General features: G+C 47.3%; 2 protein-coding genes across 2 annotated transcripts; one reads left to right on the top strand and one right to left on the bottom strand.

The window, feature by feature from the left end:
- The first annotated feature begins 6,674 nt into the window (after nucleotides 1-6,674).
- LOC149435215 (stefin-C-like) lies at nucleotides 6,675-17,698 on the top strand. Its single transcript, XM_089662891.1, has 3 exons — nucleotides 6,675-6,778; nucleotides 14,166-14,267; nucleotides 17,409-17,698. The coding sequence occupies exons 1-3, from the start codon at nucleotides 6,704-6,706 to the stop codon at nucleotides 17,535-17,537; spliced, it is 306 nt and encodes a 101-aa protein (XP_089519017.1). The 5' UTR covers nucleotides 6,675-6,703; the 3' UTR covers nucleotides 17,538-17,698.
- A 27,912-nt stretch (nucleotides 17,699-45,610) lies between these two features.
- Nucleotides 45,611-59,606, bottom strand: LOC149435214 (cystatin-B-like). The gene is made up of 3 exons (XM_089662893.1): nucleotides 59,517-59,606; nucleotides 50,770-50,871; nucleotides 45,611-45,739 (listed from the first exon to the last, which is right to left on the bottom strand). Exons 1-3 carry the CDS (start codon nucleotides 59,604-59,606, stop codon nucleotides 45,611-45,613), a joined length of 321 nt encoding a protein of 106 aa, XP_089519019.1.
- Between the last annotated feature and the right edge of the window lie 12,483 nt (nucleotides 59,607-72,089).

Here is a 72,089-nt window from a genome sequence, read left to right as displayed (position 1 = left end):
TGTCTTCCTGCCCAGCACCTATAGCCCTGCCTGCATCCGGTACAGATGGACGACGCATCTGCTTCTGGTGTCCTCAGTCCACTAAGCACATACTACTTACTGCCCGTGATCTGCCAGCCTGCTGTCCTACCATTCAGCACCCACAGGCCTGCCTGCATCCGGTACAGATGGACGACGCATCTGCGTCTGGTGTCCTCAGTCCACTAAGCACATGCTACCTACTGCCCGTGATCTTCCAGACTGCTCTCCTACCATTCAGCACCCACAGGCCTGCCTGCATCCGGTACAGATGGACCACGCATCTGCTTCTGGCGTCCACAGCCTGCTGCCTTGCCACTGAGCACCACTCCACGCCTGAGCACAGAGTGGCCGGAGTGCCTGGTAAGATTTATGCTGGTGGATGCTGATGTTTGAGTGGCACGCTGGCAGAAGAACAGGAGAAGGAGACAGGCAGGGTTCAGGTGCAGGCAGCAGGACAAAGACAAGGTCAGACAGTCCAGGTTGGCAACTAGCAGGCAGATCAGGCATAATCTCTGAGCTCTCCTTTTGGCTTCACATGCAATCTCTGCTCAGATCTTGTTGCCTTACCTCCATACAGGGGCGGACTGACAACTCATGGGGCCCCCGGGTAATAGGGGATCATGGGGCCCCTGTGTCCTTGCCCAAACTCAAAAAAGCCTATGAAAAAGGTACCAGGGGCATCTCATGGGGCCCCCTACTGACCCTGGGACCTCGGGCAGCGCCCGAGTTTCCAAATGGTCAGTCCGCCCCTGCCTCCATATTATCTCCAAAATACTTCGTAAACCACCAACCATCACTTAAAGTTTTTTCAGTATTCGTTACCCTGCTCTTCAAATTCCTCCACTGACTTCTGATTGCCCAATGAATACATTTGAAGATATTAACAACAAACTCATCTCAAACTTTCACCCAAACTGTCCTCTTCACTCCTTCCAAGACCTTCTGTCCTTTAGCTCCCTTGTGTTCTCCTCCCATGCTCATCTCCAGAACCTCTCCCATCCTCTGAAGCTCCCTACCCCAATCGGTCTGACTAACTCTTACTCTGCCCACTTTTACGTGATTCCTGGATACTCATCTCTTCAGCCTATCCACCTATAACAAATAAACTGGACTTTTACTTTCTCCATCAGCAAATCCCCCACAGTTATTACCTTTCGGATCATTTGGCCCCACCTTTTAGATTGTACAGCCCTGGCCAAAAGTTTCGACACAAATATTAGAATGACACAAATATGAATTTCACAATATCTTTAGTGTTTTAGATCTTTTCAATTCCCATGGTGTACTTAAAAACCTCATCAACCACTCCTTGATCGTATCTCTTTACCATGAGTTTCTGCATAACCGCTCCTGATTGTTCCATAGTTTAGGCAATACCTTAAAACTTGAGCCAGGGTTCAAAATTGCAACTATTAATAGGGGCACACCCATTGCAATCTGGCTCTTTAGAAAACACCCATGTTATGATGGCTCCATCTACAATGCAAATAGGCACATCCAAAAAGTTGACTTTGGTGTGGCTGGGAACATTGGAAAATTTACAATTCCATTCTGGATTATCAAGGCTTCCAATATATTCCCACAATCTTTCCTCAGTACAACAATGGACAAGGTTATCAATATCGTGTTTCCAACCAAAGCGGATCCCCTTAGTGGCCTATAAAGTGTACCTTTACATTTCTTTTTACTGATATCTATACAGCCCTGGCCAAAAGTTTGCTGCTTCAATGTTTTTAGATCTTTTTGTCGGATGTTACTATGGTATACTGAAGTATAATTACAAACATTTCAAGCGTCAAAGGCTTTTATTGACAATTACATGAAGTCTATAAAAAGAGTCAATATTTGCAGCGTTGGCCCTTCTTTTTCAAGACCTCTGTAATTCACCCTGGGATGCTGTCAATCAACGTCTGGGCCACATCCTGACTGGTGGCAGCCCATTCTTGCATAAATGATGCTTTGAGTTTGTCGGATATTGTGGGGGTTTTTCTGTTCACCTGCCTCTTGAGGATTGACCATAAGTCCTCAATGGGATTAAGGTCTGAGGAGTTTCCTGGCTATAGACCCCAAATTTCGATGTTTTGTTCCCCCAAGCCACTTGTTTGTGCCTTATGACAAGGTTCTCCATCATGCTGGAAAAGGCATTGTTCACCACCAAACTGTTGGGAGAAGTTGGATGTTTTTGTACTATTCTTTATTCATGGCTGTGTTCTTAGGCAAAATTGTGAATGAGCCCACTGTGACGGGAGTGACTTTGGGTGGGGGGCCCATGGAACACAGCTCACTTTGGAGAGATGGGGAGACCCCTGTCTCAGCTCTCCATATCCCTATTATGTGTAAGTCACCCTGTGCCTGTTAGGGGTACAGGGTAGAATGTCCTGATATTGTGTAGACATGTATAGTTGGGGTGGGGGGTTGTTCATTGTTTACTGCCATGTGGTGCAGCCCATTGTTCTATTGTGTGTCTTGCTTGGGAACAAACTATTATGGGATGTATAAAACAAAAAAATAATAAGTGAGCGCTTTGAATGTTCAAGCAGCTAAAGCACACAGGATAACCAAAATAATCCTCACATGAAAATAAAATAAAAGTGCAGCGCTAAATAAATATATAAATGTGTCACAATGGATAAAGATGATCAAAAAAAAGTCCCAACAACGGTGACCTAGGGTAAAAATGCACACTAACCAGAAGTGCACATTAAAAGTGCAATGTAGAAGTCATGGAGTTCATAGAGTAGTCATCAACATGGAAAGGGTAGATGCATTCCCTTGGTCAGAGAAGATCCTCACGATGGTACAGAGCTGGACAGAAGAAATCCACTTGATGGTAGAAAACAATCACTGCTCCACCAAAAGAGCACAGTTCCTCCACTATGCAAAAACGATATCTGGGAGAAAGGTGCTCCCCACTTCCTTCACATGGCAATTTCATTATAATCCCGCAAAGAGATGGCCCAATCCAGCAGAGACATCTCCAAAATCCAGCACAGAGACAATCCCCATCCAGCAAACAGACAGTCCCAATCAAAAAAGGGAGATAAAAACCAGCACGGCCCCTGCTACACGGCACGGCAAGCTGCACACACCCCGCACCATCGCCCCTTCATTTTTGATCATTTTTATCCATTGTGACACATTTATATATTTATTTAGCGCTGCACTTTTATTTTATTATTATGGGATGTGTGTGTTTGTGTATTGGCTTGGTGGGGGTATCTGCTGATGTCTCTGGTTGCTAGATTTGGTTTGCCACGCCCTGTGTCCATATGCAGGGAGGTGGGTTGTTCCCTTGAATGTATATATCTTGTATCTGTGTTAAAATACAGCAGTGAATTTCCTGTTTTAATACAAGTCTGGTTCTGTCTCATCATGTATGGTCAGCGGTGGTGTCCGTGGATCTGTGTTCAGGGAAGCGGGAGTCCAACAGAAATACCCTAGTGCAGTCAGGGTTTGGTTCCGTTACACCCACTCCATTGGCTGAGAAGCAACCCCACACATGAATGGTCTCAGGATGCTTTACTGTTGGCATGACACCGGACTGATGGTAGCGCTCTTCTTCGGACAAGGTTTTCTTCCGGACGCCCCAAACAATCAGAAAGGGGATTCATCAGAGAAAATGACTTTACCCCAGTCCTCAGCAGTCCAATCCCTGGACCTTTTGCAGAATATCCGTCTGTCCCTGATGTTTTTCCTGGAGAGAAGTGGCTTCTTTGCTGCCCTTCTGGACATCAGGCCTTCCTCCAAAAGTCTTCTCCTCACTGTGCGTGCCGATGCATCACACCTGCCTGCTGCCATTCCTGAGCAAGTTCTGCACTGGTGATGCCCCGATCCCGCAGCTGAATCAACTGAGGAGACCTGGCACTTGCTGGACTTTCTTGGCCTTCTTCACAACAATTAAACTTCCCTCCTTGAAGTACTTGATGGTCTGACAAATGGTGGATTTAGGTGAAATCTTAGTAGCAGCAATATCCTTGCCTGTGAATCCCTGTTTGTGCAAAGCGATGATGACTGCACCTGTTTCCTTGCAGGTAAATTAATATTTGTGTCATTCTCAAAACTTTTGGCCAGGGCTGTAAGTTCTCACGAACAGGGCCCCCTAAAACCTCTTGTATTGATTTATATTTGTCAGGGTCCGTCATGATCCGGCGCAGGCGCAATGTGCCCGTTCACGCTAGTGTACGGGCACTAGGTCCTGGCCGGCCGCGGCTGAGATGAAGTCCGCGCATGCGCACTCGGAGCCGCGAGTGCGCGCCTGGCACCAATGACAGCGCAGGGCGCGATATTTAAATCCGCCCTGCGCTGACAGGAATTGCCGAATGGTCTTTCCTGTATCCTGATCCTGTACCTGTGTTTTCTGATTACTGCTGCTGACCCGGATTGACTGACTTGCTGTATTCTCCTGCCCTGACCCCTGGCTTGCCTGACCTCTCTCCTGGATGCCCCCTTATGGATCTGACCTTCTGTTGCTGACCTGGTGTGTGACCCGACCATTCTTTGCCCACTGCTTTGTACCGCACCGCTCCCACGGCTACCGACTCGGCTTGTCTGACCTCGCTCATCCATCCGCCTGGCCTGGGCATATCCACCTCTTCACACCAGACTCTATTCTATACAGTCCGGCTTCCGTCCCCTACACTCCACCGAAACCGCCCTCCTCAAAATCACCAACGACCTGCTAACCGCCAAAGCCAAAGGCGACTACTCTGTCCTCCTCCTCCTGGACCTCTCCGCGGCCTTCGACACAGTTGACCACCCCTTCTCCTTAATAAACTACTCTCCCTTGGCATCAGAGACACCGCTCTCTCCTGGTTCTCCTCTTACCTATCCCGACGCTCCTTCAGTGTTTCCTACAATGGTGCCACCTCCCCTTCCCTCCCCCTCTCTGTTGGGGTCCCCCAGGGCTCTGTCCTTGGACCCCTTCTCTTCTCCATCTACACCTCCTCCCTTGGCAAACTCATACACTCCCACGGCTTCAACTACCACCTCCGACTGGATGTCGCTCCATTTCCTCAAGCTTAACCTCTCCAAAACCGAGCTTCTCGTCTTCCCCCCTGCCCGCGCCCCCCCCCCCATCCTATCCATCACTACTAACATCACCACCATCAATCCCGCCCCGCAAGCCAAAGTCCTTGGAGTCATTCTGGACTCTAACCTCTCCTTCCAACCTCATGTCAAGTCACTTACAAACACATGCAGGCTCCACCTCCGCAACATCGCCAAGATACGCTCCTTCCTTATCCCAGACACCACTAAACTACTCGTACACTCCCTGATTATATCACGCCTTGACTACTGCAACTCCCTCCTCACCGGCCTACCCCAGTGCAGGCTCTCCCCGCTTCAGACCATCCTGAACTCAGCGGCTAGACTCATCCACCTCACCAACCGCTCCACCTCTGCCACCCCCCTCTGCCAATCCCTCCACTGGCTCCCTATCGCCCAACGCATCAAATTCAAACTACTCACTCTGACCTACAAAGCCATTCACAACACTGCCCCTAACTACATCACCAACCTGATTCCCAGGTACCACCCTACCCGTACCCTTCGCTCTTCACAGGACCTCCTTCTATCTTGCTACCTGGTCTCCTCCTCCCACGCACGTCTGCAAGACTTCTCCAGGTCCTCCCCCATCCTCTGGAACTCACTACCCCAATCCATCAGACTGTCACCTTCCCTCCTCACCTTCAGGCGCTCCCTGAAATCCCACCTCTTCAGGGAAGCCTACCCCACCCTCACCTAACTGCTGCTCTCCTTCATTCCTCCTACCACTCCATCCCCCACAGCCACTTCCTCCTGTACCACTACCCCCTCCCTCCTAGATTGTAAGCTCGAAAGAGTAGGGCCCTATAACCCCTCGTGTGCTGCTTGTAGGTGCTGTAATGTTTCATGTATTGTCCCCCCCCCCCTCTATTGTACAGCGCTGAGCAAACCCTTTGGCGCTATATAAACTCGATGTAATGTAATAATGTAATATTCCTGCAGGAGCCCCTGGCGGACTCCTCTACCACGGGTAGGTGTACTCCGGAGCCGCAACCTTGTCTCGGTTTACTCCAAGTCCATCCCCACCATCAGGGGCCCTGGTGAACAAGTGAACCGGGACTTAGACTCTGCGCTCTGGGGGAACCTGTGCCGTGGGTCACTAGAGGGGCAGCTAGACGGTTCTTTATTGTAATTGTACTGTCTCGCTTTAATTTGTAACTTGCTGTGCAAACTGTTGGCGCGATATACTGTAAATCTTGTAGAACAATATAAATATTCAGGTTCTTATCGTGTGGAAATATTAATTATATAGGCACACCTATAGAAGTAGACTTATGCCAAACTCTTATAAATGATCAAATTCCGGAATTTGGTGGGACCATATCCAACTTGTAAAGTGCACAGACCCGGGTGCCACCCTCAAATTTCCCTCCAGGGATCTGCAGGCTGATTGTACCATTATGCTGATTGGGGGGGGGGGTGCTAAATTAATAAAAAAGACCTTGTTGCGTCAGCCACTAGATTCACACCGTGTAATTTCCAAAGTCTACTAACTGGTTTCTCTTGTAGATGGCATGCAGAGTAACCTCATTATTAGACACCCCTGTCCTCCCTGCAATGGTACAGCCTTCACAAATATATATATACGAGCCCACGTACTGTCTGATATACTTAGTCTGTTGAGCACTGTGCAAAAATGAGTCGAAGAACAGTTGGGGGATATAGTGAACCGAGTCAAGTCCCTGATGAAGAACAAGCTATTCTTGACCAGGTAAACAATCGAGTTACTAATCCTAAGGGGAACTGTAAAGTATTTTTTTTGGCTAGATGTTGTGATTTAGTCCCATAGCTCCCCCAGGGCCGGTGCTACCACTAGGTGAACTAGGCAGCCGCCTAAGGGACACTGCCAGCTAGGGCACAGCCATGGCTGCTGGTTCCCTACACTCCACCATGGCCGGATCTGGGGGTGGAGAAGAGGTTGCAGGTCAGGAGAACTATAAACCATATAAATGCTGCGCTACATTCAAACTTATTTAAGTGAATGTGGAATCCAATAACTCAAATCAAAAATAGTGACAATAATAATGAAAATAAATAATATGTGCTTAATGATAACAAAATTACCAAATAAACCACCCAAACTAATGAAAAAGCACAAACTTAAATCTATACGTATGTGCATGAGAAATACACATACATATATTACATCACACGTGCACAATGTGAAGTGAAATGATGACTAAATAATAAACGCAAACTCAAAGTCCAATAATGAAATGTTGAAGGTGAACAAAACTGTAAACGGTGTTTCCAATAATACTGTAAGGTGACCACAAGTGAAACAAATCTTGCAGATATCTGGGTGTAGATAGAGCTTATGAATCCAACCACCTTCTGGATTAGCCTCTCACCTCATCACTTCGACCCTTGCGGGTCAAAGAGCAGTAATGGATCCCTCTCACAGATCCTCCAGGCACCACAGCACTCCAAAACCACTTTTCAGGATTTAGTATTCCCACTCAGGCTCTTCTCCAAGTATAGTATGTTACCAGGACATAGAAGGTGAATCTCCCCAGGGGAAACACAGATCGCAATAACAATTTCATAGGGAATCTAACCCATGACTTGCTTCCATTGTGAGGATCTTTTAAGAGATCAATAGGAAGGATTTTCCCAACTCCAAAGCTTGAATTCAAGCTTTGGAGTTGGGAAAATCCTTCCTATTGATCTCTTAAAAGATCCTCACAATGGAAGCAAGTCATGGGTTAGATTCCCTATGAAATTGTTATTGCGATCTGTGTTTCCCCTGGGGAGATTCACCTTCTATGTCCTGGTAACATACTATACTTGGAGAAGAGCCTGAGTGGGAATACTAAATCCTGAAAAGTGGTTTTGGAGTGCTGTGGTGCCTGGAGGATCTGTGAGAGGGATCCATTACTGCTCTTTGACCCGCAAGGGTCGAAGTGATGAGGTGAGAGGCTAATCCAGAAGGTGGTTGGATTCATAAGCTCTATCTACACCCAGATATCTGCAAGATTTGTTTCACTTGTGGTCACCTTACAGTATTATTGGAAACACCGTTTACAGTTTTGTTCACCTTCAACATTTCATTATTGGACTTTGAGTTTGCGTTTATTATTTAGTCATCATTTCACTTCACATTGTGCACGTGTGATGTAATATATGTATGTGTATTTCTCATGCACATACATATAGATTTAAGTTTGTGCTTTTTCATTAGTTTGGGTGGTTTATTTGGTAATTTTGTTATCATTAAGCACATATTATTTATTTTCATTATTATTGTCACTATTTTTGATTTGAGTTATTGGATTCCACATTCACTTAAATAAGTTTGAATGTAGCGCAGCATTTATATGGTTTATATTTACTTGATCACTGGTATATGATTTAATGCTAGCAGCTGTTTGGGGTTCATATATTAATTTAGTTTGTTTTAAACACACATTTGGAGCGCAGGAGGGTCACACCACTATAGGTCAGGAGAACTGTACACAATGATGGGGGGGGGGGGAACAATAATTTTTGCTGAGATGAGTGGTTTGTGCAGGAGCGGGGATGGGGGCTATTTGTGCTGGGACGAGTAATGGGGATGATGGTGGGGGGGGAATTGTGCTAGGAGAAGGAATAGGGGGATATGTGCTAGTAGGAAGGAGGTGTGAGGGGAGGGTTTTTGCTACAAGGGGGGGGGGGGGTTTGGGTAAGGGAGGAGGAGTTTATGCTGGGAAGGGTAATTTGGAGGGGTATTAGCTAGAAAAGGGATTTGGGGGAATATGTCCTAGGTTGGGGATTGAAGGAAGAAAGAGAATTGGTGCTGGGAGGGGTATTGGAGGGGGGGGTTTGTGCTAGGACAGGAGATTAGAGGGATTTGCGTTAGGAGAGGGGATGGGAGGGGGATTTGTACTAAGAGGGGATTGGGGTGGGGTGGTGTTGTGCTAGGAGAGGAGATTGAGGGGGATTGTTATGCTAAGAGGGGGGATTGGGGTGGGTTGTGCTAGGGGGGATTTGAGGGGGAGATTTATGCTAGGAGAGTGGAATTGGGGGGGATTTGTGTTATGAGGGGGGGTTGTGCTAAAAGGGGGGATTGAGAAGGGTTGAGCTAGGAGGGGGGATTTATGCTAGGAGGGGGGATTGGAAGGGAATTTATGCTAGGAGGGGGGATTTGGGTGGGGAGGAAGGATTTGTGTTGTGAAGGGTAGTTTGGGGGGGGGGGTATGTGCTAGGAGGAGGGATTTAGGGTGATTTGAGCTAGGAGGCAGGATTGGAAGGGGATTTATGCTAGGAGGGGGGATTTGGGTTTGGATGACGATTTGTGTTGTGAAGGGTAGTTTGGAGGGGGTTGTGTTAGGAGGAGGGATTTAGGGGGATTTGTGCTAGGAGGTGGGATTGGGTGGGGGGATTTATGCTAGGAGGGGGGATTTGGGTTTGGATGAAGGATTTATGTTGTGAAGGGTAATTTGGAGGGGGTTGTGCTAGAAGGAGGGATTTAGGGGGATTTGGGCTAGGAGGCAGGATTGGGGGGGGGGTTTTTCTAGAAAGGGGGATTTGGGGGAGATAAATTTGAGGGGAAAAAAAGTGATATTATGCAGCAAAGTCATATATAAATCCCAGCATGTCGGGTAGTAGAGGTCCCACTCTAGCATTCCAATAGTATAGAGGAGAGCACATAGATCTGCGTAGTAATCTAAGTAAATCCCTCACCCTCCAGAGGATTCCCCCCTTCCTGACAAGGCCATTTTTTGCGTTACTTTAATTGACAATTGCGCAGTCATGCAACACTGCACCCAAATTAAATTTAAGTCCTTTTTTCCCCCCACGAATTGAGCTTTCTTTCAGTGGTATTTGATCGCCTGTGCGGTTTTTATTTTTTTGTGCTAGAAAAAAAATAAAACAAAGACCGACAATTTTGAGAAAAAAAACAATATTTTTGACTTTTTGCTATTAAACATGTCCAGTAAAAGTGAGTTTTCTCCTTCTGTGTGCAGATTAGACAGTCTCTGACCGTCTCCTGTAGTATGTCTGCAGTCTCTGACCGTCTCCTGTACTGTGTCCGCAGTCTCTGACCATCCCCTGTACTATGTCCGCAGTCTCTGACCGTCTCCTGTAGTATGTCTGCAGTCTCTGACCACCTCCTGTATCATTTCCGCAGTCTCTGACCCTCTCCTGTAGTATGTCTGCAGTCTCTGACCGTCTCCTTTATCATGTCCGCAGTCTCTGACCGTCTCCTGTAGTATGTCTGCAGTCTCTGACCATCTCCTGACAGCCAGACTTTCACTCCTCAGTAGCTCATTGAGGGGTCAGGCTAGTATTTCACTCCTCAGTAGCTCATTGAGGGGTCAGGCTAGTATTTCACTCCTCAGTAGCGCATTGAGGGGTCAGGCCAGTCTATCACTCCTCAGTAGCTCATTGAGGGGTCAGGCCAGTTTTTCACTCCTCAGTAGCGCATTGAGGGGTCAGGCTAGTCTTTCACTCCTCAGTAGCTCATTGAGGGGTCAGGCTAGACTTTCACTCCTTAGTAATTCATTGAGGGGTCAGGCCAGTTTTTCACTCCTCAGTAGCTCATTGAAGGATCAGGCCAGTTTTTCACTCCTCAGTAGCTCATTGAGGGATCAGGCCAGTCTTTCACTCCTCAGTAGCTCATTGAGGGGTCAGGCTAGTCTTTCACTCCTCAGTAGCTCATTGAGGGGTCAGGCTAGTCTTTCACTCCTTAGTAATTCATTGAGGGGTCAGGCCAGTTTTTCACTCCTCAGTAGCTCATTGAGGGATCAAGCCAGTTTTTCACTCCTCAGTAGCTTATTGAGCGGTCAGGCTAGTATTTCACTCCTTAGTAGCTCATTGAGGGGTCAGGCTAGTATTTCACTCCTCAGTAGCTCATTGAGGGGTTAGGTCACTCTCTCACTCCTTAGTAGCGCATTGAGGGGTCAGGCCAGTTTCTAACTCCTCAGTAGCTCATTGAGGGGTCAGGCGAGTCTCTCATTCCTCAGTAGCTCATTGAGGGGTCTGGCCAGTCTTTCACTCCTCAGTAGCTCATTGAGGGGTCAGGCCAGTCTTTCACTCCTCAGTAGCTCATTGAGGGGTCTGGCCAGTCTTTCACTCCTCAGTAGCTCATTGAGGGGTCAGGCTAGTATTTCACTCCTCAGTAACTCATTGAGGAATCAGGCCAGTCTTTCACTCCTCAGTAGCTCATTGAGGGGTCAGGCCAGTCTTTCACTCCTCAGTAGAGCATTGATGGGTCAGGCTAGTATTTCACTCCTCAGTAGCTCATTGAGGGGTCAGGCTAGTATTTCACTCCTCAGTAGCTCATTGAGGGGTCAGGCTAGTATTTCACTCCTCAGTAACTCATTGAGGGGTCAGGCCAGTCTCTCACTCCTCAGTAGCTCATTGAGGGGTCAGGCTAGTATTTCACTCCTCAGTAGCTCATTGAGGGGTCAGGCTAGTATTTCACTCCTCAGTAGCTCATTGAGGGGTCATGCTAGTATTTCACTCCTCAGTAGCTCATTGAGGGGTCAGGCTATCTTGCCAATTCTCTCATCAATAATAGGAGCTGAATCCCAAGAATGACCTCAGTTTGGTCAGGTTGCTTGGTCTTGGCCAGGGGGTAACAGCTTTCAATTTCTTGGGATCTGTAGCCACTCCTTCAGCAGAAACAATGTACTCAAGATAAGTGACAAAACACTTGTCAAGGGACAACTTCAGTCCCTCCTCATGAAACCTCTTCAAGGGTTCTGCCAAAGATGATGGTGTTATCCAAGTAGACCAACAAGTACATCCCTCCTCTCTTCTGCAGCAGCAGCCTAGGGGGCCAGGAATAGGAGGGCTGTGAGCATACATCCCCCCCATTCCTCTATCAAACCAGGCCACATGCCTTTCAACATTAGGGGGTACCTTGCAAGGGGACTTCCCCACCCCTTGTAAAGTCACCTTGTCGTGTTATTGAAGGGACCAACACCTCTTTCTGACCTCTGATGCTCAAAAAAAGAGGGGGGGGGGTGGGGTAATATGGGGGGACTTATGGAGGAATCTGGAGGCCCCCTCCAAGGGGAATAATTATACTTACTGTACTCACTTAATATAATTACTGTCCTCAGAAATTGTTTCACATTAATCACAGCATCCAGCAATGTAATGCACCCCCCGTCGCTAAATCACAGACCACCTCACAGACAGCTGGGGTATTGTAAGTTGACCACAGGGAGCCCCCCAAAAAAATACCTATGCTCCATATATTATATACCATGGGGGATCGAAAGTTTGGGCACCCCAGCTAAAAATTTGTATTAATGTGCATAAAGAAGCCAAGGAAAGATGGAAAAATCTCCAAAAGGCATCAAATTACAGATTAGACATTCTTATAATATGTCAACAAAAGTTAGATTTTATTTCCATCATTTACACTTTCAAAATAACAGAAAACCAAAAAAATGGCGTCTGCAAAAGTTTGGGCCCCCTGCAGAGTTAATATCTTGTACTGCCCCCTTTGGCAAGTATCACAGCTTGTAAACGCTTTTTGTAGCCAGCCAAGAGTCTTTCAATTCTTGTTTGAGGTATCTTTGCCCATTCTTCCTTACAAAAGTCTTCCAGTTCTTTGAGATTTCTGGGCTGTCTGTCACACACTGCTCTTTTAAGGTCTATCCATAGATTTTCAATGATGTTGAGGTCAGGAGATTGTGAAGGCCATGGCAAAACCTTCAGTTTACGCCTCTTGATGTAATCCCCCGTGGATTTCGAGGTGTGTTTAGGATCATTATCCATTTGTAGAAGCCATCCTCTCTTTAACTTCAGCTTTTTCACAGATGGCATCAAGTTACCATCCAAAATTTGCTAAAATTTTATTGAATCCATTTTTCCTTCTACTCGTGAGATGTTCCCTGTGCCACTGGCTGCAACACAACCCCAAAGCATGATTGATCCAACCCCATGCTTAACAGTTGGACAGAGGTTCTTTTCATTAAATTCTGTGCCCCTTCTTCTCCAAACGTACCTTTGCTCATTCCGGCCAAAAAGTTCAATTTTAACCTCATCGGTCCACAGAACTTGTTTCCAAAATGCATCAGCTTGTCTATATGTTCATTTGCAAAGTTCAAACGATGATTTTTGTGGTGAGGACGTAGAAGAGGTTTTCTTCTGATAACTCTTCCATGAAGACCATATTTGTACAAGTATCTCTTTATAGTGGAATAGTGACCACAACTCCAGTGTCTGCCAGATCTTTCTGGAGGGATCGTGCAGTCAAACGTGGGTTTTGAATTGTTTTTCTCACAATCCTGCGAGCTGTTCTGTCTGATATTTTTCTTGGTCTTCCAGATCTCGCTTTAACTTCCACTGTTCCTGATGACTGCCATTTCTTAATTACATTCCGAACAGAGGATATTGACATCTGAAAACGCTTTGCTATCTTCTTATAGCCTTCTCCAGCTTTGTGAGCGTCAACTGTTTTCAGTTTCAGTTTTCTAGGCAACTGCTTAGAAGAACCCATGGTGCTGATTGTTGGGGCAAGGTCAGATGAGTCTGGCCATTTAAAACCTTTGAGATTGACATCACCTGGTCTTCCCAGACGATGATTGAGAACACTCCATGACACTGGCAGGTCTCAGCTTGGCAAAGGGGGCAGTGCATGCTATAAATTCTGAAGGGTGCCCAAACTTTTGCAGACGCCATTTTTTTGTTTTCTGTTATTTTGAAAGTGTAAATGATGGAAATAAAATCTAACTTTTGTTGACATATTATAAGAATGTCTAATCTGTAATTTGATGCCTTTTGGAGATTTTTCCATCTTTCCTTGGCTTCTTTATGCACATTAATACAAATTTTTAGCTGGGGTGCCCAAACTTTCGATCCCCACTGTATATATATATATATATATATATATATATATATATATATATGTAATTTTTTTTTTTTTGACTGCCTGCAGTCCATTTTGGATTTTGTACCCTCAATGTTCTCCAACTCTTCAGATTCTACTGAATACATGGCTTCTGTCCTGAAGTTGCTGTCAGCTACACTGTGCAGGACCTGCAGTAACTCTCTGGTTAGTCGGCTCCTCTGCTTCAATGACTGTATTACATCTGGTACTTTGAATATGGTTCTAAATTTTGGCCATTCCAAACTTGATGCAGTTTGTTTTTTGCTTTCAGGTGAAAGATCAGTTTGTGAAACAGTCCGGGAAAAACCCTTCTAAATTTAAGGGACTCCGTGTCTGTAGACAGTTTGTTGCCGGAACGAACTACTGGTTTGAGGTAATGTTGGTTTTATGCAACGATATTGTCAGTCTAGGGCAGAATTGTGTTCTTACAAGGAGAGGCACATTATGTGCGACATCTACACAGTGGAGGTATGTCAGGCAGGACAACCATGGAGAAGGTCAGTTGTAGGAGGGCAGCTCTTCACACCCCATCAGGCGCTGGTGCCTCCTACTCCTCCCTCCATTGCATGCCACGTCCACCCTCTCTTCTCCCCTTTTCAAATGCCACTGCCCCCCCTACTCTGCTCCTCACCCCACATTCCACGCTGTGGCTCCCTACTTCTTCCCTCCTTAGATGCTGTTTTCCTGTGTCGCCCCTACTTGTAATGCTGCTGGCCCCCACACCCCCCATTCCAAGCTGTGGTCATTTGCTTCATAATCTCCTTATCGAAAGCTGCTGTCCTCTCCTCTGCTCCTCACCCCACCGGCAAAGCTGTAGTCCCCGACTCCTCACTACCCCATCCAGCGCTATGGTTCCCCTGTTCCTAACTCCCCAATCCATTGTTGCTGTCCCCTGCTACCCATTCCTCCATCCAATGCCACTGCAGTCTGCTCCTTACCCCCCCCTCCAAACTGCAATCAGCTGCTCTTCATGCTTCTATCCATTTCATTCTGCAAACCTCAGATCTTCACTCTACCATTCATCACTTTTGTTCCCCCAACTCCTCAGTTACCCATACACAGTAGTGGCCCCCCACACCTCGCCCTCCCATCCAAAACCTGGGTTCCTCAAACCTCTGTCTAACACTGTAGTCCTCTGTGCTTTCTTCCCCATTCCAGGCAGCTGTCCCCTACCTCCCTACCCTTTCATCCAATACTGTGGTCCCCACGCCTCACCCCCTCATCTAACAGTGTGGTCCCCTCTCCTCACCTCTTCATCCAACACTGCAGTCCCTGCTCTTCATCCCCTCGACCAACACTGTGGTCCCCACTCCTCATCCCCTCATCTTACACTGAGGTCCCCTCTCCTCACCCCTTCATCCAACACTGTGGTCCCAGCTCCTCACCCCCTCATCCAACACTGTGGTCCCTGCTCCTCATCCCCTCATCCAACACTATGGTCCCAGCTTCTCACCCCCTCATCCAACACTGTGGTCCCCACTCCTCATCCCCTCATCCAAAACTACGGTCCCCGCTCCTGACTCCCTCATCTAAAACTGGGGCCCCTGCTCCTCACCCCCTCATCCAACACTGTTGTCCCCTCTCCTCACCCCTTCATCCAACACTGCGGTCCCCGCCCCTCACCCATCACTGTGTCCCCTACTCCTCACCCCCTCATCCAACACTGTGGTCCCCGCTCCTCATCCCCTCATCCAACACTATGGTCCCCGCTCCTCATCCCTTCTTCCAACACTGTGGTCCCCGCTTCTCATCCCTTCATCCAAAACTATGGTCCCCGCTCCTCACTCCCTCATCTAACACTGTGGCCCCTGCTCCGCACCCCTTCATCCAACACCGTGGTCCCCGTTCCTCACCCCCTCATCCAACACTTTGTCCCCTCTCCTCACCCCTTCATCCAACACTGTGGTCCCGCTCCTCACCCCCTCATCTAACACTGTCGTACCCTCTCCTCATCCACTCATGCAACACTTTGGTCCCAGCTCCTTATCCCCTCATCCAACACTGTGGTCCCCTCTCCTCATCCCCTCATCCAACACTGTGGTCCCCTCTCCTCACCCCTTCATCCAACACTGTGGTCCCCTCTCCTCACCCCTTCATCCAACTCTGTGGTCCCAGCTCCTCACCCCCTCATCAAAAGCTTTGGTTCTCCACTCTTCACTGCTCTATCCAGCATTGTTGTCCCTCACCCATCACTCCCCACCCCCCACTGCTGTTTCCACTACTCCTTCATAGCACCTCCTTACCACCACCACCACCACCACCACAGGTCATGGCATCTACCCCCACCTTCTTCTCATTCTGCTATCAAATTTCACTCTCCTAAGTTACATTACCTCCCACCAAAGTAACACCCCCTAGGTGCTTCCTGACATCCATCCCTTCTTTCCCAAGCCTTTCTGCCCCCCCCCACCCCACCCCCAACATAACACCTATTCTCCCTGGTCACAAGGCCTCCCTCCCAGTCCACTGCCCCTCACCCCCTGTCCAACACTGCCATCCTCCACAGCAGGGGCGGACTGACAACTCATGGGGCCCCCGGACAATAGGGGATCATGGGGCCCATGTGTCCTTGCCCACACTCAAACCACTCCCAAAAAAGCCTATGAAAGGTACCAGGTCTCATGGGGCCCCCTACTGACCCCAAACCCTCGGACAGTGCCCGAATGTGTCCAAATGGTCAGTCCGCCCCTGCTCCACAGGACACATAGCGCTGATGTACTGTATTCCATACAGTCACATCAGTCTCTGTACCAGAGGAGCTTACACTCTAATGTCCCCTCCCCCACAGTCACATCAGTCTTTGCACCAGAGGAGCTGACACTCTAATGTCCACTCCCCCGCAGTCCCATCAGTCTCTGCACCAGTGGAGCTGACACTCTAATGTCCCCTCCCCCACAGTCACATCAGTCTCTGCACCAGAGGAGCTTACACTCTAATGTCCCCTCCCCCACAGTCACATCAGTCTCTGCACCAGAGGAGCTTACACTCTAATGTCCCCTCCCCCACAGTCACATCAGTCTCTGCACCAGAGGAGCTTACACTCTAATGTCCCCTCCCCCACAGTCACATCAGTCTCTGCACCAGAGGAGCTTACACTCTAATGTCCCCTCTCCCACAGTCACATCAGTGTCTGTACCAGAGGAGCTTACACTCTAATGTTCCCTCCCCCACAGTCCCATCAGTCTCTGCACCAGAGGAGCTTACACTCTAATGTCCCCTCCCCCCACAGTCACTCACTGTTATACATTTATATAGCTCCGTCATACTCCACAGCGCTGCGCATGCAACATTGCATCAGTTACATCAGTTCAGCACCATGGAATGGTACACACTACTGTCTTTGTGTCAGTCCTTGCCCCCCAGGAGCTTGCAATCTAATGTAGGCACCAGAGTATCTCACATCTGTTATTCCTCATATACCTCCCATCAGTATGATTGCTATAATATCAGCGAAAATACAAAATTAATGGCGTCATTTGTTTCTTGTGAACTTTTTTTCTGATTTTTTTTTCAGGTTGATATTGGAGAAGACTCTTATTGCCAACTTCAAGTGTTCGAACCTCTGCCTTATGAAAACAAGGAGCCGCAGTTGACGTCTTACAAGCTGAATAAGAAAAAAGGCGATAAACTTGGGGATTGCTAAAATGGGTTGGAGACGTCACCGTGCATGACGGGCGACCCTTCTGTATCCAACTGTGTCCTGCAATCCTCATCTCTCCTCTCTGCACTTCTCTCCAATCCCTCCTCTCACCATATCTTGTATTTCCAATATTGATCCCTGAATAAAATCTTTTGTTATCTGCACGTTGAGCTGGATTTACCATCAGACACAGCCAAGTAGGTTTCAGCCTATAGGCAGGGGCGTATCTGCCGCGAGGCAAACAAGGCATCTGCCTTGGGTGGCACTTTTCAGGGGGGCGGCACCACCTCCAGGCAGAAGGGACCAGTGCTGTCGCTGCAAAGGGCTGTGCTTGGCCGGGGGGGGGGCGTGCTCGGGCGGGTTTGTGTGTGTGCTCGGGGGCGAGCATGGGTGAGGAGACAGAGAACCTGCCAGCCAAGGAGCCGGCTGGAGAGGGGGCCGGGCGGCACATAGAGGACCGCGCATTTCTCTCTATGTACCGCCAGTCACCTCCCCTATCCATCTCCTGCATGCTCCCCCACGGCTGCCCCCCTCCCCCCTCTCTTCCCTTCTATTATCTCTCTCTCCTCCTCTCTCTCTCTTCTCTGTCCTTTCTCTCTCCCTCCCTCCTCTCTCATCATTCTCTCTCCCTCCTTCCTTCCTTCCCCCCCTCTCTCTCCCCCTATCTCTTTTCCTCTCTCCTCCCTCTCTCCTCTACCCTCTCTCTCCCCTCTCTCCTCCACCCCCCCTCTCTCTCTATTATCTCTCTCCTCCCCCTCCCTCTCCTCTCTCTCTTCCATCTCTCCTCTCTCCCTCCCTCCTCTCTCCCCCTCCATCTCTCTCCCTATCTCTTCTCCTCTCTATCTCCCCACTCTCTTCTCTCTCCCCTCTCTCTCTTATTAGTATCAGTGGGAGGAATAGTGCCCCATCATTGGTGTCAGTGGGAGGAATAGTGCCCCATCATTGGTGTCAGTGGGAGGAATAGTGCCCCATCATTGGTGTCAGTGGGAGGAATAGTGTCCCATCATTGGTGTCAGTGGGAGGAATAGTGTCCCATCATTGGTGTCAGTGGGAGGAATAGTGCCCCATCATTGGTGTCAGTGGGAGGAATAGTGCCCCATCATTGGTGTCAGTGGGAGGAATAGTGCCCCATCATTGGTGTCAGTGGGAGGAATAGTGTCCCATCATTGGTGTCAGTGGGAGGAATAGTGTCCCATCATTGGTGTCAGTGGGAGGAATAGTGCCCCATCATTGGTATTAGTGGGAGGAATAGTGCCCCATCATTGGTATCAGTGGGAGGAATAGTGCCCCATCATTGGTATCAGTGGGAGGAATAGTGCCCCATCATTGGTGTCAGTGGGAGGAGTAGTGCCCCATCATTGGTATCAGTGGGAGGAATAGTGCCCCATCATTAGGGTCAGTGGGAGGAATAGTGCCCCATCATTGGTATCAGTGGGAGGAATAGTGCCCCATCATTGGTGTCAGTGGGAGGAATAGTGCCCCATCATTGGGGTCAGTGGGAGGAATAGTGCCCCATCATTGGGGTCAGTGGGAGGAATAGTGCCCCATCATTGGGGTCAGTGGGAGGAATAGTGCCCCACCATTGGGGTCAGTGGGAGGAATAGTGCCCCACCATTGGTGTCAGTGGGAGGAATAGTGCCCCATCATTGGTGTCAGTGGGAGGAATAGTGCCCCATCATTGGTGTCAGTGGGAGGAATAGTGTCCCATCATTGGTGTCAGTGGGAGGAATAGTGCCCCATCATTGGTGTCAGTGGGAGGAATAGTGTCCCATCATTGTTATTAATGGGAGGAATAGTGCCCCATCATTGTTATTAATGGGAGGAATAGTGTCCCATCATTGGTGTCAGTGGGAAGAATAGTGCCCCATCATTGTTATTAATGGGAGGAATAGTGTCCCATCATTGGTGTCAGTGGGAGGAATAGTGCCCCATCATTGGTGTCAGTGGGAGGAATAGTGCCCCATCATTGGTGTCAGTGGGAGGAATAGTGCCCCATCATTGGTGTCAGTGGGAGGAATAGTGCCCCATCATTGGTGTCAGTGGGCGGAATAGTGCCCCATCATTGGTGTCAGTGGGAGGAATAGTGTCTCATCATTGGTGTCAGTGGGAGGAATAGTGCCCCATCATTGGTATTAGTGGGAGGAATAGTGCACCATCATTGGTGTCAATGGGAGGAATAGTGCCCCATCATTGTTATTAATGGGGGGAATAGTGCCCCATCATTGGGGTCAGTGGGAGGAATAGTGTCCCATCATTGGGGTCAGTGGGAGGAATAGTGCCCCATCATTGGTGTCAGTGGGAGGAATAGTGCCCCATCATTGTTATTAATGGGGGGAATAGTGTCCCATCATTGGTGTCAGTGGGAGGAATAGTGCCCCATCATTGTTATTAATGGGGGGAATAGTGTCCCATCATTGGTGTCAGTGGGAGGAATAGTGTCCCATTATTGGTATCAGTGGGAGGAATAGTGCCCCATCATTGGTATCAGTGGGAGGAATAGTGCCCCATCATTGGTATCAGTGGGGGGAATAGTGCCCCATCATTGATGTCAGTGGGAGGAATAGTGCCCCATCATTGATGTCAGTGGGAGGAATAGTGCCCCATCATTGGGGTCAGTGGGAGGAATAGTGCCCCATCATTGGGGTCAGTGGGAGGAATAGTGCCCCATCATTGGGGTCAGTGGGAGGAATAGTGTCCCATCATTGGTGTCAGTGGGAGGAATAGTGCCCCATCATTGGGGTCAGTGGAAGGAATAGTTCCCCATCATTGGTGTCAGTGGGAGGAATAGTGTCCCATTATTGGTATCAGTGGGAGGAATAGTGCCCCATCATTGGTGTCAGTGGGAGGAATAGTGCCCCATCATTGGTATCAGTGGGAGGAATAGTGTCCCATCATTGGTATCAGTGGGAGGAATAGTGCCCCATCATTGGTGTCAGTGGGAGGAATAGTGTCCCATCATTGGTATCAGTGGGAGGAATAGTGCCCCATCATTGGTATCAGTGGGAGGAATAGTGTCCCATCATTGATGTCAGTGTAGGAGGAATAGTGCCCCATCATTGATGTCAGTGTAGGAGGAATAGTGCCCCATCATTGGTGTCAGTGGGAGGAATAGTGCCCCATCATTGATGTCAGTGGGAGGAATAGTGCCCCATCATTGGTATCAGTGGGAGGAATAGTGCCCCATCATTGGGGTCAGTGGGAGGAATAGTGTCCCATCATTGGTGTCAGTGGGAGGAATAGTGCTCCATCATTGGGGTCAGTGGGAGGAATAGTGTGCCATCATTGGGGTCAGTGGGAGGAATAGTGCCCCATCATTGGTGTCAGTGGGAGGAATAGTGTCCCATCATTGGTGTCAGTGGGAGGAATAGTGCCCCATCATTGGGGTCAGTGGGAAGAATAGTTCCCCATCATTGGTGTCAGTGGGAGGAATAGTGCCCCATCATTGGTATCAGTGGGAGGAATAGTGCCCCATCATTGGTGTCAGTGGGAGGAATAGTGCCCCATCATTGGTGTCAGTGGGAGGAATAGTGCCCCATCATTGGTGTCAGTGGGAGGAATAGTGTCCCATCATTGTTATTAATGGGAGGAATAGTGCCCCATCATTGTTATTAATGGGAGGAATAGTGTCCCATCATTGGTGTCAGTGGGAGGAATAGTGCCCCATCATTGGTGTCAGTGGGAGGAATAGTGTCCCATCATTGGGGTCAGTGGGAGGAATAGTGCCCCATCATTGGTGTCAGTGGGAGGAATAGTGTCCCATCATTGGTGTCAGTGGGAGGAATAGTGCCCCATCATTGGGGTCAGTGGAAGGAATAGTTCCCCATCATTGGTGTCAGTGGGAGGAATAGTGTCCCATTATTGGTATCAGTGGGAGGAATAGTGCCCCATCATTGGTGTCAGTGGGAGGAATAGTGCCCCATCATTGGTGTCAGTGGGAGGAATAGTGCCCCATCATTGGTATCAGTGGGAGGAATAGTGTCCCATCATTGGTATCAGTGGGAGGAATAGTGCCCCATCATTGGTGTCAGTGGGAGGAATAGTGTCCCATCATTGGTATCAGTGGGAGGAATAGTGCCCCATCATTGGTATCAGTGGGGGGAATAGTGCCCCATCATTGGTGTCAGTGGGAGGAATAGTGCCCCATCATTGGTATCAGTGGGAGGAATAGTGCCCCATCATTGGTATCAGTGGGAGGAATAGTGCCCCATCATTGGTATCAGTGGGAGGAATAGTGCCCCATCATTGGTATCAGTGGGAGGAATAGTGTCCCATCATTGATGTCAGTGTAGGAGGAATAGTGCCCCATCATTGATGTCAGTGTAGGAGGAATAGTGCCCCATCATTGGTGTCAGTGGGAGGAATAGTGCCCCATCATTGATGTCAGTGGGAGGAATAGTGCCCCATCATTGGTATCAGTGGGAGGAATAGTGCCCCATCATTGGGGTCAGTGGGAGGAATAGTGTCCCATCATTGGTGTCAGTGGGAGGAATAGTGCTCCATCATTGGGGTCAGTGGGAGGAATAGTGCCCCATCATTGGTGTCAGTGGGAGGAATAGTGCCCCATCATTGGTGTCAGTGGGAGGAATAGCGCCCCATCATTGGTGTCAGTGGGAGGAATAGCGCCCCATCATTGGTGTCAGTGGGAGGAATAGCGCCCCATCATTGGTGTCAGTGGGAGGAATAGCGCCCCATCATTGGTGTCAGTGGGAGGAATAGCGCCCCATCATTGGTGTCAGTGGGAGGAATAGTGCCCCATCATTGGTGTCAGTGGGCGGAATAGTGCCCCATCATTGGTGTCAGTGGGAGGAATAGTGTCCCATCATTGGTATCAGTGGGAGGAATAGTGTCTCATCATTGGTGTCAGTGGGAGGAATAGTGCCCCATCATTGGTATTAGTGGGAGGAATAGTGCCCCATCATTGGTGTCAATGGGAGGAGTAGTGCCCCATCATTGGTATCAGTGGGAGGAATAGTGTCCCATCATTGGTGTCAGTGGGAGGAATGGTGCCCCTTCATTGGTATCAGTGGGAGGAATAGTGTCTCATCATTGGTGTCAGTGGGAGGAATAGTGCCCCATCATTGGTATTAGTGGGAGGAATAGTGCCCCATCATTGGTGTCAGTGGGAGGAATAGTGTCCCATCATTGGTGTCAGTGGGAGGAATAGTGCCCCATCATTGGTGTCAGTGGGAGGAATAGTGCCCCATCATTGGTATCAGTGGGAGGAATAGTGCCCCATCATTGGTGTCAGTGGGAGGAATAGTGCCCCATCATTGGTGTCAGTGGGAGGAATAGTGCCCCATCATTGGTGTCAGTGGGAGGAATAGTGCCCCATCATTGGTGTCAGTGGGGGGAATAGTGCCCCATCATTGGTATCAGTGGGAGGAATAGTGTCCCATTATTGGTATCAGTGGGAGGAATAGTGTCCCATCATTGGTGTCAGTGGGAGGAATAGTGCCCCATCATTGATGTCAGTGGGAGGAATAGTGCCCCATCATTGGTGTCCGTGGGAGGAATAGTGCCCCATCATTGGGGTCAGTGGGAGGAATAGTGCCCCATCATTGGTGTCAGTGGGAGGAATAGTGCTCCATCATTGGGGTCAGTGGGAGGAATAGTGTCCCATCATTGGGGTCAGTGGGAGGAATAGTGCCCCATCATTGGTGTCAGTGGGAGGAATAGTGTCCCATCATTGGTGTCAGTGGGAGGAATAGTGCCCCATCATTGGGGTCAGTGGAAGGAATAGTTCCTCATCATTGGTGTCAGTGGGAGGAATAGTGTCCCATCATTGGTGTCAGTGGGAGGAATAGTGCCCCATCATTGGGGTCAGTGGGAGGAATAGTTCCCCATCATTGGTGTCAGTGGGAGGAATAGTGCCCCATCATTGGTATCAGTGGGAGGAATAGTGCCCCATCATTGGTGTCAGTGGGAGGAATAGTGCCCCATCATTGGTGTCAGTGGGAGGAATAGTGTCCCATCATTGTTATTAATGGGAGGAATAGTGCCCCATCATTGTTATTAATGGGAGGAATAGTGTCCCATCATTGGTGTCAGTGGGAGTAATAATGCCCCATCATTGTTATTAATGGGAGGAATAGTGTCCCATCATTGGTGTCAGTGGGAGGAATAGTGCCCCATCATTGGTGTCAGTGGGAGGAATAGTGCCCCATCATTGGTGTCAGTGGGAGGAAAAGCGTCCCATCATTGGTGTCAGTGGGAGGAATAGCGCCCCATCATTGGTGTCAGTGGGAGGAATAGCGCCCCATCATTGGTGTCAGTGGGAGGAATAGTGCCCCATCATTGGTGTCAGTGGTAGGAATAGTGCCCCATCATTGGTGACAGTGGGAGGAATAGTGCCCCATCATTGGTGTCAGTGGGCGGAATAGTGCCCCATCATTGGTGTCAGTGGGAGGAATAGTGTCCCATCATTGGTATCAGTGGGAGGAATAGTGTCTCATCATTGGTGTCAGTGGGAGGAATAGTGCCCCATCATTGGTATTAGTGGGAGGAATAGTGCCCCTTCATTGGTGTCAATGGGAGGAGTAGTGCCCCATCATTGGTATCAGTGGGAGGAATAGTGTCCCATCATTGGTGTCAGTGGGAGGAATGGTGCCCCTTCATTGGTATCAGTGGGAGGAATAGTGTCTCATCATTGGTGTCAGTGGGAGGAATAGTGCCCCATCATTGGTATTAGTGGGAGGAATAGTGCCCCATCATTGGGGTCAGTGGGAGGAATAGTGTCCCATCATTGGGGTCAGTGTAGGAAGTATAGTGCCCCATCATTGGTATCAGTGGGAGGAATAGTGCCCCATCATTGGTATCAGTGGGAGGAATAGTGCCCCATCATTGGTATCAGTGGGGGGAATAGTGCCCCATCATTGGTGTCAGTGGGAGGAATAGTGCCCCATCATTGGTATCAGTGGGGGGAATAGTGCCCCATCATTGGTGTCAGTGGGAGGAATAGTGCCCCATCATTGGTATCAGTGGGAGGAATAATGCCCCATCATTGGTATCAGTGGGAGGAATAGTGTCCCATCATTGGTATCAGTGGGAGGAATAGTGTTCCATCATTGGTGTCAGTGGGAGGAATAGTGCCCCATCATTGGGGTCAGTGGGAGGAATAGTGCCCCATCATTGGGGTCAGTGGGAGGAATAGTGCCCCATCATTGATGTCAGTGTAGGAAGAATAGTGCCCCATCATTGGTATCAGTGGGAGGAATAGTGCCCCATCATTGGTATCAGTGGGAGGAATAGTGCCCCATCATTGGTATCAGTGGGAGGAATAGTGCCCCATCATTGGTATCAGTGGGAGGAATAGTGCCCCATCATTGGTATCAGTGGGGGGAATAGTGCCCCATCATTGGTGTCAGTGGGAGGAATAGTGCCCCATCATTGGTATCAGTGGGAGGAATAGTGCCCCATCATTGGTATCAGTGGGAGGAATAGTGCCCCATCATTGGTATCAGTGGGAGGAATAGTGTCCCATTATTGGTATCAGTGGGAGGAATAGTGTCCCATCATTGGTGTCAGTGGGAGGAATAGTGCCCCATCATTGATGTCAGTGGGAGGAATAGTGCCCCATCATTGGTATCAGTGGGAGGAATAGTGCCCCATCATTGGTGTCAGTGGGAGGAATAGTGCTCCATCATTGGGGTCAGTGGGAGGAATAGTGTCCCATCATTGGGGTCAGTGGGAGGAATAGTGCCCCATCATTGGTGTCAGTGGGAGGAATAGTGCCCCATCATTGGTATCAGTGGGAGGAATAGTGCCCCATCATTGGTATCAGTGGGGGGAATAGTGCCCCATCATTGGTGTCAGTGGGAGGAATAGTGCCCCATCATTGGTATCAGTGGGAGGAATAGTGCCCCATCATTGGTATCAGTGGGGGGAATAGTGCCCCATCATTGGTATCAGTGGGAGGAATAGTGTCCCATTATTGGTATCAGTGGGAGGAATAGTGTCCCATCATTGGTGTCAGTGGGAGGAATAGTGCCCCATCATTGATGTCAGTGGGAGGAATAGTGCCCCATCATTGGTATCAGTGGGAGGAATAGTGCCCCATCATTGGGGTCAGTGGGAGTAATAGTGCCCCATCATTGGGGTCAGTGGGAGGAATAGTTCCCCATCATTGGTGTCAGTGGGAGGAATAGTGTCCCATCATTAGTATCAGTGGGAGGAATAGTGCCCCATCATTGGTGTCAGTGGGAGGAATAGTGCCCCATCATTGGTGTCAGTGGGAGGAATAGTGTCCCATCATTGTTATTAATGGGAGGAATAGTGCCCCATCATTGTTATTAATGGGAGGAATAGTGTCCCATCATTGGTATCAGTGGGAGGAATAGTGCCCCATCATTGTTATTAATGGGAGGAATAGTGTCCCATCATTGGTGTCAGTGGGAGGAATAGTGCCCCATCATTGGTGTCAGTGGGAGGAATAGTGCCCCATCAGTGGTGTAAGTGGGAGGAATAGCGTCCCATCATTGGTGTCAGTGGGAGGAATAGCGCCCCATCATTGGTGTCAGTGGGAGGAATAGCGCCTCATCATTGGTGTCAGTGGGAGGAATAGCGCCCCATCATTGGTGTCAGTGGGAGGAATAGTGCCCCATCATTGGTGTCAGTGGGAGGAATAGTGCCCCATCATTGGTGTCAGTGGGCGGCATAGTGCCCCATCATTGGTGTCAGTGGGAGGAATAGTGTCCCATCATTGGTATCAGTGGGAGGAATAGTGTCTCATCATTGGTGTCAGTGGGAGGAATAGTGCCCCATCATTGGTATTAGTGGGAGGAATAGTGCCCCATCATTGGTGTCAATGGGAGGAGTAGTGCCCCATCATTTGTATCAGTGGGAGGAATAGTGTCCCATCATTGGTGTCAGTGGGAGGAATGGTGCCCCTTCATTGGTATCAGTGGGAGGAATAGTGTCTCATCATTGGTGTCAGTGGGAGGAATAGTGTCTCATCATTGGTGTCAGTGGGAGGAATAGTGCCCCATCATTGGTATTAGTGGGTGGAATAGTGCCCCATCATTGGTGTCAATGGGAGGAATAGTGCCCCATCATTGGTATCAGTGGGAGGAATAGTGTCCCATCATTGGTGTCAGTGGGAGGAATGGTGCCCCATCATTGGTGTCAGTGGGAGGAATAGTGCCCCATCATTGGTATCAGTGGGAGGAATAGTGCCCCATCATTGGTATCAGTGGGAGGAATAGTGCCCCATCATTGGGGTCAGTGGGAGGAATAGTGCCCCATCATTGGGGTCAGTGGGAGGAATAGTGTCCCATCATTGGTGTCAGTGGGAGGAATAGTGCCCCATCATTGGTATCAGTGGGAGGAATAGTGCCCCACCATTGGTGTCAGTGGGAGGAATAGTGCCCCATCATTGGTGTCAGTGGGAGGAATAGTGTCCCATCATTGGTATTATTGGGAGGAATAGTGCCCCATCATTGGTGTCAGTGGGAGGAATAGTGCCCCATCATTGGTGTCAGTGGGAGGAATAGTGTCCCATCATTGTTATTAATGGGAGGAATAGTGCCCCATCATTGTTATTAATGGGAGGAATAGTGTCCCATCATTGGTGTCAGTGGGAGGAATAGTGCCCCATCATTGTTATTAATGGGAGGAATAGTGTCCCATCATTGGTGTCAGTGGGAGGAATAGTGCCCCATCATTGGTGTCAGTGGGAGGAATAGTGCCCCATCATTGGTGTCAGTGGGAGGAATAGTGCCCCATCATTGGTGTCAGTGGGAGGAATAGTGCCCCATCATTGGTGTCAGTGGGAGGAATAGTGTCCCATCATTGGTATCAGTGGGAGGAATAGTGTCTCATCATTGGTGTCAGTGGGAGGAATAGTGCCCCATCATTGGTATTAGTGGGAGGAATAGTGCCCCATCATTGGTGTCAATGGGAGGAGTAGTGCCCCATCATTGGTATCAGTGGGAGGAATAGTGTCCCATCATTGGTGTCAGTGGGAGGAATGGTGCCCCATCATTGGTATCAGTGGGAGGAATAGTGCCCCATCATTGGGGTCAATGGGAGGAATAGTGCTCCATCATTGGGGTCAGTGGGAGGAATAGTGTCCCATCATTGGGGTCAGTGGGAGGAATAGTGCCCCATCATTGGTGTCAGTGGGAGGAATAGTGTCCCATCATTGGGGTCAGTGGGAGGAATAGTGCCCCATCATTGGGGTCAGTGGGAGGAATAGTTCCCCATCATTGGTGTCAGTGGGAGGAATAGTGCCCCATCATTGGTATCAGTGGGAGGAATAGTGTCCCATCATTGGTGTCAGTGGGAGGAATAGTGCCCCATCATTGTTATTAATGGGGGGAATAGTGTCCCATCATTGGTGTCAGTGGGAGGAATAGTGCCCCATCATTGGTATCAGTGGGAGGAATAGTGTCCCATCATTGGTGTCAGTGGGGAGGAATAGTGTCCCATTATTGGTATCAGTGGGAGGAATAGTGCCCCATCATTGGTGTCAGTGGGGAGGAATAGTGTCCCATTATTGGTATCAGTGGGAGGAATAGTGCCCCATCATTGGTATCAGTGGGAGGAATAGTGCCCCATCATTGGTGTCAGTGGGAGGAATAGTGTCCCATTATTGGTATCAGTGGGAGGAATAGTGCCCCATCATTGGTATCAGTGGGAGGAATAGTGCCCCATCATTGGTATCAGTGGGGGGAATAGTGCCCCATCATTGGTGTCAGTGGGGGGAAATAGTGCCCCATCATTGGTATCAGTGGGAGGAATAGTGTCCCATCATTGGTATCAGTGGGAGGAATAGTGTCCCATCATTGGTGTCAGTGGGAGGAATAGTGCCCCATCATTGATGTCAGTGGGAGGAATAGTGCCCCATCATTGGTGTCAGTGGGAGGAATAGTGTCCCATCATTGGTGTGAGTGGGAGGAATAGTGCCCCATCATTGGTGTCAGTGGGAGGAATAGTGTCCCATCATTGGTATCAGTGGGAGGAATAGTGTCCCATCATTGGTGTCAGTGGGAGGAATAGTGCCCCATCATTGGTATTAGTGGGAGGAATAGTGCCCCATCATTGGTGTCAAAGGGAGGAGTAGTGCCCCATCATTGGTATCAGTGGGAGGAATAGTGCCCCATCATTGGTGTCAATGGGAGGAGTAGTGCCCCATCATTGGTATCAGTGGGAGGAATAGTGCCCCATCATTGGGGTCAGTGGGAGGAATAGTGTCCCATCATTGGGGTCAGTGGGAGGAATAGTGTCCCATCATTGGGGTCAGTGGGAGGAATAGTGCCCCATCATTGGTGTCAGTGGGAGGAATAGTGCCCCATCATTGGGGTCAGTGGGAGGAATAGTGCCCCATCATTGGTGTCAGTGGGAGGAATAGTGCCCCATCATTGGTATCAGTGGGAGGAATAGTGCCCCATCATTGGTATCAGTGGGAGGAATAGTGCCCCATCATTGGTGTCAGTGGGAGGAATAGTGTCCCATCATTGGTGTCAGTGGGAGGAATAGTGCCCCATCATTGGGGTCAGTGGGAGGAATAGTTCCCCATCATTGGTGTCAGTGGGAGGAATAGTGTCCCATCATTGGTGTCAGTGGGAGGAATAGTGCCCCATCATTGTTATTAATGGGGGGAATAGTGTCCCATCATTGGTGTCAGTGGGAGGAATAGTGCCCCATCATTGGTGTCAGTGGGGGGAATAGTGTCCCATCATTGGTATCAGTGGGAGGAATAGTGTCCCATCATTGGTATCAGTGGGAGGAATAGTGCCCCATCATTGGTGTCAGTGGGAGGAATAGTGTCCCATCATTGGTATCAGTGGGAGGAATAGTGTCCCATCATTGGTGTCAGTGGGAGGAATAGTGCCCCATCATTGGTGTCAGTGGGAGGAATAGTGTCCCATCATTGGTATCAGTGGGAGGAATAGTGTCCCATCATTGGTATCAGTGGGAGGAATAGTGTCCCATTATTGGTATCAGTGGGAAGAATAGTGCCCCATCATTGGTATCAGTGGGAGGAATAGTGCCCCATCATTGGTGTCAGTGGGAGGAATAGTGTCCCATTATTGGTATCAGTGGGAGGAATAGTGCCCCATCATTGGTATCAGTGGGGGGAATAGTGCCCCATCATTGGTGTCAGTGGGGGGAATAGTGCCCCATCATTGGTATCAGTGGGAGGAATAGTGTCCCATTATTGGTATCAGTGGGAGGAATAGTGTCCCATCATTGGTGTCAGTGGGAGGAATAGTGTCCCATCATTGGTGTCAGTGGGAGGAATAGTGCCCCATCATTGATGTCAGTGTAGGAGGAATAGTGCCCCATCATTGGTGTCAGTGGGAGGAATAGTGCCTCATCATTGGTATCAGTGGGAGGAATAGTGCCCCATCATTGGTATCAGTGTGAGGAATAGTGCCTCATCATTGGTATCAGTGGGAGGAATAGTGCCCCATCATTGGTATCAGTGGGAGGAATAGTGCCTCATCATTGGTATCAGTGGGAGGAATAGTGCCCCATCATTGGTGTCAGTGGGAGGAATAGTGCCCCATCATTGGTGTCAGTGGGAGGAATAGTGCCCCATCATTGGTATCAGTGGGAGGAATAGTGCCCCATCATTGGTGTCAGTGGGAGGAATAGTGTCCCATCATTGGTGTCAGTGGGAGGAATAGCGCCCCATCGTTGTCAGTGGGCGGAGCTCTAATAGGAAGAGGTGGGGCCTAAATAGGAAGGGGTGGGGTTTACAGATGAAGGGGTGGATCTTAAACAGGAAGGGGTGGGACAAATTTAGATGCGGGGGGGTGTCCGATTTTAGTCTTGCCTAGGGCAACACAAAACCAAAATACACCACCACCTATAGGTTCCCACATGGAAGAAAAATATATTTGAAGTGCTACAATTTTAGCCGTATTCAAAATATATTTCAATATATATATATACACACACATACATACATATATACACACTGTATATTGAAATGCGTTTTTATTACAAAATAAATGAAAAATATTTTTTTAAAATACATTTCAAACATACTGTATGACTTTAAAAATACAAATCATTTTTGGAATGTATATTTTTAATATATGTAAAAATATATGTTAAAATGACTTTTTTTATATGTTAAAAAAAATCTGAAGGGTATATTTAAACAATATATATTTTTAAAAATGTTTTTTTTTAAATATATTCTTCAGATTTTTTTAAACATATTTAAAAAAAGTAATTTTAACATATATTTTTACATATATTAAAAATATGCATTCCAAAAATGTAGATTTATATTTTTAAAGTCATACAGTATGTTTGAAATGTATTTAAAAAAAATATTTTTCATATATTTTGTAATAAAAACACATTTCAAAATACAGTGTATATACTATGTTCATAAATAGTTGAACTGGATGGACTTTTGTCTTTTTTCAGCCAGACTAACTATGTAACTATGTAAGACTAACTATATGTGTATATATATATATATATATATATATATATATATATATATATATATATATATATATATATATATATATATATATATATACACACAGTCAGGTCCATAAATATTGGGACATCGACAAAATTCTAACATTTTTGGCTCTATACACCACCACAATGGATTTGAAATGAAACAAACAAGATGTGCTTTAACTGCAGACTGTCAGCTTTAATTTGAGGGTATTTACATCCAAATCAGGTGAACGGTGTAGGAATTACAACAGTTTACATATTTGCCTCCCACTTGTTAAGGGACCAAAAGTAATGGGACAATTGTCTTCTCAGCTGTTCCATGGCCAGGTGTGTGTTATTCCCTCATTATCCCAATTACAATGAGCAGATAAAAGGTCCAGAGTTCATTTCAAGTGTGCTATTTGCATTTGGAATCTGTTGCTCTCAACTCTCAAGATGAGATCCAAAGAGCTGTCACTATCAGTGAAGCCATCATTAGACTGAACAAATAAAACAAACCCATCAGAGAGATAGCAAAAACATTAGGCGCGGCCAAAACAACTGTTTGGAACATTCTTAAAAAGAAGGAACGCACCGGTGAGCTCAGCAACACCAAAAGACCCGGAAGACCACGGAAAACAACTGCGGTGGACGACTAAAGAATTCTTTCCCTGGTGAAGAAAACACCCTTCACAACAGTTGGCCAGATCAAGAACACTCTCCAGGAGGTAGGTGTATGTGTGTCAAAGTCACCAATCAAGAGAAGACTTCACCAGAGTGAATACAGAGGGTTCACCACAAGATGGAAACCATTGGTGAGCCTCAAAAACAGGAAGGCCAGATTAGAGTTTGCCAAACGACATCTAAAAAAGCCTTCACAGTTCTGGAACAACATCCTATGGACAGAGGAGACCGACATCAACTTGTACCAGAGTGATGGGAAGAGAAGAGGATGGAGAAGGAACTGCTCATGATCCTAAGCATACCACCTCATCAGTGATCATGGTGGTGGTAGTGTCATGGCGTGGGCATGTATGGCTGCCAATGGAACTGCTTCTCTTGTATTTATTGATGATGTGACTGCTGACAGAAGCAGCCGGATGAATTGTGAAGTGTTTCGGGAATATTATCTGCTCATATTCAGCCAAATGCTTCACAACTCATTGGACGCTTCACAGTGCAGATGGACAATGACCCAAAGCAGACTGCAAAAGCAACCAAAGAGTTTTTTAAGGGAAAGAAGTGGAATGTTCTGCAATGGCCAAGTCCATCACCTGACCTGAACCCGATTGAGCATTTCACTTGCTGAAGACAAAACTGAAGGGAAAATGCCCCAAGAACAAGCAGGAACTGAAGACCGTTGCAGTAGAGGCCTGGCAGAGCATCACCAGGGATGAAACCCAGCGTCTGGTGATGTCTATGCGTTCCACACTTCAGGCTGTCATTGACTGCAAAGGATTTGCAACCAAGTATTAAAAAGTGAAAGTTTGATTTATGATTATTATTCTGTCCCATTACTTTTGGCCCCTTAACAAGTGGGAGGCACATATGCAAACTGTTGTAATTCCTACACGGTTCACCTGATTTGGATGTAAATACCCTCAAATTAAAGCTGACAGTCTGCAGTTAAAGCACATCTTGTTCGTTTCATTTCAAATCCATTGTGGTGGTGTATAGAGCCAAAAATGTTAGAATTGTGTCCATGTCCCAATATTTATGGACCTGACTGTATATATATTTTTATTGAAAAATATTGAATATGGCCAAAATTGTAACATTTCAAATACCGTATTTTTCGCTCCATAAGACACACTCCCACCCCTACCCCCAAAATAGAGGGGAAAATGTCAGTGCGTCTTATGGAACGAATATGGAGCGGCCGGTCCGGTATTTCTGCCACCACGTCAGAATACCGGGCCTGCCACTCAGCTCTTCTCTGCAGCAGAACCTTACCTGTTCCTTGGTCCAGCGCTGTACAGTCTTCCCGCGCCGGCATCTGTGACAGCCGGGTGCCCACTGCGCATGCGCGAGAAGTGCTGCGCTTTGTGAATGGTCCGGTGTCTTCTGGGACACATGACAGGTCACCATTCACAAAGCGCAACGCTTCTCGCGCATGCTTACTGGGCACTCGGCTGTCAGCCGGGTGCCCACACTAAAGGGAGGACAACTCCACAGAAGTGGGAACGGGTACCTGTCAAATTCAGGTACCCGCTCCCCCTTCCTCCCCAAAGGTCTGCAGTCTCTGGTCATCTCCTGTACCGTGGCCGCAGTCTCTGGTCGTCTCCTGTACCGTGCCGCAGTCTCTGGTCATCTCCTGTACCGTGTCCGCAGTCTCCGGTCATCTCCTGTACCGTGTCCGCAGTCTCCGGTCATCTCCTGTACCGTGTCCGCAGTCTCCGGTCATCTCCTGTACCGTGTCCGCAGTCTCCGACCATCTCCTGTACCATGTCTGCAGTCTCCGGTCATCTCCTGTACCGTGTCCGCAGTCTCCGGTCATCTCCTGTACAGTGTCCGCAGTCTCTGACCATCTCCTGTACTATGTCTGCAGTCTCTGGTTATCTCCTGTACTGTCCGCAGTCTCTGGTTATCTCCTGTACTGTCCGCAGTCTCTGGTCATCCCCTGTACCGTGTTTGCAGTCTCTGGTCATCTCCTGTACCGTGTCCGCAGTCTCTGGTCATCTCCTGTACCGTTTCCGCAGTCTCTGGTCATCTCCTGTATTGTGTCCGCAGTCTCTGGTCGTCTCCTGTATTGTGTCCGCAGTCTCTGGTCGTCTCCTGTATTGTGTCCGCAGTCTCTGGTCGTCCCCTGTACCGTGCCCGCAGTCTCTGGTCATCCCCTGTACCGTGCCCGCAGTCTCCGGTCATCCCCTGTACCGTGCCCGCAGTCTCCGGTCATCCCCTGTACCGTGTCCGCAGTCTCCGGTCATCCCCTGTACCGTGTCCGCAGTCTCCGGTCATCTCCTGTACCGTGTCCGCAGTCTCTGACCATCTCCTGTACTATGTCTGCAGTCTCCGGTCATCTCCTGTACCGTGTCCGCAGTCTCTGGTCATCTCCTGTACCATGTCCGCAGTCTCTGGTCATCTCCTGTACCGTGTCTGCAGTCTCTGACCATCTCCTGTACCGTGTCCGCAGTCTCTGACCATCTCCTGTACTATGTCTGCAGTCTCTGGTTATCTCCTGTACTGTCCGCAGTCTCTGGTCATCCCCTGTACCGTGTCCGCAGTCTCTGGTCATCTCCTGTACCGTTTCCGCAGTCTCTGGTCATCTCCTGTATTGTGTCCGCAGTCTCTGGTCATCTCCTGTATTGTGTCCGCAGTCTCTGGTCATCTCCTGTATTGTGTCCGCAGTCTCTGGTCAGAAACTGCGGACATAGTACAGGAGATGACCAGAGACTGCAGACACAGTACATGAGATGACCAGAGACTGCAGACATAGTACAGGAGACGGTCAGAGAATGCAGACATGGTACAGGAGACGGTCAAAGACTGCAGACATGCTACAAGAGACGGTCAGAGACTGCGGACATGGTACAGGAGACGGTCAAAGACTGCAGACATGGTACAGGAGACGGTCAAAGACTGCAGACATGGTACAGGAGACGGTCAAAGACTGCAGACATGGTACAGGAGACGGTCAAAGACTGCAGACATGGTACAGGAGACGGTCAGGGACTGCAGACATAGTACAGGAGACGTATAAAAACGTGAATAAGTAGGCGCTAATACAACCATGCATCAAAAAAATTAAAGCAAATCAACTCTCAACATCCACCAAAATGTGAATCCTTTGCCACAATAATGGAATAGGGGTAGACATATTCTCTACGATATCTAACAAATAATATTTAGTAATATTCCTAAATGAAATGTGATAAACACAATATATATAGTGGCCGTCCCATGAAGATGTAGTTCCGTAGACCAAACAGATGTGCGCTTTCCCCACCTGCAGACAAGAGGCGAATTTCTCACCAGAAACAGCTGACCCCGATTAAGGTGGTCAGGTAACGCTTTGTTAAAATGAATATTGAAGACCAGCAATAGGCTCTCGTAGGTAAACCTCCCTGTCGCCAGGAAATCACAGATATTGCCCCCCAGGGGCGGACTGACCATTTGGAAACTCGGGCAATACCCGAGGGCCCGGGGTCAGTAGGGGGCCCCATGAGATGCCCCTGGTACCTTTTTCATAGGCTTTTTTTGAGTTTCGAGGGTTCCCTTTCTATGTTTCTTGTGAATTTAAAACCATAAACATCGGTATTCATAGAACATAGGAAGTTCTCCATTTCTTGCCTTTCTCCCTCCCAAATAATAAAGATATCATCGATGTACCTTCTGTATATTTTTAATTGGGGCATTTCCTTATGAAAGTTCTCCTCTTCCTCCCATTTAATACAGAAGATATTGGCGACACTCAGAGCATACCTTGCTCCCATTGCTACTCCCTTAATTTGATTGTGAAAATCTCCACTATGCCAGAAGTAACTGTTGGCCATGGCCATCTCTAAGGCTTCTAGCACAAATTCTTTCTGAGGCGATATTAACCATTAGCCGCCCGGCCAATGGACGTTTGGCGGCTTCAAAAGTGTTGCTGCATTCCGGGTGCACGCCATTTGGCGTGCTCCCGCACATGCGCAGTTTGCGCTAATGCAGAGCGGTGCAGTAGCGCGATCTGTCACCGGCCGTGTACCTCGGACACGGCCGATGACAGATCCGAGTACCGGCTCCCGTTGCTGGTACCATGTGACCTGCTGTGACCAATCACAGCAGGTCACATGACAGTTGTATACAATGGATGGCTTCATTCATGCCATCCATTGTATACTAGTGCCTAGCTGTGAATGATCACAGCTAATCACATGCACATGTCATGTGATTAGCTGTGACCAAATCACAGCTAAGCACAAAAAAAAAAAAAAAAGCTGAATGAATCGATTTCATTCAGGTAAATGCTTGCTTATAGCAAAGTAATTCTTTGCTATAAGCAAATTGTGTAAAAAAAAAAAAAAAAAAAAGATCACTTCCCCAAAGTAGTAACATTGTACTACTTTGGTCATAGTAAAATATGAAAAAAAAATCTTTAAAAAAATGTAATAAAAAATTAAAAATAATAAAAAAATAAAACAAAATTAAAAAAAAATATATATATATTTTTTTTTCATACTGTCACCAGTCAGTGTCCCTGATCACCACCATGCCAGTTATATGATGACGCTGTACTGCACTGGTGACAGTATGTAAAAAAAAATAGTGAAAATAATTTTTTTAATTTTTTAATTTTCCGAAAAATGATGACAAAAAAAATACAACTTCAATAAACTCGCCATTCCTCTTATGAAGTACGTCGGACTGTCTACTCTGCAAAAAGGGGTCATTTGGGGGATATCTGTACTGTCCTGACATTTGGGGGATATCTGTACTGTCCTGACATTTGGGGGATATCTGTACTATTCTGACATTTGGGGGATATCTGTCCTGTCCTGACATTTGGGGGATATCTGTGCTGTCCTGACATTTGGGGGATATCTGTCCTGACATTTGGGGGGATATCTGTACCGTCCTGACATTTGGGGGATATCTGTACCGTCCTGACATTTGGGGGATATCTGTACCGTCCTGACATTTGGGGGATATCTGTACCGTTCTGACATTTGGGGGATATCTGTACCGTTCTGACATTTGGGGGATATCTGTACCGTCCTGACATTTGGGGGATATCTGTACCGTCCTGACATTTGGGGGATATCTGTACCGTCCTGACATTTGGGGGATATCTGTACCGTCCTGACATTTGGGGGATATCTGTACCGTTCTGACATTTGGGGGATATCTGTACTGTTCTGACATTCTTGGACCTCAAGAAATTAGATTGGCTGTCAGTACTTCAGGATTGATCGATTTTCAGATCTATACCATAGTTTGTGAACTCTATAACTTTCCTACAAACTAAATAATACATCCTAATTTGGGTTATTTTCACCAAAGACATGCAGCAGAATACATCTCGGCCTAAATTTATGAAGAACAATTATTTATTTGTAAACTTTTATAACAGAAACAAAGAAAAATGTGTTTTTTTTTCAAAATTTTTGGTCTTTTTTTGTTAATTTAGCAAAAAATAAAAACCCCGGCAGTGATTAAATACCACCAAAAGAAAGCTCTAGTTGTGTGAAGAAAATGATAATTTTAGTTTGGGTACAGTGTTGTATGACTGCGCAATTGTCATTCAAAGTGTGAGAGCGCTGAAACCTGAAAAATGGCCTGAGCAGGAAGGGGGAAAATTGCACAGTATTGAAATGGTTAAATTTGAGTATTTGTGGAGTGCCCATTTGGTTGCATCAAGTGCATCCAGTTCAAAGCCCCTGGTGTCGCGCTCCACTATCAGTACATTTTAATATACATATAAATTTATAAATAATATGAATTATATTAGATGAATTAATTAAATAAATTGCAACAGAATATATCAAGTGATTGAATCCCGATATATTTCCACGGCGTGATATAGCAATCACGCTAGTGCTGCATGCATACCTTTGAAAAGTCCATGATCCTATGGTGTCTTCTATTGGTGTATTACAGTCCACCAATTCATATATAATGTGCTCCTTCACCAGTTGTGCTCTCACCTGACCTATATGACCAAACTGTTAAGTGAGGTCATACAAGCTTGTGTCCCTTTAATTGGACTCAGAGGTGGACAAATGGATAAATTCCTGTATCCCAGATGGATGGATGGAGTTTTTTCTTTTCCCCAGCAGGGGGTCTTGCCGTTTCCTAGGGATTTTTTTCCTGGAGGCGGATGGATGGAGTTATCCTTCTTCCCACTAGGGGGTCTCTTGACTCCTTTCAAACTTTTTCCTCCATGTGTATATATACCATGCAGGGGCGGACTGACCATTTGGAAACGCGGGCACTGCCCGAGGGCCCGGGGTCAGTAGGGGGCCCCATGAGATGCCCCTGGTACCTTTTTCATAGGCTTTTTTGAGTTTGGGCAAGGACACAGGAGCCCCATGATCCCCTATTGCCCGGGGCCCCATGAGTTGTCAGTCCGCCCCTGTTGCCCCCAGTTGAGTATTCACATGACTCCAAGTGTACCAGTAATGAATGGATTCGGAATCCCAGGCTCTCCTTATAACAAAGGTGATGCTCCAATAAATCAGATGAATGACATACGTCCTAAGTGTAGTATTTATTGAAAGTTTAAAAGCAACAACACACTCACATGTAGAGGTACCCTGAGAACCGGCACCAGTTTGTACAGCCTCTGTGTATCCAATAGTACGGCTGGTGTGCGTTCCAAGCCTCGCCTTCGATAGGCCGAATGTGACCTCATGAGAACCTGGAAGTGATGGGATCACGCTTCTACGTACGTTTCGCCTGACGGCGTCCTCAGGGAGTGACGTACCGCCATTACCAGGCTAGTTATGTAGAAGCCAAGCTCCGCTGATTAGACGGCTCCAGAAACTTGGCAACACCCCTTATGAGGATGTATTTACATATGAAACGCGTCAAGGAGGAGCCTCTGTACGCCGCCGGACCTCCGCAATCCTCAACCAAACGTTTCCTGTAGTTGCAGATCAGACCTGCACAACGATCTGGAGTCATTTTGGACCACTCCTCTTCACAAAACTGTTTCAGTGTAGCAATATTCTTGGGATGTCTGGTGTGAATCGCTCTCTTAAGGTCATGCCACAGCATTTCAATCGGGTTGAGGTCAGGACTCTGACGGGGCCACTCCAGAAGGCGTATTCTGTGCTGTTGCAGCCATTGTTTTGTTGAATTACTTGTATGCTTTGGGTCATTGTCCTGTTGCATCACCCATCCTCTGCGGAGCTTCAGTTGGCGGACAGATGGTCGTACGTCTTCCTGCAAAATGTCTTGATAAACTCTGGAATTCATTTTCCCATCAATGACAACAATCCGTCCAGGCCCTGAGGCAGCAAAGCAGCCCCAAACCATGATGCTCCCTCCGCCATGTTTCACAGTGGGGATGAGGTTTTGATGTTGGTGTGCTGTGCCTTTTTTTCTCCACACATAGTGTTGTGTGTTCTTCCCAAACAACTCAATCTTGGTTTCATCTGTCCACAGTATTTTTTGCCAGTAGTGCTGTGGAACATCCAGGTGCTCTTCTGCAAACTTCAAACGTGCTGCAATCTTCTTTTTGGACAGCAATGGCTTCCTCCGTGGTGTCCTCCCATGTACTCCATTCTTGTTTAATGTTTTCCTGATTGTAGATGTGTCAACAAAAATGTTAGCATGTGCCAGAGATTTCTGTAGGTCTTTAGCTGACACTCTGAGATTCTTCTTTACCTCATGCAGCATTCTGCGCTGTGCTCTTGCAGTCATTTTTACAGGACGACCACGCCTAGGGAGAGTAGCAACAGTGCTAAACTTTCTCCATTTGTAGACAGTCTGTCTTACCGTGGACACATGAACATCAAGGCTTTTGGAGATACTTTTGTAACCCTTTCCAGCTTCATGCAAGTCAACAATTCTTGATGGTAGGTCTTCTGAGAGCTCTTTTCTGCGCGGCATGGTTCACATCAGACAGTGCTTCTTGAAACCAGTAAACCCAAAACAGGTGTGTGTTTTTTAAGGGCAGGACAGCTGTCAGCAACACATCCAATATCATCACACTGATTGGAGTCAAGCTTGGCTCACTCCTGGCTCCAATTAGCTCTGGGAGAAGTCATTAAGCTAGGGCCTCACATACTTTTTCCTCCCTGCACTGTGAATGCTTACATGTTATGTGCAATTAAACCATGGCAACATCTAATGTTTGTGTAGTATTATGCTCAGCAGACTGTGTTCTTCTATTGTTGTGACTTAGATGACGTTCAGAGCACATTTTATGCCCAATTCATGCAAAACTCCACGTAATCCCAAGGGGTTCACATACTTTTTCTTGCAACTGTGGATATATATATATATATATATATATATATATATATATATATATATATATATATATATATATCTCAAATGATGAAAAATGAATTCATATAAAGTGACATAAAAGTCGAATCCCAAAAAAAAAAAAAAAGTCCTATAAAACCACCATGAAGTGTTTGGTGACGATTGAAATGTGAAATATAACTCTAGTGGTCAGTGCACTCCCCATACAAATAAATATGCGCTCATATGGATATTCTCAGCCTCCTCTGAATGGGAACCAGAGTTTTCCTCCAGGCTGATCACACCCTCCTTACACTCAGACAACCATTGATATGGACCCCATGCAACAAAAGCCATGACAGTGCTTTCCGTTTAAAACGTTATTGCATTCCCTGCATTAAAATAACACTTATAGAAAATAGAACATGTATTGCTTTTTAAAATCAGTCCACACACAGCTCACCACTCCGCTAGCAAGATGGTGGTAATGTGACATCACAAGCTTGGCTCCTCCTCCCTAGATGCATTGCACCCACTTTGGGCTTCTCCAGTAGGTGGAGAGCTGCTTTGCCCAAGCCCTTATACAGCCACCCTCCTCCCCTCTGGTGACTCAATCTCCAAATTGCAAGGGGAAACTGGAAGTGCGCCAGCACCCCGGGGACTGAAGTGCATCATCATGCCCTCCCTTGGAGATGCTTACACATCCCCGCAACTGTACCAGCAACCATAATGCCTGAGAGCACTGGAAGCATCTTGACGCCTTGAGGACGAATGCACATCACCATGTCCCCCGCATCTATCAGATGCAAATACACCACCGGAAGGGCGTCATCTTGTTTCCAGCTGTGTGGGTGGCTCTGTCAGTACTGTGTTTAGGCACAGAGCAGGAAGATGGGGGGAATATAGATTCTGCATGGTGCCAAGTCCACCTTCTCCAACCAATTCTCTCATTTGCTGGTATACTGGCCACTGTGTAACTCACCCCTGTTCCCACCCAACTTGTAATCATATCCAGGCTGTGGGTACTGATGGGCTAGGATTAACTTGGATGAGAACTATCAAAGACAAACAGAGCACACCAGCCTAGAGCATTATCCCAAGGTAAATTAGAATATTAAAATCACATTCAATGTGAATGATCGCATAACAGGTGTAACCCTTTGTAATGCCTATGAAATGTTTGGGCCTTGGACCCTTTGTTTCTTGAGGAATTTTCACAATAAAGCATCCCTGCCCATATGCCAGAAACACAAGAAATGACATTGATGTCATTTCTCTAGGCTGAAGGAACAGAGTCACAAGACATTAGACTGCTTAAAGCAGATAAGAAGTGTTTGTGAGATTGAACATGGTGACATCTAGAAATGTTACATTAGACTGCATACATGAGATGAGAACCTGCTTGTGCATTTAAAAATGTTTACTTGTTTGAGAAGTTAGAAATCTTTAAGTCAAAGGTAGATAAGAAGCTGATTTGTGGCACAATTGTGATATTACGAGTTAAGACGTGGTTTGCCAGTAAAGTGGCTGGGTGTGACTAACGGAACCTTTCTGCTAACTCCTCCTGAGGTGGGCTTGGCACCCACCCATTTCAGGAAAGTTGCCTGAAGAATTTAACAGGATATATAATAAGAATAAACGTGGACAAATTGGAAGCCTTCCTATGTGAAAAGGGATGCTCTGACACTGGGATTTTTGCCAAGGGTATATGGGCTAATTTAATTGGCCGTGTTTAAGGCTTCTCCACGACCCCCTGTGCATTATGGTTCCAATGGGGTCTGTTCTTTCCCATAGTTTTGGTAATGTATTAATTCTATGCTGTGACGTTGGCAAAAATAATTCATGTTGTAATGCTCACATTATTATGCAGATTGTGATGACTATAAGATATATCCTCCTGTGTGATAAAAGTGGAGGTTTTGACAGCACAAGAATATTGCCGTTGGATTCTGTTATTTCTTGGGGTGCTGAGTGAATGCTATGATGTGCCGGGGCAGGTGTTTGGTATTGGATATCTCACATGCTTAGAGTAATGGTGTAAATGCTGGTTAAATTGTACCTGTGCAATGTATGCGACTTGGTGTTTTAGTCCAGCATTGCATTACTCCCTTGTAACACATCAGTCTTTGCCGTGGATTGCACTTTTCAGGTGATACAGGGTCTACTGTATCTCCCCCCCCACCCCCCCCAAATTCTGTTCTGCACCATCTCATCTACCTGCATGACAACAGATCAGATGAACGAGGCTAGGAAACTGTACTCACCAGTGGTGGAGGGGGAAACAGTTCACTTGCACTGTATGGTGGGGGGGGGGGGGGGGGTCTACTAGTGAGAGAGCTGCACTATTGTCATTATATAGGGAAAAAAAAAAAATTAGCTTTTACTAAATATTTAAAAAAAAAAAAGGAATGCTATAATTTTAAAAATTACAGAATATGTAAAAAGGAAATAAAGGCCGCAAAACTTAAACTGAATGACAGAATGCAAAAGATAGGGCCAACCCCAAAAAAATTCTTATAATATAGTAATAAGGTCCGATCCAAGCATGTAGGCCATTTACAAAATAATCTAGAGGGGGGTGGCTGGGGACAAAGAAGGCAAATTTTTACCATGTGATCAGCCGTGTCCAATACCACAGCAGATCACAGTAAATACAGTTGATTATCGGCAGCACTTCTGTGAGGAACGTACTGCTGATAACTGGCAATTGTCAGAACAGATTGCCACTGATCAGTGCCCAGCAGCACCACCTGTGCCCATCATTACATGATCAGTGAAGGAGAAAAAAAAAATTACCTGTTTGCAAAATTATATAATTGAAACAAATTCTCACATTTTTTGCCCTTTGTTTATAGTGCAAAAAAAAAAAAAACCACCCAGTGGCAATTAAAGATCACCAAAAGAAAGCTCTATTGGTGTGAAAATTTTTTTTTTTTATATGGGTACAATGTTGCATGACCAAGCAATTGAAAGCTGGAAATTGGCCTGGGCAGCAAGGGGGTAGAAGTGCCTGGTAGGCAAGTGGTTAAAGAATTGAGCTCTCATCTCAAAGCCATTGTTTCTAAATTTTAGGGACTAACTGGCATAGTGCCACTGGATTGATGTAATGCCAATATTTAAAAAAAGGGGTCAAAATCTTTACCAATTTTAGACCTGTTAGTGTAACTTCTATAGTTGGGAAGATATTGGAGAGTTTAACAAAAGATCACATAGATGAGCTCTTGCCAGAGAAAAATATTTTAAGCAACAGACAGCATGGATTCATGAAAGTTTTCAAACAAATCTGATTTTTTTTTTTGAGGAGGTGAGCAAAATCTTGGACAGAGGGGCGGCGGTGGACGCCATACACTTGGACAGAGGGGCGGCAGTGGACGCCATACACTTGGACAGAGGGGCGGCAGTGGACGCCATACACTTGGACAGAGGGGCGGCAGTGGACGCCATACACTTGGACAGAGGGGCGGCAGTGGACGCCATACACTTGGACAGAGGGGCGGCAGTGGACGCCATACACTTGGACAGAGGGGCGGCAGTGGACGCCATACACTTGGACAGAGGGGCGGCAGTGGACGCCATACACTTGGACAGAGGGGCGGCAGTGGACGCCATACACTTGGACAGAGGGGCGGCAGTGGACGCCATACACTTGGACAGAGGGGCGGCAGTGGACGCCATACACTTGGACAGAGGGGCGGCAGTGGACGCCATACACTTGGACAGAGGGGCGGCAGTGGACGCCATACACTTGGACAGAGGGGCGGCAGTGGACGCCATACACTTGGACAGAGGGGCGGCAGTGGACGCCATACACTTGGACAGAGGGGCGGCAGTGGACGCCATACACTTGGACAGAGGGGCGGCAGTGGACGCCATACACTTGGACAGAGGGGCGGCAGTGGACGCCATACACTTGAATTTTGCAAAAGCATTTTGACAATTCCCCACACACGGCTAATGTGTGAGGTAAAGTTTACAGGCTTGGAAAAATTTGTATGTAAGTGGATAGAAAACTGGCTGAAATATGGTATTCAGAGAGTAGTGGTTAATGATTCATGCTCTGGGGTCAGAGGTGTACCCCAAGGTTCAGTGTCAGGACTCTTTAATATATTATTAACAATATAGGGTCTGAGATTATAAAACCCATTTCAGTCTTTGCAGATGACACCAAGCTGTGCCGGGGAATAACGTCCTTAGAGGATGTCTCCAACTTACAAGCCGACCTCAATGCTCTGTGTAATTGGGGGACTATGGGGCCAATGAGGTTTAATGTTGATAAATGTAAGGTTCTGTGCTTGGGGGCTAAGAATATGCATGCATCATACATACGGGGGGGGGGGTACAACTGGGAGGGTCCATGGTGGAGAAGGATCTGGGAGATCACAAGCCTAATAATGTCATGCAATGCCAAGCTGTGGGTTTTAAAGCAAGCAAAATCCTTTTGTATTAGGAGAGGCATAGACTCCAGAGAGATTAATTCCCCCCCGTACAAATTAGTAATACCTCATCTGGAATATGCAGTTCAGGGCACCAATTCACAAACAGAACATTGGGGAACTGGAGAAAGTACAGAGAAGGGCAACTAAACTGATGAGACATGGAGCTTAGCTACAAGGAAAGCTTAGAGGAACTGAATGTATTCGAGGAGATATAAGGGGGGGGGGGGAATATGATCTCCATGTATAAATACATCAGTGGTTCATATATTGAACTCTGTAGAGTTATTCACCCTGAGGTCATCACAGAGGCCAAGGGGGCACTGTGTCTGGAAGAAAAGAGATTTGACCTCCAAATACAGAAAGGTTTCTTCACAGTAAGCTGTATAAATATGGACTAGACTTCCTCTGTTGGTTCTGGCCAGCTCAGTGGATTGCTTTAAAAAAAAAGTGATGGATTCTCTTGGATACACAGAACATAACATTTATAGCAAACGTTGATCCAGGGAATATCAGATTGCCTCTTGGGGGATCAGGAAGGATTTTTTTCCCCCTTTCAGGAGCGAATTGGATCATGCTTTGCTGGTTTTTTTGCCAGCCTCTGGATCAACTGTAGCTATAGAATATAACTTGTTTGGCTGGAAAAAAAAGACAAAAGTCCATCTAGCTCAGACTAACTACGTGGTGGCATTTACAAATTAGGCAACAAACTATTCCCAAAATATTTTATTGCATTTTTAGAGTTCATTGCAATGGACATACCATGGAACAGGATTTTACAAATAGATACACATTACCAATGTTATATCCACCATTCGTGTTCAGGTTTAGAGTCAGGACCCCTTGGTGCAGAAACATGAGTATTGTCAGGCAAGTGCATTTCTGGCAACTCTGATTCTGATGTACTTTCAGGTTCACCAACCCCTTATTGCTGAATCCTACTAGCCCTTTGGAGTTTTGAAAGATGAGGGGGGGGGGGGGGGGGGTGGAGTTCCTGATTATGTGACCACGGTAATAGGCTGTTGCAGCGATCACATGATCATGAGCCCAGACCAAACCCAACCCGTTCATGTTGACAAGCTGTGGGTGACAGTGCAGTCATGGTGCTGGGAAAGTGCTTTCTACAGAGAACACTGGAGCCAAATGACATCCAGCCAACATTAAGGCTCATCTGAGATGCAGACACATGTGCATTACACCAGAAAGGGGTTAAAGAGATAAAATGTGGAATGTGCATGTATACGTTTGCCTTGACATGTGCTTTGAGTAGCATCTTTTCAGCTTGAGGTGAACTGGGGAATATTGTACTACGAGGATTCGTGTTAGTCTGTTGTAGTCTCCTTAGAAATATCTTAGTTCATCAACCTTTTTCTTATTCGGCAGGAAAGACACCAAATTCGGTCCCCCCTCTGAACCCGGCAGAGGTACAAAGACTTTAACGTGGACACAAATGTCCTCTCCGGTGTCCACCTGGAAAGAGCAGAAAAGGTAACCATTTCAGTGATACGTATTATATTGGCAGGTGTTCTATCAGAAAATTAGAAACATAGGAAACAGTGGTCATTTGAGGGCCATAAACCCAACTTAACTTTTGTGGAAAACATTCCTTCAACTTAGGCCCCCAGCCGCAACCCACCGGCTCAAGAAGCATCCTACTTGCCCCCAGCCGCAACCCACCGGCTCAAGAAGCATCCTACTTGCCCCCAGCCGCAACCCACCGGCTCAAGAAGCATCCTACTTGCCCCCAGCCGCAACCCACCGGCTCAAGAAGCATCCTACTTGCCCCCAGCCGCAACCCACCGGCTCAAGAAGCATCCTACTTGCCCCCAGCCGCAACCCACCGGCTCAAGAAGCATCCTACTTGCCCCCAGCCGCAACCCACCGGCTCAAGAAGCATCCTACTTGCCCCCAGCCGCAACCCACCGGCTCAAGAAGCATCCTACTTGCCCCCAGCCGCAACCCACCGGCTCAAGAAGCATCCTACTTGCCCCCAGCCGCAACCCACCGGCTCAAGAAGCATCCTACTTGCCCCCAGCCGCAACCCACCGGCTCAAGAAGCATCCTACTTGCCCCCAGCCGCAACCCACCGGCTCAAGAAGCATCCTACTTGCCCCCAGCCGCAACCCACCGGCTCAAGAAGCATCCTACTTGCCCCCAGCCGCAACCCACCGGCTCAAGAAGCATCCTACTTGCCCCCAGCCGCAACCCACCGGCTCAAGAAGCCTCCTACTTGCCCCCAGCCGCAACCCACCGGCTCAAGAAGCCTCCTACTTGCCCCCAGCCGCAACCCACCGGCTCAAGAAGCATCCTACTTGCCCCCAGCCGCAACCCACCGGCTCAAGAAGCATCCTACTTGCCCCCAGCCGCAACCCACCGGCTCAAGAAGCATCCTACTTGCCCCCAGCCGCAACCCACCGGCTCAAGAAGCATCCTACTTGCCCCCAGCCGCAACCCACCGGCTCAAGAAGCATCCTACTTGCCCCCAGCCGCAACCCACCGGCTCAAGAAGCCTCCTACTTGCCCCCAGCCGCAACCCACCGGCTCAAGAAGCCTCCTACTTGCCCCCAGCCGCAACCCACCGGCTCAAGAAGCATCCTACTTATCCCCAGCCACAACCCACCAGCTTGGACAATCCTACTTATCCCCAGCCGCAACCCACTGGCTCAGAAACAATCCTACTTATCCTAAGCCACAACACACTGGCTCAGAGACAACCCTACTTATCTGCAGTGACCACCATTTTACCTATTCTGAGACAAACAATTGAGTACTGTCCGTGATTTTTTTTTTTTTTTTTTTTTTTATTTGCACTAACATACAATTGAGGACAAGCTTTTGGGAAATGTCCCCTTCAAGGTCTAAGCAGTACTACCCATGAAGGGGACATTCCCCGAAAGCTTGTCCTCAAAATTGTATGTTAGTGCAAATAAATACAGTATCACGGACAGTACTCAATTGTTTGTCGCAAATGCACTAATACGGCTACAATCACCTCAAACCTATTCTGAGTTAACTGGAATGTATTGAGGTCCCCATACCACTGATGATCCCGAATCAGTCTCCATACAGAATTCTTTCCTCTGTTAAAGACCAACCACCAGCAAGGCTGCAGTGACAATCCAAAGCATAAAGAGGGAGAGTGGGAAGCTTCTTCCAACCTCCCCACTGGACTTCCTGAGATCAGGCACTCTTTTCCTCCCCATCCAACCATCAAAGCCATACTCCCAAAAAAGGTCCTACCCTTCATGTTGTCCCTCTATTGCCCCAGTCATGTCATCCCTGTGCTTAATTTTTTTGCTCCGGGCCTACCTGCTGTATGAAGAGGTGGGATAGACACTGACCTGGGTGTGGTGGGTAGCAGAAATTAGGGGTGGTGGAGAATTGAGAAATGGAGGGTAGAAGCATGGGATTAGGAGGTAGGGAGTGGAAGACAGTGGGATGGAGGGTAAGGAGTAGGGGGGCACTGAACATGTTGGGTATGTGGGGTGGTGGCCAGCAGCATAGGATGGATGTTATGAATAGGGGAATGTAGTGTTGTATGGGGGTGCAAATGACAGTGGCTGGTTTCAGAGGTGAGGAGCAGGAAGCCACAGCTTTGCATGGGGGCTATGAAGAACAGGGGGCCCACAGGTGATAGTGAGGAGCAGGGGACTGCACTGTTGAATGGTGGCATGAAGGGACCACAATATTAAACATGGAGCAGTAGATTTGGTGATGGGCAGCAGTATCTGACAGGGTTGATAGGCACATGGGGCAGCATGTTGGGGATATGGAGTCAGAGAAAGATCAGACAGCAGGAGGTGGTAGGATGGTGTCCAAGGGAGAGCATGGTAGTTGTCATGACCCAAGTGTTAGTAGATACCAATCATTTTACCTTTTCATAAATACCCTAGTCCTAATCTAGCTAGAGAAGTTCAGATTAGTTAAGAGTTAAACCATAACTAAAAGCTAACATTTTGAAAGAAAAAGCCTCAGACAGGCAAGGTTTGATAACAGGGACCCTAGAAGTCTGACAAAAGCCTGCAGCAATATAAACTGTACAGTTCATGGATGGCACAGCTCTGCTGTAAAGCAATTCCTATGTGCCGGAGAGACCCAGCCATCCAAGCAGCTGAACAGAGTGAACCTTGAAGGAAGGCCAGACAAAAGGTGAAGTGCCCAGGACTGGCTGGAGGGCTTCACTAGACAGGCAAGTCTGCCATAATGTGCCAACAGGGGGTGCATACAGGAATATTGTGGCATAAGCTTCCTAGGACCCCATAAAAAGTTTACTTCACTTTAAAAAGTCAGACTAAGCATACCATTCTAACAGTACAGTGTCAGTGAGGCCAAATGTTTAACTTCTTCCTGAACTTGCAAACGCCAAAAGACAGCCACAGGGTGGTATCCAGGCAGATGGTTACCGAGTTGCAGGAAGACTTGATAGCCTACAAGCACACTCACCAGAACCCTCACGATTCATTGAAAACTATAGGCAGTCTGTAGTGGAAGATGGTACTTGCAGTTCATTCATTTAGAGATCTATGGATGAAGCACAGCTGTGTGGGCAGAGCCATGCCATTGGTGGTCAGTTTGATAGGAAAGTAGGGGGACTGGTGGGATCACCTGGGACTTCACAAAAAGGAAGCAATACAAAGAACAGGAGACTTCCCATACAAGTACATGGTACGGCCAGGACAGATCAGGAATATGAAAGGTCAGCTTTACATATTCTTTAACCACTTGCCGCCTGGCCTATAGTCAGACGGCTGGGTGAACATCTCGTCCCTCTGGGAGGATGTCATAGGAAGTCCTTCCCAGATTGCGCTTTGTGCGTGCGTTTGGCGATATCTGCCACTGGCCGTGTACCTTGGACAGGACAGATTACAGATCTGTGTACCGGCCCCATTGCCAGTACCATGTGACCAATCACAGCAGGTCACATGACAGTTTTATATAGTGGATGGCTTCCTTTCATGCCATCCATTGTATACAAGTGTGTCTAGCTGTGAATGATCACAACGATCACATGGACAGGCTGGGCCAATCACAGCCCATCTGCATCATGTGATTGCCATGGCCAATCACAACAAAAACAGAATAGGATTCCATTCAGTTAAATGCTTGCTTATAGCAAGGAAATTCTTTGCTATAAGTGATCAGTGTTTTTTTTTTCCCCCCACACAGTACAATGTTACTATGGTAACATACTACTTTGGGCATAGTGTAATATGAAAAAATCGTGAAAAGTAAAAAATTATTTTTTTTACTGTTACCAGTGTTCCTGACCACCACCATGCCAGATATATGCTGCTGTACTGCACTGGTGACTATGAAAAAAAAAAAAAAGTTTACATTTCTTCATTTTCCAAAACAAACAAACAAACAAACCTCAGAAAATCAGACTGTCCGCTTTGTAAAAAGGGATAATTTGGGGGACCTCTGTACTGTCCAGGGGCAGACTGACCATTGGGGAACTCAGGCACTGCCTAAGGGCCTGGGGTCAGTAGGGGGCCCCCCCATGAGATGTCCCTGGTACCTTTCATAGGCTTTTTTGGGTGTGATTTGAGTGTGTGCAATGACACAGGGGCCCATAATCCTATTCCTGGGGGCCCACCCATGAGTTGTCAGTCTGCCCCTGGTACTGTCCCAACATTTGGGGGACCTCTGTACCGTCCCTACATTTGGGGGCCTCAATAAATTAGATTAGCTGTCAGTACTTCAGGATTGATCAGTTTTCAGATCTATACTATAGTTTGTGAACTCTGACTTTCCTACAGACTAAATAAACTGATTTGTGTTATTTTCAAAGAAATTTAGCAGAATACATCTTGGCCTAAATTTATGAATTTTTATTTGCAAACTTATAAGAAAAGCTTTTTTTAAATTAGTCTTTTTTGTTAATTAGCAAAAAATAAAAACCCCGGTGGTGATTAAATACCACCAAAACACTATTTGTGTGAACATAAAAATTTTAGTTTGGGTATAGTGTTGCATGACCGCACAATTGTCAAAGTGTGATAGTGCTGAAACCTAAAAATTGGCCTCGGCAGGAAGGGGGGGTGGGGGGGGGGTAAAAAAACTGCTCAGTATTGAAGGGGGTTAAGGATGGATAGTATGCAACTGGTAAGCTCCTCTGGTACAGAGATGGATGTGACTGGGGGGGGGGCATTAGAGTGTAAGCTCCTCTGGTACAGAGACTGATGTGACTGTGGGGGAGGGGACATTAGAGTGTAAGCTCCTCTGGTACAGAGACGGATGTGACTGTGGGGGAGGGGACAGAGTGTAAGCTCCTCTAGTACAGAGACTGATGTGACTGGCTTGGTGTTCTCTGTACCGCACTATGGAATATGTTGGTGTGATGGGGGGGGGGTACAGACAATAGGCTGGTGCAAAGACTGATGTAAATGCTGCTGTGTTTTGTACAGCACTGCAGTATAGGTCAGAGCTATATAGATGTATACCAAGTGACTAGTGTTGTCCAATAAACTGACAATGTTGCATAAAACCCAAAGCATTACCTTGAAAAAGTAATTTGTTCCGGCAACAACCTGAATACTGACTAGGATCGCCTTAAATTCCTTGGGGTTCGTCCCGGACAGTTTCATGTACATTTTTTTCACCTGAAAAACAAAACTATCAGGTTTGGAACATCCCAGATATAGACCCCAGCAGTACCGGCTGTAACAGTCATTGCTGCAGAGGATCAGACTAGGCAGATAGTCACTGCAGGTCCTGCACAGTGCAGCTGACAGCAGCTACAGGAGACAAGCCATGAATGCAGAGGAATCTGAAGAGTCTGAGTACATACATACTACTCTCCCTTCCCCAGAGGAAAGGGCATCTGGCTCACTTCCGGGAGTGTCGAATCTCCTGGTCCATAGCTGACTCTGGATCTGTCGGCCAGCTCCTACATCACAAGTATGCCTTCATGTCTATTAGGCAGCCAGACCGCTCTTGTACCTTCTGCCCTCAGCCTACAAAATGAATCAGTGAAAGGAGAAGCAGCAGACTGAGGAGATTCTATCACTCTGCTCTCGCAGCCCATCAGTATGCTCCTGGCACTGTAGCAAAACAGATTGGCCCCTTCTGCCACTTCCCCCTCACCCAGGTTAAAGGCGAACTTTGAAAAAAAAAAAAAAAAAAAAAAAATGGAAGGCTGTATAGGTTTACCCTATATATGCCTGATGTTCAGTTTTAACCACTTCCCTCCTGGCCAATAGCCAAATGGCAGACGGGAAAATGCTCTATATTTCCTGGTGGATGCCATATGGCGTCCTCCCGCACATGCGCAGTTTTCACGTTTGCAGAGCCGTGCGATCTGTCACCAGCCGTGTACCTCGGACACGGCCGATGACAGATCTGAGTACCGGCCCCTGTTGCTGGTACCATGTGACCTGCTGTGACCAATCACAGCAGGTCACATGACAGTTGTATACAATGGATGGCTTCATTCATGCCATCCATTGTATACTGTCTAGCTGTGAATGGTCACAGCGATCACATGTCATGTGATTAGCTGTGGCCAAATCACAGCTAAGCACAAAAAAAAAAAAAAAAAACCAACAAATGAATCGATGTCATTCAGGTAAATGCTTGCTTATAGCAAAGTGATTCTTTGCTATAAGCAAAATTTGTAAAAAAAAAAAAATACTGATCACTTCCCCAAAGTAGTACAATGTTACTATGGTAACATTGTACTACTTTGGACATAGTGAAATATGAAAAAGCAAAAAAAAGAATAATTTCTCTTCATTGTCACCAGTGTCCCTGATCACTGCCATGCCAGTTATAGGATGACGCTGTACTGCACTGGTATGACAGTATGTAAAAAAAGTGAAAATTTTGCATTCTCATTTTCCGAAAAACCACACACTTCAAAAAAAACTCGCCATGCCTCTTATGAAGTACGTTGGACTGTTTACTCTGCAAAAAGGGGTCATTTGGGGGATATCTGTACCGTCCTGACATTCGGGGGATATCTGTACCGTCCTGACATTCGGGGGATATCTGTACCGTCCTGACATTCGGGGGATATCTGTACCGTCCTGACATTCGGGGGATATCTGTACCGTCCTGACATTCGGGGGATATCTGTACCGTCCTGACATTCGGGGGATATCTGTACCGTCCTGACATTCGGGGGATATCTGTACCGTCCTGACATTCGGGGGATATCTGTACCGTCCTGACATTCGGGGGATATCTGTACCGTCCTGACATTCGGGGGATATCTGTACCGTCCTGACATTCGGGGGATATCTGTACCGTCCTGACATTCGGGGGATATCTGTACCGTCCTGACATTCGGGGGATATCTGTACCGTCCTGACATTCGGGGGATATCTGTACCGTCCTGACATTCGGGGGATATCTGTACCGTCCTGACATTCTTGGACCTCAAGAAATTAGATTGGCTGTCAGTACTTCAGGATTGATCAATATTCAGATCTATACCATAGTTTGTGAACTCTATAACTTTCCTACAAACTAAAAAATACATCCTAATTTGGGTTATTTTCACCAAAAGACATGGAGCAGAATACATCTCGGCCTAAATTTATGAAGAACAATTTTTTATTTGCAAACTTTTATAACAAAGAAAAAAAAAGTCAAAATTTTTTTTTTGATAATTTAGCAATATAAAAACCTCAGCGGTGATTAAATACCACCAAAAAAAAAAAAATAGTTGTGTGAAGAAAATGATCAAATTTTAGTTTGGGTACAGTGTTGTATGACCGCGCAATTGTCAAAGTGAGAGCGCTGAAACCTGAAAAATGGCCTGGGCAGGAAGGGGTAACATTTCCCGGTATTGAAATTGTTAAAATTAAGATTTCTAACAAAATGGGAACATTTTTGATCAAAACAAAAACCTCTAATTATATGCAAATAGAAAGTCTACAGTGTTTACGGGGCTTTGAACAAAATTCATCAGCTCTATGGTGAGAACATTCTAAATATTTAGAATTTTCATAAAAATGCTGATATGGAATTCTGCCGTATGGCCAGCTTACAGCGATATGGCATAATTACGTCCTTTTCCACCCATAAATAGAGCTCTTTCAGTGGCATTTGATCACCTTTGCATCTATTTTTTGCGCTATAGAAAAAAAACTACAATTTTGAAAAATATAAAAATTTAAACTCTGCCATTAAACATATCCAGAAAAAAAAAACCCCACACAAAATCATAAAATTTAGGCCAAAATTTAGTCTGCTACAGATTTGCTAAAAGAAAAAAAAAATCCCAGTACATGCAAGTTAAATCAGTTTACATGAAACTGGTAGTGTTTACAAATTGTGGCAAAAAAATCTTTATAATATATACACATTTTTTAAACTAGTAACAGCAGCAACTTATAGCGGGAATGCAGCGGGCATTCTGACACTGGGATAGAACTGAACTGGTGTCACTGACATCCCCAGTGACACCAATAGTCAGTGGTATATTTAGGTTTTTGCTGCCCTAGCCAACACAAAAATCAGACGACCCCCCCCCCGGAGGAGAGAGCCTGACACCAACACCAGTGGCCAACAACACCCGTGCCCTCCTACCACTCGAGAGAGCCTTCCACTAATACTGACCCCCCCGGAAACAGCAAGACACTCACCTTCACAGTTCCAGACATCCCTGGGAACGAGAGCTGGGCACTGCCTACACCATCAAGCAGCCCGCAGCGTCTTTCAGATCCCACCTCGTCCCCATGCTGCATATGTTTCTTGCTGGGGGGGTGCTGCCCCCTGAAAAATGCTGCCCTAGGAAAATGCCTTGTGGTAAATACACCCCTGCCAATAGTGATCAGTGCTAATAAAAAGCACTGACACTGTACTAATGCCACTGGGCACGAAGGGGTTAATATGAGGGGCAATCAAAGGGTTAACTGCATGTTACACTAAGCACACTGAATGGCTGTGCTATGTAGAGCCATACAAAGCAGAGTGCAGGAGCTAACAGGAGAGATCTGTTTACATACAGGTCTCTCTGCCATACTGAGTATACTTGGAAATTGCTGGCTGCCAGTAGGGAATCTCCAGCTGGGACCCAGTGATTGACAGCCGAGGCCACAAATGGAGGTGCAGGTAGGGCTGGACACCTGCACCTTCATTTGCACACAACCACTTACCTGCTCTGCAATGTTTTGCACAGAGCAGCCCTGATCCTCTTCTTGGGTCCCCTGCCATCACACCTGGCCCCTCTCCTGTTGGGTGCCCCCATAGCAAGCAGCTTGCTATGGGGCACCCGTGCAGGCACATTCCTGAGCTGCTGCTCGGTGCATCCATTCACACATTGATCCTCAGCTCAGCCCCTCCCTCTTTGGCCCACTGGCTGTGATTCTCAACCAATGAGAGGGATAGCCAAGACTCTAAGCCGTGTACCGGGGTGGGCTCCCCAGGATAAAGTGAAGTCACGAACGAGGAAAGCAACCCCAACACCAGCTTTTGTCACAACAGAATTTTACTTAGATGTGGCAAATAAACACAACCACAAATTCTGGGAACATACAATAAATTTACATACACCCAGCCCAAAGGCTGAGACCCTTGTGCTGCACAGCACGGCGCCTCCTGATGGATGAAGGTAGAAGGTGTAGTAATTTACCTACTGGGGGGCACAACTAAGCTGCCACACCTTACCTGTCATTACCCTACAGAGCAGGAATCAGTGTATGGGTGTACGGTATGGGCTAGCCTGCGGTGCAGCACAACAGCTTACAATCTTACACAAATCTACAGTATTCCCCCTCCCATAACTGGTCCTGTAGCACGTGCCTGAGTATTCCTTCTGAGCAAAACGCCAGTCTGGCTTGAGTTTGTAGGATTTATATCAGTTCTCCAATGTGAAATGTCACTTTAAGTTGTGGAGTCCTTCCAATGATCAGTAACACTTGTGGCCTGACACAAAATTAGACCCCAACTATAGGCCTGTCTCAGTCCTATAGGCGCCAACACTGAAATGAGGTGCGTGCACGATCTTACAGACCCGGGTCTGCTTTGCATCCGCTGGTGACTCTGAACAGAACAAATGTCTCTCCACTAAGCATGCGATATCACAGTATATATATTGCTTGGTTCCTCAGCTTCCCATCAGCTTCCTGGCAGCAATCTTTTCTTTGAATAGGGTGTCTTGAACACCATCAGCTTCACTCAACTGAATTTCTGATTATGGAGGGCTGTCCTCACATCTGGATGGCATTGGATCCTCAGATCACACAGCCCCCCTTCTCTCTCTCTCAAGGGAGCATGGCTGCTCTCCTCTCCTTTTTCTGTTCACTCTCCAAGTGTAAAACCTCACCCCTTCATGAATATAGAAATCTCTATGCAGTCTGAGGCTATGTTACAAAAACAGTGACATCTTGTGGCTAAACTGCAGAATGTCAGTCAGAACATTTTTAATTTACTTCAATCAGTGTTCAAACAATGAAAGCTGTTCCCCCATCTCACAACTCCAGTGCACATGGCTGGATCAAGAGGGTGCTGCACAGGAGGTTTATCATGCATGAAGGTAAAAACAGCCTTCATCCTTTACAACCATGATGCACTGCACCACAAACGCACCCTGCCCATGCTAACTGCTGCAGGTGTGCATGTTAAATTAACACCCCAAAATTGGTACAAAATGCAGCGCAACGTGCAGCACTGGATCACATGGGTGTGAATATCCATGCAATCTGATTCGAGTGCAAACAAAAAAGTTCTGCACTTTTTTGCTGCAAATGCAGTGCAATTTCAAAATGTACAACTCAAATCACACTGCACAATCTGCATGTGATTTGTGCAGGAATGCGGTGCGGTTCCTGTGCGAGTCATATGCCGCACTGCCTATGTGTTAACCCCGGCCTCAACCTCCACAAGGTGGAAACATGAGAGTCTGGCAGCACCCGCACTCAGATGGACCTTCTATGATCCAAGTGGGAACCCCAATTGAGCTCTTTTCTAGACATGTGCAACTCATTTCTTCCAAATTTATGGTTATTCTGAGAGTTGGATAATAACCCATATTGAAGAAAAAGCGATTTTAAAAAAAATCTTACCAAATGACATTTGAAATGATAAAATTTGACAGATACACTTGTTACAAAAGATATGAAAATTGTTAAATACATTTCAACTATACTGTAGGTCTTGTACACCGTGTTCCAAATTATGCAAATTCTATTTAAGTGTCACAAAAGATGAATATTTTGTTTTTCAGTGTAACTCATGGATGGCATTGTGTGTCAGGGCTCTTGATCACTGAAAACAATCTCAGACACCTGTGATAATTAGATTGGCCGGTGAGCCCAATTTAAGGAAAAAACTACTAAAGGACGGCGTTCCACATTATTAAGCAGAGCGCCATTTTCAAGCAATATGGGGAAGAAAAAGGATCTCTCTGCTGCCAAAGAGTGAAATAGTTCGATGCCTTGGACGAGGTATGAAAACATTCGATATTTCACAAAAACTTCAGCGTGATCATCGCACTATGAAGAGATTTGTGGCTGATTCAGAGCACAGACGGGTTGGTGCAGATAAAGGCACATTGAGGAAGATTTCTGCCAGATCCATGCATCGGATCAAGAGAGCAGCTGCTAAAATACCATTACATAGCAGCAAACAGATATTTGAAGCTGCTGGTGCCTCTGGAGTCCCACGGACATCAAGGTGTAGAGTCCTCCAGAGTCTTGCAACTGTGCAGAAACCTATTCGGCCACCACTAACCAATGCTCACAAGCAGAAAACGGCTGCATTGGGCAGAAAAATACACGAAGATTAATTTTCAAACAGTCCTGTTCACTGATGAGTGCCGTGCAACCCTGGATGGTCCAGATGGATAGAGTAGTGGATGGTTGGTGGACGGCCACCCTGTTCCAACAAGGCTGCGACGTCAGCAAGGCGGTGGTGGAGTCATGTTTTGGGCCAGAATCATGGGAACAGAGCTGGTAGGCCCCTTTAGGGTCCCCGAAGGTGTAAAGATGACCTCTGCAAAGTATGTAGAGTTTATGACTGACCACTTTCTTCCCTGGTACAGAAGGAAGAACTATGCTTTCCGTAATAAAATCATCTTCATGCATGACAATGCACCATCTCATGCTGCAAAGAATACCTCTGCATCAATGGCTGCTATGGGGATAAAAGGAGAGAAAGTCATGGTGTGGCCTCCATCCTCCCCCGACCTCAATCCTATTGAGAACCTCTGGAGCATCCTCAAGCAAAAGATCTATGAGGGTGGGAGGCAGTTTACATCCAAACAGCAGCTCTGGGAGGCTAATCTGACATCTTGCCAACAAAGTCAAGCAGAAACTGTCCAAAAACTCACAAGATCAATGGATGCAAGACTTGTGATCTGCTATCAGATAAGGGCTCCTATGTTACAATGTAACGTGACCGCTTCAAATGTTTACAAAGTTACCATGTTAAGTTTGATTGAAATAGCTTTTAATTTCAGTAAATATGCTGCAAACACAACAAATGACGATTTTCAGTTCTTTACAACCTATAAAGTGTTTTGAAACTTCCTGTGCGGAATAATCCGGAACACAAATCCTGTTATTAGGAGGATTGTTTAATAAAATGTGAATTGTACTCTTCTAGTTGTAACCTGAGAATTATGCCGACTGTTATTTACATCAATTATTTAGGTAAATGAGAAAAATATTTGCATAATTTGGAACACGGTGTAAATGCATTCCAAAGATGTAGATTTGTATTTAAAATGTTAAAAGCTGAAGAATGTATTTAAAAATTTATTAAATATATTCCCGATTTTTTAACAAAAAAATTGTTACATTTGTAAATGCATGCCAAAAATTTAGATTTGTATTTAAAAAAAAATAAAATATAAATATTATAATATATAACATTAGCATTCCAAATCTCAATATATTTGGGAAGAATATTTTAATATATTTCAAATATATAATTGTCTTCCATATGGAATGAATTACATAAAAAAAAAAAGTTGGGGGGGGTTTAACAAAATCCAATTTGACTGGTTTGAATTGGTCAAAAATGTATCGACTGATCCAAATTCAGTTGTAATAGCCAGTTAAAGAGTGGGCCAGGAAGCTGAATGCTGCATTCACAACTACTGATGACTTAGCGTTTAGTGATTTACCCAGGAAGGAAAAAAAAAACAAAACAAAAAAAAAAAACATTTGCCGGCAATGGAAAACTCAGCATGGGGTTCCCACCCATCCATACCAGGCACTTTGGGTCTGGTATGGCTTTTAAGGGGAACCCCACAGCAAGACTGCATGGGTCCCCCTCACCCCCAAATCCACACCCTTATGAGCTTGCAGCCTGGCTGAGTGCAGGTGGAATTAAGGCCAGAAGATTTAGATTGATTTGGACTAACAGGATTACAGCTGAACACCAGCTAACATTTTATAATCTGTCAAACAGCTGGTGGTTCCCCTTTTGGGACCGATTTTGCCCCAAATGAAATTTGACCATCGGAGATCGCCCACCGTACATATCAGTCCCACCATAAATTGCCATTAGTAGTATAAACTTCCAGTACATATACACCATTTGTAAGCACTATAATTTACATGCAAAACAAATATTTTTTTTGTTTAACTAAAGACATGTAGCAGAACACATTTGTCTAAAAATGTAAGAAATTCTTTAGGGAAAACAAAAACAAAAAAAAAAAACCAAAAAAAAAACAAAAAAAAAAAAACAAAAAAAAAAAAACAAAAAAAAAAACCACAAAAATAAATTGTCATAAATTTACACATTTGTCTAAATTTAAGAAATTCTTTAGAAAAAAAATAATTTCTTCAAAATTTACACATTTGTCTAGATTTAAGAAGAATTTAGTTTTAAATTTTTTTTGCTATAATAAAATAAAATTAATTTTCTTTAAAAAATTGACAAATTTGTTCTGCAATAAATAAAATATAAATCTTCATTTATTGCACAAAAAAAAATAAAAAATAGACACCCAGTGATGATCAACCACCACCATGAAAATGCTCTATTTGTGTACAAAATAAAAATTCTAAATTCCATTCACATACAGCATTACACAACCATGCAGCTATCAGTAAAGTAGCACAGTGCTGTATAGCAAAAAAAACTATAGTCAACAGGGAGGGGGGGCAAATCTTCCAGAGATCAGGTGGTTAACTTACCTCCATGCTGACACATTGCAAAGCATTTTATTGCAGCACACTTGGATGGTGTGAACAGGACACACAGAGATCAATTGTTTTCTGAGGCTCCCAATGCAGATGGTCACCCCCAGGGTTAACAAGCCCCCAGGATTGGTTCCCCAACCACTTACCTCATCGAGGATGGCCTGCTGTTCTGCGGTAGGTAGCTTGGGCTCGCTCATCCCCCCACATGTCCGGGGTTGCACCTTGGGTTTACTCATTTTTCACAAAGTTCCCAGCAGAGTGTGTAGATCACCCTGTACCTGGGCTTATATACCTGCGGGCCGTACCATTCCAGAGTGAGGGCGGGGGGTCCGGGGGGGGGGGGGGGCCCTATAATGACTCCACTCTGCAGGTGATGGGAGGAGAAAACTGAGACTAGGCTTTGGGAATGATACCGAACAAATTTTGTGATTGCTGCAATTTTTTTTTGTTACATTTGTCCCCCCCCCCATTAGGGAAATGGTACAAGCAACCTGCTTGTCTCTGGAAGGAAGATTGAGGGTGGCATGCAGTTTTACCGCCCCCCTTCCCCAGACCACCCACCTCAAGAAAACCATGCAGGTGCTTGGAGCTGTACATAAATGACCCCCCCCCCCCGCCGCCAGTCGTCGTCAATACCACCACCGAACGTGACACATTCAGGTGAATGAGGCCACAACCACACTGCAACTGCATGCCACGGTTCAGCCTTTTCAGTGGCATATCACCTCCCAGCCGCCCGCCAGCCGTCCTCTGAAAAGTGATCCACCACAGATTACGTTAGAGAGAGGCAGCAAGAGTTCCCACCCATCTGAACAAGGCCTGAATGAATTTTATTTTTAAGCACAAGCAGTGTAACAGAATTTGACTCGATATCAGCCTCAACCCTGTACAGCAGAGCTCAGCCTGGAGAGGGTGAAGCAGCACAAGGAAGCAATCAGTTGCACTGCAGTGCTCATGAAGTAACATGGGGCATGCTCACAGAAGGAGAGAGCAAAGTGACAGGGAAGTGAGCTGCTTAGTCTCCTGCCGCTTCTTTCTTTGGCCAAATATTTTTCCCAAATATATTGCCATGTATTTGAAATGCTACCATTTTGTCCGTATTCAATATATTTCAATAAAAAAAAAATTATATATATGTATACATATACTGCATGTTGAAATGCGTTTTTATTACAAAATATATGAAAAATATTTTTAAAAATACATTTCAAATATACAGTATGTCTTTAAAAATACAAATCTACATTTTTGGAATGTACAAATACATGTAAAAATATATGTGAAAATTACTTTTTTTATATGTCAAAAAAAATCTGAAAAATATATTAAAAAAAAAATTGCATTCAATCAGTGATGGCAGACAAGGATTGCTGAGCAATACATGCGACAATTAGAGGTTTAAATCAGGTGAGAGAGGAGACACTGGGCCTGGTGATCTTTTACTTCTCCCATGTTGTTCAGGTAGATCTCCACCTCTTTAAAGTGTTACTAAACCCCGGACCCTGCATTCACTATATCCGCTCTCCCCGGACCCCGCATTCACTATATCCGCTCTCCCCGGACCCTGCATTCACTATATCCGCTCTCCCCGGACCCCGCATTCACTATATCCGCTCTCCCCGGACCCTGCATTCACTATATCTGGTCTCCCCGGACCCCGCATTCACTATATCCACTCTCCCCGGACCCTGCATTCACTATATCTGGTCTCCCCGGACCCCGCATTCACTATATCCACTCTCCCCGGACCCCGCATTCACTATATCTGGTCTCCCCGGACCCCGCATTCACTATATCCACTCTCCCCGGACCCTGCATTCACTATATCTGGTCTCCCCGGACCCTGCATTCACTATATCTGGTCTCCCCGGACCCCGCATTCACTATATCCACTCTCCCCGGACCCTGCGTTCACTATATCTGGTCTCCACGGACCCTGCATTCACTATATCTGGTCTCCCCGGACCCCGCATTCACTATATCCACTCTCCCCGGACCCTGCATTCACTATATCTGGTCTCCCCGGACCCTGCATTCACTATATCTGGTCTCCCAGGACCCTGCATTTACTATATCTGGTCTCCCCGGACCCCGCATTCACTATATCTGGTCTCCCCGGACCCTGCATTCACTATATCTGGTCTCCCCGGACCCCGCATTCACTATATCCGCTCTCCCCGGACCCCACATTCACTATATCTGGTCTCCCCGGACCCCGCATTCACTATATCCGCTCTCCCCGGACCCCGCATTCACTATATCCGCTCTCCCCGGACCCCGCATTCACTATATCCGCTCTCCCTGGACCCGACATTCACTATATCTGGTCTCCCCGGACCCCGCATTCACTATATCTGGTCTCCCCGGACCCCGCATTCACTATATCTGGTCTCCCCGGACCCCGCATTCACTATATCTGGTCTCCCCGGACCCCGCATTCACTATATCCGCTCTCCCCGGACCCCACATTCACTATATCTGGTCTCCCCGGACCCCGCATTCACTATATCCGCTCTCCCCAGACCCCACATTCACTATATCCGCTCTCCCCGGACCCCGCATTCACTATATCCGCTCTCCCCAGACCCCACATTCACTATATCCGCTCTCCCCGGACCCCGCATTCACTATATCCGCTCTCCCCGGACCCCACATTCACTATATCTGGTCTCCCCGGACCCCGCATTCACTATATCTGCTCCCCCCGGACCCCGCATTCACTATATCCGCTCTCCCCGGACCCCACATTCACTATATCCGCTCTCCCCGGACCCCGCATTCACTATATCCGCTCTCCCCGGACCCCGCATTCACTATATCCGCTCTCCCCGGACCCCGCATTCACTATATCCGCTCTCCCCGGACCCCACATTCACTATATCCGCTCTCCCCGGATCCTGCATTCACTATATCTGCTCCCCCCGGACCCCGCATTCACTATATCCGCTCTCCCCGGACCCCGCATTCACTATATCCGCTCTCCCCGGACCCCACATTCACTATATCCGCTCTCCCCGGACCCCGCATTCACTATATCCGCTCTCCCCGGACCCCACATTCACTATATCCGCTCTCCCCGGACCCCGCATTCACTATATTCGCTCTCCCCGGACCCCGCATTCACTATATCCGGTCTCCTCGGACCCTGCATTCACTATATCCGATCTCCCCGGACCCACATTCACTATATCCACTCTCCCCGGACCCCGCATTCACTATATCCGGTCTCCCCGGACCCTGCATTCACTATATCCGCTCTCCCTGGACCCTGCATTCACTATATCCGCTCTCCCCGGACCCCGCATTCACTATATCCACTCTCCCCGGACCCCACATTCACTATATCTGGTCTCCCCGGACCCCGCATTCACTATATCTGCTCCCCCCGGACCCCGCATTCACTATATCCGCTCTCCCCGGACCCCACATTCACTATATCCGCTCTCCCCGGACCCCACATTCACTATATTTGCTCTCCCCGGACTCTGCATTCACTATATCCGCTCTCCACGGACCCCGCATTCACTATATCCGCTCTCCCCGGACCCCGCATTCACTATATCCGCTCTCCCCGAACCCCGCATTCACTATATCCGCTCTCCCCGGACCCCGCATTCACTATATCCGCTCTCCCCGGACCCCGCATTCACTATATCCGCTCTCCCCGGACCCCACATTCACTATATCCGTTCTCCCCGGACCCCGCATTCACTATATCCGCTCTCCCCGGACCCCGCATTCACTATATCCGCTCTCCCCGGACCCCGCATTCACTATATCCGGTCTCCTCGGACCCTGCATTCACTATATCCGCTCTCCCCGGACCATGCATTCACTATATCTGGTCTCCCCGGACCCCGCATTCACTATATCTGCTCTCCCTGGACCCCGCATTCACTATACCCGCTCTCCCCGGACCCTGCATTCCCTATATCCGCTCTCCCCGGACCCTGCATTCACTATATCCGCTCTCCCCGGACCCCGCATTCACTATATCCGCTCTCCCCGGACCCCGTATTCACTATATCTGCTCTCCCCGGACCCCACATTCACTATTTCCGCTCTCCCCGGACCCCGCATTCACTATATCCGCTCTCCCCGGACCCCGCATTCACTATATCCGCTCTCCCCGGACCCCGCATTCACTATATTCGCTCTACCCGGACCCCGCATTCACTATATCCGGTCTCCTCGGACCCTGCATTCACTATATCCGATCTCCCCGGACCCACATTCACTATATCCACTCTCCCCGGACCCCGCATTCACTATATCCGGTCTCCCCGGACCCTGCATTCACTATATCCGCTCTCCCCGGATCCTGCATTCACTATATCCGCTCTCCCCGGACCCCGCATTCACTATATCCGCTCTCCCCGGACCCCACATTCACTATATCCGCTCTCCCTGGACCCCACATTCACTATATCCGCTCTCCCCGGACCCCGCATTCACTATATCTGGTCTCCCCGGACCCTGCATTCACTATATCTGGTCTCCCAGGACCCCGCATTCACTATATCCGCTCTCCCCGGACCCCGCATTCACTATATCCGCTCTCCCCGGACCCCGCATTCACTATATCCCACAGTACACACAACAGGGAAATGCAATTATTTTAGTAAATATAAACTGCTGAATACCTATACTCATCAGCAGTATATAGCAGTCTTGTGACATCTGTCAGTGTCCAGCAGAGCACTGGTTACAGCTTGTAGGAGTTTTAATTTTGTTCTAGAAGGATGCAGAACCCCTGACCTCTGTTTGGACAGTGATGATTGGCCCTGTGCTGATCACATGCACCCTCCCAAGAGGGAAAAAAAAAGCTCTAGCAATACCCACCAAACTGAGCATGTGCAGAGTGACTTCACACGATATGTCTTCTCAGGAGATAAGAGGGGGACTCTGAAAGAAGGGGAGGATCAGAGAAGACAGCCTTTTTACACAATGCAGTTTGGTTCCAATGTGATTATAACAAGCATTGCGTTCAAAAAAATCCCTGACCCTTTCCAAAAAACGCAGCGGGTGAAAATGCAGAGATGTGAACGTGTCCCATAGGAAATCATGGTAAATGGACTGCACTGCGTTTCTGCAGAACACGCACAGGTGTGAACCCCGGGTTAAGGTCGCCTACCCCTAATTATCATCAGACGTGTGATCCTGGGAGCTTCTCCACAGCCTGCGGCCAGACACAGCCGTGCAACTATGGAGCGACTTCTGAGGACATTCCTTCGATCTCATCTACCGGCACATTCTACAAACTAGTTCTGCCGCCCCGGTCTGGGCTGTAGATTCACATTCCTCCGCTTTCTAGGAACCTTTTATTATTTTCCCTTGAAACATGCTGATAGTTTCAGTTTAGGAGTGCCAGTTTCTGCAGGATTTAGGTTCCCAACCCCCATGAAGTGGATAGAAAGCCTTGCTGGGTGACAATCAGGGGTCTAGTCAGGGGCGGTGCTAGACTATTATGGGACCTAGGCAAGACCAGCTATTTGCACCCCCCAAAAAAATAAATAAATAAATACAACTTCCCCTGTAGTTCTACTTCACCCCTCCTAGCACAAATCCCCTCCCCCAAATCCCTCCTCCTACCAAAACTACCTCCGAAAACCCTTCCCAGCATGAATCCTTCCTCCCCACCCAGGGGCGGACTGACCATTTGGAAACTCAGGCACTGCCCGAGGGCTCCAGGTCAGTAGGGGGGCCCCATGAGATGCCCCTGGTACCTTTTTCATAGGCTTTTTTGAGTTTGGGCAACGACACAGGGGCCCCATGATCCCCTATTGCCCGGGGGCCCCATGAGTTGTCACTCCGCCCCTGTCCCCACCCCAATCCCCCCTCCTAGCACTACCCCTAACAATCCTCCCTCCTTGCACAAATCACCCCTCCTAGCATAAATCCCGCCAGTCCCGCCTCCTATCACAAATTCTCCTAAATCCCTCCTCCTAGCACAACCTTTCCTAATTACCCTTCCCAGCACAAATCCCTCCTCCCCTCCCAAATCTCTCCTCCGAGCACAATACCCCCTCCAATCCCCCTAACACAAATCCCCCCAATCCCAGTCTCCATGCACAAATCTCCCCCTCAAATCCCCCCTAGCACAACCCACCTCAATCCCCCCTCCTAGCCCAACACCCCCCTCCTAGCATAAATCTCTTCTCCTAGTACCAATCCCCCTAAATCCCTCCTCCTAGCACAACTCCCTCCAAATTACCCTTCCCAGCACAAATCCTTCCTCCCCTCCCGAATCTCTCCTCCTAGCACAATCCCCCCTCCAATCCCCCTAACAGAAATCCCCCCAATTCCAGTCTCCTAGCACAAATCTCACCCTCATATCTCCCCTAGCACAACCCACCCAATCCCCCCTCCTAGCCTAACACCCCCCAATCCCCACCTCCTAGCATAAATCCCCCAAATCCCCCCTCCTAGCCCAACACCCACCTCCTAGCCTAAATCTCCCCTCCTAGTACAAATCCCCCTAAATCCCTCCTCCTAGCACAACTCCCTCCAAATTACCCTTCCCAGCTTGAATCCTTCCTCCTCACCCCAATCCCCTCCTCTTAGCACATTCCCTAACAATCCCCCCTCCCAGCACAACCCCTCCCATTCCCCCCTCCTAGCACAAATCCCCCCAATCCCACCTCCTATCACAAATCCTCCTAAATCCCTCCTCCTAGCACAACCTCTCCTAATTACCCTTCCCAGCACAAATCCCTCCTCCCCTCCCAAATCTCTACTCCTAGCACAATCCGCCCTCCAATCCCCCTATCACAATTCCAGTCTCCTAGCATAAATCTCACCCTCAAATCTCCCCTAGCACAATCCACCCAATCCCCCCTCCTAGCCTAACAACCCCCCCAATTCCCCTTCCTAGCATAAATCCCCCGAATCCCTCCTCCTAGCACAACCTGTAACAATCCTCCCTCCCAGCACAACCCCTCCCAATCCCCCCTCTTAGCACAAATCCCTCTAAATCCCTCCTCCTAGCACAACCCCTCCCAATCCCCCCTCTTAGAACAAATCCCCCCAATCCCGCCTCCTATCACAAATCCCCCTAAACCCCTCCTCCTAGCACAACCTTTCCTAATTACCCTTCCCAGCACAAATCCCTCCTCCCCTCCCAAATCTCTCCCCCTAGCGCAATGACCCCTCCAATCCCCCTATCACAAATCCCCCCAATTCCAGTCTCCACGCACAAATCTAACCCTCAAATCTCCCCTAGCACAACCCACCCAATCCCCCCTCCTAGTCTAACACCCCCTTCATCCCCCCTCCTAGCACAACCCACCCCAATCCCCCCTCCTAACACAACACCCCCCCATCCCCTCTCCTAGCACAAATTCCCCCCCCAACCCCCCTCCTATTAGAAATCCCCCCTTCTAACACAAACCCCTCCCCCCACCCCATCTTCTAACACAAATTCCTCCAATCTCATCTCCTAGCACAAATTCCCCCTCCCTCCCCATTACCCCTCTCAGAATTCTCTTTCTTCAATCCCCCCATCTAGGACAAATTCCCCCAAATCCCTCCTCTAGCTAAACCCCCTCCAAATCACCCTTCCCAGCTACAAATCCTCCCACCTAATCCTAATCCTCCCATCTCCTTTTAGCACAAATCCCCCCCAACCCCCCTCCCCCCAAACTCCCCTCCTTCTTCTAGCACATATCCCCCTATTCCTTCTCCTAGCACAAATCTCCCCTCCCTTTTAGCACAAACCCCCCCCCCCTTTGAGCACAAATCCCCCCAACCCCCCTCCCCCGAACCTCCCTCCTACTTCTAGCACATATCCCCCTATTCCTTCTCCTAGCACAAATCTCCCCTCTCTTTTAGCACAAACCCCCCCCTTTGAGCAGAAAATCTCCCCAACCCCCCTCCCCCGAACCTCCCTCCTACTCCTAGCACAAATCCCCCCATTCCTTCTCCTAGCACAAATCTCCCCACCCCCATCATCCCCATTACCCATCCCAGCACAAATAGTCCCCACCCCCCCTCCTGCACAAACCACTCATTGTTACCCCCCCATTTTTATTGTGTACAGTTTCCCTGGCCTGTAACCTCAACCCTAGCACCCCCCTAGATCCGGCCATGGCGGAGAGTAGGGGAACCGGCAGCCGTGGCTGTGCCCTAGGCAGCAGTGTGCCCTAGGTGGCTGCCTAGTTCACCAAGTGATAACTCCGGCCCTGGGTCTAGTTATAAAATATGCTGTACAAATGCCCCAGCATTCACCCGCAAGCATTTGCACAGCCATCATGAATAATCCCCTATATTTTGAGTACTATGTATATTTCCTATGACTGTCAGCCCCATCTAGTGGCCATAATGCTGTATTTCATTGTGATACCACAGACAGGAAAATGCCGCTTTACGGCCACTAGATGGCGTTACCTGTCATAAGAAATATGATGGTCAGCTGCGGACACGAGCCTCACATTGGTGGCAGCGAAAGGGAAAAACAAACGTTAACAGTGGCTATGGGCAGCTTAACTACATTTTTCTTTCTGTTAATGAAAAAAAAAAAATCTAAATTTTTGTATTCAATCTGCAAACGTTATCCCATCACACAATCCTTTTTTTTTTGTTCTACCAAATACATTATAAAAACAAAAAACAAAACAATCTATAGTGCTCACAGCCCCAGAGGCCCACATCGCACGGCATACATCTCAGAAGTACAGTGATGAAGGGCTTGTTCTGTATTCATATCATTGTGTTGAGTAGGGAGCCATCTATTGGGCATTCACTGCCATTGCATTTGTTTTAATTATTCCTTTCAACAGGAATAGGGAGTGTCTTGTGAACCCCTCACCCTCCAGAGGATTTTTTCCACCACCCCCCTTCCTAACCAGGCTATTTTTGTGGAGCTATGTTACTTTAACTGACAATTGCGCAGTCATGCAACACTGTACATAAATGAAATTTAGGTCCTTTTTTCCCCCCACAGGTAGAGCTTTCTTTCTGTGATATTTGATCGCCTCTGCATTTTTAATTTTTTGTGCTAGAAACCGCCAATTTCGAAAAACCCCCCAATATTTTTTACTTTTTGCTATAAAACATATGCAGTAAAAAAAGTTGAAAAAAAATCACATTTCCTCATAAATTTAGGACAAATTGTATTCTGCTCCTTGTCTTTGCTAAAAAAAATCCCAATACGTGTAAATTAATTGGTTTACGTGAAAGTTATAGCGTTTACAAATGGCGGTATATATACTGGGAACTTTGAATTAATTAACCACTTCAAGTTCGGACACTTTCACCCCCTTTCCAGTTCGGACACTTCCCCCCCCTTCCAGTCCGGACACTTTCCCCCCCTTCCAGTCCGGACACTTTCACCCCCCTTCCAGTCCGGACACTTTCCCCCCTTCCAGTCCAGACACTTTCACCCCCCTTCCAGTCCGGACACTTTCACCCCCTTCCAGTCCGGACACTTTCCCCCCCCTTCCAGTCCGGACACTTTCCCCCCCTTCCAGTCCAGACACTTTCCCCCCCCTTCCAGTCCGGACACTTTCCCCCCCTTCCAGTCCGGACACTTTCCCCCCCTTCCAGTCCGGACACTTTCACCTCCTTCCAGTCCGGACACTTTCCCCCCCTTCCAGTCCGGACACTTTCACCCCCTTCCAGTCCGGACACTTTCCCCCCCTTCCAGTCCGGACACTTTCCCCCCCTTCCAGTCCGGACACTTTCACCCCCTTCCAGTCCGGACACTTTCCCCCCCTTCCAGTCCGGACACTTTCACCCCCTTCCAGTCTGGACACTTTCACCCCCTTCCAGTCTGGACACTTTCACCCCCTTCCAGTCCGGACACTTCCCCCCCTTCCAGTCCGGATACTTTCCCCCCCTTCCAGTCCAGACACTTTCACCCCCCTCCAGTCCAGACACTTTCACCCCCTTCCAGTCCAGACACTTTCACCCCCTTCCAGTCCGGACACTTTCACCCCCTTCCAGTCCGGACACTTTCACCCCCCTTCCAGTCCGGACACTTTCACCCCCTTCCAGTCCGGACATTTTCCCCCCCTTCCAGTCCGGACACTTTCACCCCCTTCCTGTCCAGGCCAATTTTCAGCTTTCAGCGCTATCACACTTTGAATGACAATTGCGCGGTCATGCAACACTGTACCCATATGAATTTTTTTAGCATTTTTTTTAGACAGATAAAATGTTTTTTTGGTGGTATTTATTCACCACTGGGATTTTTATTTTTTTTTTCTATATAAATGAAAAAGTCCAAACATTTTGAAAAAAGTGTTTTTCTTATAAAATTTTGCAAATAAATAATCTTTCTTCATAAATCTTCGCCAAAATGTATTCAGTTATCTTTTTAGTTAAAAAAAACCCAAATTAGTTTATAACCAAAAATTATAATTTAAAAAAAATTTTTTTTACATTTTTATTTTATTTTTTTATATTATTATTTATGTTTTTTTTTTAATATACTGTCACCCTAACAGTACAGCGTCACCATGGTGACACTGTACTACTTGTGGGGGGTGATGAAGATTTCTTTTTTTTTTACACTGATTGCTTTTACACCCATAAAGGCTGTAAAAGCAATCATTTCTCCTTCTCTCTGGCTGCATTATTGCAGCCATTGAGAAATACTGTGTGAGCTGTGATTTGTCACAGCTTGTCACATGGTACAAGGCTGCTGTGAACAGCTCTGTACAATGGGAACTCTGTGATCATTCACAGATTTCACACGTAGTAAGCAATGATGTCAGGAAGTGACTCCTGAAGAAGGCAGTTTATGGTGAAACATGTTGAGCGGAAGCTGCTGCAAGAATCCAAATCCAGTAAATGTCATCTCCATTGTATCTAGTGATGATTCTAATAATACTGTATTTTTGGTGTTTGATTTTATAGGCTGTCACACAATAAATTTGTTAAATTTTATATAGTTGTTAACATCGTGTTCTGATACCTAAAAAAAGCAATCTTGTTTAGTCTACCTGACCTTGGCCTTGATATCAAGAGATCCCCAAATTTTCCACTTCTTACTAAGTGATTGAACAGTAATGACTGGCATATTCAAAGCTTTGGGTATCTTTTTAAATCATTTTCCATCTATATAAAATTCCATTACCTTGTTACGCAGGTCTTTTAACAGTTCTTTTCTGCTCCCCATGGCTCAGTATCTAGCCTGCTCAGTGCATCCACATGAGAGCGAACAAGCTCATTGACTATTTATACACTGACACTAATTGCAATTTAAAGAGCCACAGATGTGGGAAATCACCCTTTAATTGCCATTGTACCCTGTGTGTGTCAACTTGTGCGTCTGTACCAAGGCAGAACATTCCAGGGGGCGGAGACTTCATACCAAGGCCGAACATTCCAGGGGGCAGAGACTTCATACCAAGGCCGAACATTCCAGGGGCGGAGACTTCATACCAAGGCCGAACATTCCAGGGGGCGGAGACTTCATACCAAGGCCGAACATTCCAGGGGGCGGAGACATCATACCAAGGCCGAACATTCCAGGGAGCGGAGACTTCATACCAAGGCCGAACATTCCAGGGGGCGGAGACTTCATACCAAGGCCGAACATTCCAGGGGGCGGAGACTTCATACCAAGGCCGAACATTCCAGGGGGCGGAGACTTCATACCAAGGCCGAACATTCCAGGGAGCGGAGACATCATACCAAGGCCGAACATTCCAGGGGGCGGAGACTTCATACCAAGGCCGAACATTCCAGGGGGCGGATACATCATACCAAGGCCGAACATTCCAGGGGGCGGAGACTTCATACCAAGGCCGAACATTCCAGGGGGCGGAGACATCATACCAAGGCCGAACATTCCAGGGGGCGGAGACTTCATACCAAGGCCGAACATTCCAGGGGGCGGAGACTTCATACCAAGGCCAAACATTCCAGGGGAAGGAAGCTTCATACCAAGGCCAAACATTCCAGGGGAGGGAAACTTCTGATCCGGGCCATTTAGGGGATTTCTGTGATCATTAGGGCCCAAAACAATTATGTGATGATAAATGGCTTCATATCATCACTATCCTTAAATAAAAGACAGCTTTTTTTTAGTATTTTCAGTCATATTTTCTAAATTTTCAATATCAATGCCAAAATTTCATGATTTCTGTCAGGTTATGCAATCGTTTGAGCACAACTGTATATATGTATAGCCGGTCTCCACATTTACTGACCCACCCAGCACCTCACTCACTGCCCTTGAGATTGCCAATCACTTCAAAAACAAGATTGACACAATTCGCAAGGACATCGCCGCAACTCACACGCCCTCTCAACCCGTCCCCTCTCACACAGCTACCCCCTTATCCCCCCTCCCCCTCGACATAACCCGCAGGGACTTCGTCGCTGCTCAAACTCTCTCCAACCCCCTTCACCCTCACTCAGCTACCCCCTCATCACCCCTCTCCCACGGCCCCACCACTGCTCTGACCTCCTCTTCCACCCCACCCTACATTCCTCATACTGAAGCTCCCCCCACACTCCGCACCTTTGACCTTACTACCATCGAGGAAGTCTCCAAGATCCTCTCTGATGCCCGCCTCACCACCTGCCCCCTCGACCCTATCCCCTCACAACTCCTACGACCTTCCTCCTCCTCCATCCTACGCTCCCACACCCACATCTTCAATCTCTCCCTCTCCTCAGGCACTTTCCCCTCCCCTCTGAAACATGCACACATCACCCCCATACTTAAAAAGCCCTCCCTGGACCCCAATGACCCGAACAACCTCAGACCC

The sequence above is a fragment of the Staurois parvus genome, unplaced genomic scaffold (genome assembly GCF_062004578.1).
Source record: "Staurois parvus isolate SC_StPar_1 unplaced genomic scaffold, SC_StPar_1.0 ptg001583l, whole genome shotgun sequence".
In the NCBI taxonomy this organism is placed as follows: Eukaryota; Metazoa; Chordata; class Amphibia; order Anura; family Ranidae; genus Staurois; species Staurois parvus.
Note: the sequence above shows the minus strand (reverse complement) of the source record. Positions and strands in the feature narration are given on the sequence as shown.

Excerpts from the sequence above, each read along its gene's own strand:
- LOC149435215 (XM_089662891.1), top strand. The coding sequence starts at position 6,704 with ATGAGTCGAAGAACAGTTGGGGGATATAGTGAACCGAGTCAAGTCCCT. Across the intron at positions 6,779-14,165 it reads AACAAGCTATTCTTGACCAG|GTGAAAGATCAGTTTGTGAA; the intron begins GTAAACAATCGA and ends TTTTGCTTTCAG. Across the intron at positions 14,268-17,408 it reads GAACGAACTACTGGTTTGAG|GTTGATATTGGAGAAGACTC; the intron begins GTAATGTTGGTT and ends TTTTTTTTTCAG.
- LOC149435214 (XM_089662893.1), bottom strand. The coding sequence starts at position 59,606 with ATGAGTAAACCCAAGGTGCAACCCCGGACATGTGGGGGGATGAGCGAG. Across the intron at positions 50,872-59,516 it reads AGCAGGCCATCCTCGATGAG|GTGAAAAAAATGTACATGAA; the intron begins GTAAGTGGTTGG and ends TTTGTTTTTCAG. Across the intron at positions 45,740-50,769 it reads GAACAAATTACTTTTTCAAG|GTGGACACCGGAGAGGACAT; the intron begins GTAATGCTTTGG and ends TGCTCTTTCCAG.